The sequence below is a fragment of the Pinus tabuliformis genome, chromosome 1_2 (genome assembly GCF_031772625.1).
Source record: "Pinus tabuliformis cultivar Carrire ecotype Pingquan chromosome 1_2, CPIR1, whole genome shotgun sequence".
Taxonomy (NCBI): Eukaryota; Viridiplantae; Streptophyta; class Pinopsida; order Pinales; family Pinaceae; genus Pinus; species Pinus tabuliformis.
Window position 1 is genome coordinate 1,124,281,563 of NC_142298.1, and position 72,089 is coordinate 1,124,353,651.

Below are 72,089 nucleotides of genomic sequence, written 5' to 3' on the forward strand. Positions count from 1 at the left end.
AAACTATATGCACCACTCGCTTTCTCCTTTATTTGAAAACTTGATTTTCACATTTCTTTTATAATAATAATAATCCAATTTCAAGGTCACAACCAAGTGAGACACCCTTGTTTGTGGGACAAGGGGCCCCCCACCATGGAATAATTTAATTGTTAAGTCTACAAATGTGTACATACTCGATCCTCCTCTAGGTTTGAACCTATGAACTCTTATGAGAATACAAATATTATCAACCATTAGGCCCACCTAAAAAATAAAATTATGCCCACAAACACTAGGTTATATTTGTAGACAAGTTATCTTAATATTTGATTGGCTTTTAAGACCTAGAGAAAATGAAGAACAATTTTGACAAGTAGCCAATCCCAACTAATTTGTATGCTCAACGTACAATCACAGTGTCATATTTGGTGAAATAATGCTTAGAAAATGAAGAAATAAAGCAGGTAATCCAAAACCAATTTTCATATGTGTAAAAAGTGAGGCTTCAAAATTAAATCTAAAGTGTTAAAATAATAGATTTAAAGAATACAACGAATATACTTAATGCCAAAATAGTAAATACAAAGAATTTTATCCAAAAAAATTAAATCTAAATAACAAACTTAAATCTAGAAAAAATATGTTGATACCACGAAAGGCCATAAACATATGCATAAATATATAACCATAAATTTATCATCTTTAAACTCCTAAAAAAAATATTAAATAAATATATTACTTTTAATAGACATAAAAAATAAGTAAGGAATTTAAACGGAAAAACCTCAAAGTGAAGAAACATCCATAGAATCTAATCAAGAATAATATATGTAATAGTCTCATGATACCTCATTTTTTTTATTTTTTTTATAACACTGTCGGGTATTGATTACATTGCAAAAAAGGGAGGAGCAAACTCTTGTTACAATCATAAGGAAATTGATTCAAGTATAGAGTTGAAAATGGGAGCACAGTCCCTAAATCTACACTTGAAACCAAGTTTCTATGGATTTCATTGACTGACTTGGCATATTGCCGAACAAACTGTCCTAGAAGTAAAATAAACTTGCAGTACATTTAAGTTTAAACTATTTCACCAAAACAGGTTGACTGATTCCTCTTGTTGAGGATGACGCTTCTTGCTTTCTTTAGTGGAGGTTTCCCCTTACTGGCTCTCATTGATTGACTTGATATATTCAACTGCTTCCTTAAGGTGCTTGCATTTGTCTTTTAGCTCTATTATTTCATCTTTTTTCTTGTCTATATCTCTATGTTTGTACACATTCTCAATTTTCATTTCTGCCGTGAGATCCTTGAGTGCTTGATTGAACCTCCCAATCATGAACTTGTTTTCCTTGCATGTTGGGAAACTTTCATTCTTTTCAACTCTTTCTATTGGGTTGCAGGCCATTATGATACTCAGTATGGCTTTGTTTTTTTGTAGCTTTTTTGTTCCTTTTGGGAGCGCTCCTGTTGAAGTTCTTTTGCTCTGCTCCTCTATTCTTGATGTGAAAATTCAATCTGTTGTAGTTTGTTGCTTCACAAATACCCAACTCCGCCCCTGATGACCTAGATATACATTGGGCTTGCTTTGATAAAATACTATACTGCCTGCTTGGAGAAATATCCACCAAAACTTTTTCGGGAACTGAATGACTGGTAGAGAGGGCACTGAGGTGAAGCAGATGAGGCAATTGATGAGTGACTGAAAGAAAGGGTGCTATTGTGAAGCAGATGATGGAATTATGAGGGTGCTATGGTGAAAGAGATGAAGGGATCAGAAGAAGGGAATGATGTAGGGAGTATATCCTGATGATACTAAGACAATAGCGAATACTATGTTGCATCAAAGAAAGAATACACAGAGAACTATTAAGAGCAGGGAGCTGGTAATATGATATTGATGCGTTCTTGGTATGACAGATTTTGCGAATAGCTAAGGGGTTGTCATTGAACTTGCAAAAAAATGACAGGATAGCCGTATTAATGATAGAATCTGGCTGTGGGATTGTGATGAAGGAAAAATCGCATGAAGGAAATCTCCCTTTCATTTACAAACTATCGATCCTGGACCTATGGGTTATGGGCCCACAAATCTATCGGAAGAATTTAGATAGCGTTTTTGCTTCAAAAACCCGAGACAACACAAATTATTGGAATACACAGAAATATATGAAAACTTGACCATGAACACCTAAGGCCGAATCTCAAATAGAATAAAATTGCATCCATAAACTTCTTGGGTCCGCTCTTTCCCAAGCCTTTCTGCTGTTCTTCAATCTCCACCATCCATTTCATTCTCCGATCCAACAACTCACAATAACCCCTGAGCATCGCACATCGCAACCCGCATTTTCTTAAGCCACGGTTCATGAACTCATGACTATTGTGATGCGATATTCCTCCAACCATCCTCCACCGTTCGATCAACTTCACGATCCAACGGTCAACGCTTCATCGCATTCTTGGTTAATCACAATATCGCATATTTGGCTCATCGCATATCGCATATCGGCTCATCGCATATCGCATATTGGCTCATCGCAATAGTGCAATCTCGCTTCATCGCATATCACAGTTTCCACCATCCGCCAGCCCTTGACTTCTGCAAAATGAAATTAGTCATCAAATCTTGACCATCGATCTTGATCAGTTTCATTTATCAATGGAATTACACTACACACAAGTTTCCTGCCATACTCTGCATTCACATTGTCATCACTCCATATGACAATTAACTATGATATCTTTGGATCACCATCGATCCTTATAGTGATCGATGGTTGATCAACAATCTGATAACACGAGAATTAACTCTATCATATAAATGATAAGTAAACATTACTCAGACACACAAAAATACACATAACACACATATACTCATTATACAGGAATAGATTAGAGACTAAGGCATTTCAACCTTAGGAACAAGTTGTCCTTCGACTACATTTTGAATCCACATGTTGTTTACACAAATCTCTATCTGTCGCTCTATATCTCTCTCTCCCCTTATTGGACACACAGGTTCATCATTTATAAGAAAACATTAGATCGGATCACTGGAAGGACCCGATCAAATCCTCTCCATGATTTCCTCTCACAAATCACTCAAAAACCCCTAAATATCTCTATATGCATACATATGGTAGACTACATTAAATAAGTCTTCTAGAGACTTTATCCATTCCATCATTTAGCTCGGTTTTAACAGAATTTTTCCCCTGTTTTGCTCATTTGTCCATGTCTCCTCCTTTCTTCACTTTGGATTCCTCCTTTAATGATGAGTGCTCAGATGTTCCTGCATCAGACTCTCGAGGCACAAAAATTTATGACGACCTGGTCATATGCTTCTCCTTAATCCCATCGCAATTCTACCCACTTCCTCAATGGAACTGCTTTCATGATCTTCTGTGAGCTGCAGTCAAACCCCTGCAGTAATAGTCTTCTCTGCTACATGATACCTCACCAAGATTTATCCTCTGAGCTTAGTCTTTCGGCATCCTTCTGGTTCTCTCCTCTAGAACCAATTGAGCACTCCTTACTCTAGGTTTGTTGCAAGTCTTCTCACCTTCTGTTGCCGCTATCTCTATGACAGTAAAGACCATAAACCCACCATACTTTAACATAACTATACCTCCTTCTCTTTCTGCTTGCACTCCTTCTTCTACATGAAATCCCTTTTACGCAGGAAAACCTTTCCCTGCTCTAATACCACTTTGATGAAGGAAAAATCACATGAAGGCAATCTCCCTTTCATTTAAAAACTATCGATCCTAGACCTATGGGTTATGGGCACACAAATCTAGTGGAAGCGTTTAAATAATGCTTTTGCCTCAAAAACCCGAGACAACACAAATGATTAGAATACACAGAAATATATGGAAACCCGACCATGAACTCCTAAGGCCGGATCTCAAATATAATAAACCCACATCCATAAACTTCTCGTGTTTGCTCTTTCCCAAACCTTTCTGATGTTCTTCAATCTCCACCATCCATTTCATTCTCCGATCCAACGGCTCACAATAACCCCTGAGCATCGCACATTGCAACCTGCATTTTCTTAGGCCACGGTTCATGAACTCATGACTATTGCGATGCGATATTTCTCCAATGATCCTCCATCGTTCGATCAATTTCATGGTCCAACTGTTGACGCTTCATCGCATTCTCAATTAATCACAATATCGCATATTTGGCTCATCCCATATCACATATCGGCTCATCGCAATAGTGAAATCTCACTTCATCGCATATCGCAGTTTCCACTGTCGGCCAGCCTTTGACTTCTGTGAAATGTGATTAGTGACCAAATCTTGACCATCGATCTAGATCTATTTCATTTATCAATGGAATTATGCTACACATAGGTTTCCTGCCATACTCTACATTCACACTATCATCAATCCATACGACAATTAACTATGATATCTTTGGGTCGCCATCAGTCCTTATAGTGATCGATGGTTGATCAACAATCCAATAACACAAGAATTAACTCTATCATATAAACTATAAGTAAACATTACTCCGACACATAGAAATCCACATAACACACATATATTCATTATACAGAATTAGATTATAAACTAAGGCATTTCAGCCTTAGGAACAAGTTCTCTTTCGACTACATTTTGAATCCACACCCTATTTACACAAATCTCTATCTATCACTCTTTATCTCTCTCCCCCCCTATTGAACACGCAAGTTCATCCTTTATAAGAAAACATTAGATCGACTCACTGGAAGGATCCGAGCAAATCCTCTCCATGACTTCCTCTCACAAATCATTCAACAACCCCTAAATCTCTCTATATGCATACATATGGAATATTACATTAAATAAGTCTTCTAGAGACTTTATCCATTCCATCATTTAGCTCAGTTTTAACAGAATTTGTCCCCTATTTTTCTCGTTTGTTGATGTCTCCTCCTTTCTCCACCTTGGATTCCTCCTTTAATGATTAGTTCTCGGATGTTCCTACATCAAACTCCCAAGGCACAAATATTTATGACCTATTGGTCATATGCTTCTCCTTGATCCCCAAGGTAATTCTACCCACTTCCTCAGTGGCACTGCTTTCATGATCTTCTGTGAGCTGCAATCAAACCTCTATAGTAACAGTCTTCTCTGCTACATGATACCTCACCAAGATTTCTCCTTTCAGCTTAGTCTTTCGACATCCTTCTAGTTCTCTCCTCTGGAACCAATTGAGCACTCCTTACTCTAGGTTTGTTGCAAGTCTTCTCACCTTCTATTGTCGCTATCTGTATGACAGTAAAGACCATAAACCTGCCATGCTTTAACACAATTTTACCTCCTTCTCTTTCTGCTTGCACTCCTTCTACTACACGAAATCCCTTTTACGCAGGGAAACCTTTCCCTGCTCTGATACCACTTTGTTGAAGGAAAAATCACATGAAGGCAACATCCCTTTCATTTACAAACTATCGATCCTAGACCTGTGGGTTATGGGCCCACAAATCTATCGAAAGCGTTTAAATAACTCTTTTGCCTCAAAAACCCGAGACAACACAAATTATTGGAATACACAGAAATATATAGAAACCCGACCATGAATGCCTAAGGCCGGATATCAAATAGAATAAACCCGCATCCATGAAATTCTCAGGTCCGCTCTTTCCCAAGCCTTTCCACTGTTATTCAATCTCCATTGTCCATTTCATTCTCTGATCCAATGGCTCACAATAACCCATGAGCATCGCATATTGCAACCCACATTTTCTTAAGCCATGGTTCATGAACTCATGGCTATTGCGATGTGATATTCCTCCAACCATCCTCCATTGTTCAATCAAATTTATGATCCAACGGTTGACACTTCATCGCATTCTAAGTTAATCACAATATCACATATTTGGCTCATCGCATATCACATATCGGCTCATCGCAATAGCACAATCTCGCTTCATCGCATATCATAGTTTCCACCATCCACCAGCCCTTGACTTCTGCGAAATGTGATTAGCGATCAAATCTTGACCGTCGATCTGAATCTGTTTCATTTATCAATGGAATTACACTACACATAGGTTTCCTGTCGTACTTTTCATTCACACTGTCATCACTCCATACGATAGTTAACTATGATATCTTTGGATCACCATCGATCCTTATAGTGATCGATGGTTGATCAAAAATATGCTAACATGAGAATTAACTCTATCATATAAACTATAAGTAAACATTACTCAGACACACAGAAATCCACATAGCACACATATATTCATTATACAGAATTATATTACAGACTAAGGCATTTCAACCTTAGAACAAGTTCTCCTTCGACTACATTTGGAATCCACACCTTGTTTACACAAATCTCTATCTATCACTCTTTATCTCTCTCTCCCCCTATTGAACATGCAGGCTTATCATTTATAAGAAAAGATTGGATCGGATGACTGGAAGGATCCGAACAAATCCTCTCCATGATTTCCTCTCACAAATCACTTAACAACCCCTAAATATCTATATATGCATACATATGGAAGATTACATTAAATAAGTCTTCTAGAGACTTTATCCATTCCATCATATAGCTCAGTTTTAAAAGAATTTGTCCCCTGCTTTGCTCGTTTGTCCACGTCTCCTCATTTCTACGCTTTGGATTCCTCCTTTAATGATGAGTGCTCGGATGCTCCTACATCAGATTGCTTCACTATTGTCTTGACACAAGAAACTGAATACTTATGCTTTTTATCATTCACTACGTCGATATTTAAGCTTGCCTTGAAATTACTGGGCTTGTTGATGCTCACTGATATGTATGTACTGTTGCTAATGGTGATCATTCGACTACGATTTTCGAACCCATTAGTTTCATGTAACTTAACCCTGATATGACATATAACGTCTCAACTCAGGCAGAGAGGATATTTGTGATCCTTGGCTTGCAAGATTTGGATATTTTTGGATTTTGTTTGGATTTTTTACTTAGATTCATGTAGATAACATTTGAGTGTCTCTGATAATAAATCTTCTTTATGATGTGTTGGTGTACTCTCCCTGTTTGATTGATTTTGATCATGCTTTTTCCCATGTTTTGCATGCCTTTTCCCATTTTTTCTTTCCTCTTTCATCATGATGAGTGTTGTGGATTATGGGATGGAGAGACAATAAGTTTCTGTTGTAGATCTAACCCAGAAATATATGATAATGGAAATAAACCCAGAAACAATAAGATATAAATAGATAGAAATGCTTCTTTATTGATCAAAACCCTTAAGGTAGGGCAACACCATACATTCACTCCTTAAGGAAGGAGAACACTCCACAAGCCATATGCCTGTTCATACAATAATCCTTCACTCTCTCCATGTGGAGTCTCTAGCCTCTATATAGGCCTTATACATACAATACCATGGGTCATTACCATGGTTCCCTCATGATCCAGATTTAAACAGGAACGCAACAAATTACAGAGATAACCAGATACACAAAGATGCAGCGGAAATAATACTTCATTTCATTAATGGAAAATACTGAAATATGCTTACAAATTGAAATGGAAATAAACTAGCTAGGGCGATGGTAGCTTATCTCTGAGAAGAGATGTGATGGCTACATGCCTCTGAACTGTGTTACAATGAGGCTCGAAGGCCTATTTATTGTTGAGAAACAATGGAAAAACCCTTAACATTCCAAAACCTAACCCTAGGAGATGAAACGCCAAACTGTGGGCCCCGTTTGGGGGTAAGTTGGTACATCAACTTCCCGGGGTCGTAACTTTGGCATATGATCTCCGTTTGACGCGTACAATAGCTCATTAGAAAGATCTATCCAAGCACTATCATTGTTGGAACGGGCAACGCTAGTCCATTCCCTGGACTCGTGTTGCCCCTGGATTCCCCAAAAAACGTCATTTAAGGCCTCAAAACGGCTCCGGAAGTTCAGGACCCGAAAAACTGCTAAAAATAGTAAGTTGTGCTACAATTAAGGAAACTGAAAATGCTGAGAAAGACAATGGTGGGGGTCCAGGTGGACTTGGCAGGTGGCCACCAATATCCACCTGGATCATTCCTCCCCCCTTAGGAAGCAATGGTCCCCATTGCGTTGAGCTCCTCCATGAGATGAGGAAACTTCTGCTGAACTTGTTCCCTGGTGAGCCACTTGCCCTGCTGAAGGAGTTGGCCTGCTTTGACAACTCGATACAGTTGGATATTCTGTTGGCGAGTGTTCTTGATCTGTGTGTCCATGATCTGATCAGTTGCAGCTTGTTCCATGCAATCTGGATTTAATTCTGTGGGTTTGAGCTGTTCTGCAATGTCGGATGTGTCTAGCAATGGTGGAAAGTATGGCCGAAGGCGGTCCACATTGAATACTGGGTGCAGGCCAAGGAATGGGGGAATGCTGAGCTCAAATGCATTGTCTCCCATAGCCTTAGTAATGGTGTAAGGACCATATCGGAGTGGTCTCAATTTCCGATAGGCTCCAGTAAGGCGTTCCTTTTGCAAATGCAACCAGACTTTGTCGCCCACCTGAAACTTGTGTGGCACCCGATGTTGATCATGTCGCTGCTTGTACTTGGCATTTGATTTCTCAAGAATGTCATGGACCTGCTGGCGAATATGTTGGATGCGCTCAATGAAGCTGGTGGCCTTATCTGTTTCGGACTGGACATGAGCTGAATTCATGTGAGTAGCTGCAAGTGGCATGGCCACATCAATGGGGCATAGTGGCTGGAATCCCAAACCCACCTGAAAAGGGCTATGGCCAGTGGAGCTGTGAAGAGCTCGGTTGTAGCTGTGCTGAACGTAGGGGAGGCTCTCGTCCCATGTGCGTGGATGCTTTGAGTTATACATGCGCAGAATGTGCACAATCATCCTATTGACAACCTCTGTCTGGCCATCAGTTTGAGGATGGAAGGCTGTGGACTTCGTGAGTTTGGTGTCCAGCATTGACCAGAGACTGGACCAAAAGGTGCTGAGAAACCGACTGTCCCGATCTGAGATGATAGACTGTGGGATCCCAAAGTGCACCCACACTCGTTCAAAGAAGAGTTTAGCAGTGGCTTCTGCTGTGATATTCTTCTTGCAGGCCATCATAATGGCCATCTTTGAGAACCTGTCGACGACCACAAAAACACAGTCATTTCCATGCTTAGTGGAAGGAAGGCCTGACATGTAATCCATGGAGATGGATTCCCAAGGTCGACTAGGGGTAGGCAACGGGGTATAGAGGCCTTGCTTCTTAATGGTCGGTTTGGCAATGGCACAGGCAGTACATGATCGGATGTACTTCCCAACATCCTGTCGAAGATTCGGCCAATAGAAATAGTTTTGCAGTACTGCCACTGTTTTCTCGACCCCGAAATGCCCAGCAGCCCGACTGTAGTGTGCTTCCCAAATCATCTTGGCACGCTCGCTTGAAGGAACACAAAGGTGACCGAGGTGGCATAATAGGGCATCCTGGAGGTGAAAATCTGCAACCTGCCGACCCTCCAAGAGTGTCTGGTATGTGTGGCCGAATTCTGGGTCGCTTTTGTAGAGAAGTGGCCAATCAGAAGTCTCGTGCCCACAAGAGTTGAGCACGGTGGTTAGCGCCATGATCGGTGGTCGACTGAGGCAATCTGCAACATTATTGGTGCTGCCCTTTTTATACTTGATATTCAAGTGAAACTGTTGCAGGTATGTAGACCACTTCTGATGGCGATCATTCTGCAATTTCCCTTGGGTCTGTATGAACTGCAGAGGTCGGTGGTCTGTGTGGATGACCGTTTCCTTCCCCAAAATGTAATGCTTCCATTGTCGGCAGGCCTGTACAATGGAATACATCTCTTTATCATAAGTGGGGTACTTCCGGACTGTGTCTGAAAGTGTTTCACTGTGATATGCCACTGGATGTCCATGTTGAGTAAGGACTGCCCCAATAGCATAGTCAGAGGCATCTGTCTCGACCTCAAATGGTTGTTGTAAATCTGGTAACGCGAGCACTGGTGCCGTGCAGAGGCGATCCTTCAACTCCCTGAATGCCTTCTGTTGAGATTCAGACCAAAAGAATTTTGCTTTCGCCCCGCCCTTGGTGACTTGACTCAAGGGCCAAGAAATATGAGAAAATCCCAACACAAACCTGCGGTAGAAGTTGGCAAGACCTAGAAAGCTGCGGAGCTCTGTTAGAGTGGTTGGAGAGGGCCAATCCCGAATGACTTGGACCTTGGCTGGATCGACATGCACCCCCTGTTCATCAATGATGTATCCCAGATACTGAACCTCGGTCATGCCAAAAGTGCATTTCTCCAAATTGGCACATAGCTTGTGTTGCCGCAGTGTTTGGAGAACCTGTCGGATGTGGTGGAGGTGCTCTTCCCAACTCTGGCTGAAGATCAGAATGTCATCCAAGTATACTACTACAAAGGAGTTGGTGAATGGCCGCAAGATGTCATCCATTAGCCTCATAAAGGTTGCAGGAGCATTCGTCAATCCGAAAGGCATGACCAACCATTCGAAGAGGCCCTCCTTGGATTTGAAGGCAGTCTTCCACACATCTGAGGGTTCAATTGGTACCTGGTGATATCCTGACTTCAGATCGATCTTGCTGAAATATTTCGCCCCCTTTAGTTGGTCTAGGAGGTCATCAATCCGCGGGATCGGGTACCTATTACGGACAGTGATCTTGTTCAGCGCCCGATAGTCAATACAGAGTCTCCACGTCCCATCCTTCTTCTGTACCAACACTATCGGGCTCCCACAGGGCGAAGAACTCGGACGGATGTGACCTTTCTGCAGGAGCTCCTGAATCTGCCTCTTGATTTCATTGTTCTCCAGAACGGAGCGCCGATAAATTGGTCCATTGGGTAGCGGCGCACCTGGGGTCAGATCGATGGAGTGCTTGACTTGACAGTGCAGAGGAACCCCTGCCGGGGAGGTGAAGATGTCTTCGTACTCCTCCACAATCTTGTCCATCTGTAGCTGTCGTGCAGAGGGACCCCGTTTGGAGGCCGCGGCCACTGTCTTCTTCTTCCCTTGAGGGCGTATCATCAGGAAAACAAATTTCCTGGTTTTGGAAATGATCTTACTGCATTGTTTTGCAGTAATCAAAGAGATGGCGGCAGGTGGTGCTACCTCTGGTATCCTGAACAACTTATTTCCCAATGTAATAATAACAGCACGGGGCCTTGATTCATACACAGCATGTCGCTTCCACAAGTATGGTTGTCCTAGTAATACATCACAAACTTCAAGGGGAGCAATGTCACACAATACCTCATCCGTGAAGGGCTTGATGTTGTATGGAAGGCGACACTGCTGGCTCACGCGAAGATCTCGTCCTTGGTGAAGCCACCCAATGGTGTATGGTTGTGGATGTGCTGTGGTCGGTAAGCCCAACCGCTTCACGACCTCTGCCGAAATGAGGTTCTTTTGACTCCCGCTATCAACAATGAACTGTATCGGGGAGCCCTTTACCCACATCTGGGAGTGGAAGAGACGCTCCTCCTCCTCTGGATCTTCGGGTTCATTTTTCTGGATCTTTGCGGTAGCAACAGTGGCGCTGGGATCCGCATCAATGATCTGCTCATACCCTTTATCGGGTTCTGACTCAGAGTCGGAACATGCATCTGATTCTGAAACCTTTAGCTCAGCCACCAGTGACTGCTTGGCCCGACACTCACTTGTGTTGTGAGTGGAGCTCTTATGGAACTCGCACCATTTTCCAGTGTCCTTTCTCGGCTTCGCGGCGTTGCTCTTTGCTTGCAGCTTCGGCTGGTTGTCTTGGGCTGTCCCGCCTTGGCTTTGTCCTTTGTTCTGTGGTTTAGGGGCACCTTTCCCCTGCTTTGGATTCGCAGATCCAAAGTCTCGCTTCTTTTGTTTAAACTTCTGCTCGACCTTGACGGCATACCGGTATGCTGCGCCGAGCGAGGGGATGTTTAGGAACTGTATTTCTTCCTGGATGTACTTGTGCAGGCAGCCACGGTATTTGAGTATCAAATGTTGCTCCGAATCCTTGATACCCAACTTTGTGCGAAGGGTATGGAAAAGATTGGTGAACTCCGGCACGTCTTGGTCCCTTCCCTGCCGCAGCGTGGTCCACTTTATGTATTCATCCTCATAGCTTCCGACAGGGTAGTACTGCTCCTTGATGGCATCCCGGAACGAATCCCAGGTGGGTGCGGCTGAAAATAGTGAGCCAGTACTTTCATCCTTCTGCTCGCAGTAGGTTTCCCACCAGTCCTTGACGTGGGGGGCTGCTTTGAGAAGAGCAAAAACAATCTTTTCCCGACTCGAAAATTCATGAACAGAAAAATAACCCTCTAGCAGATTTAACCATTTATCTACGGCATCGGCGTCTATCTGACCCTCGAATATGGGGATTTCAAAATTAACTTGTACCTTAAAGGGTGTGGCGTTTCCAGAGGAGCTGCTGGAAGCCGATGCGCCGCTTCTGGGTAGCCGCTGAAGGATCTGCGCAAAGCTGTCCATCATCGCGTTCCGTTGTCGCTCGAGCGCTTCTTCGAGCAAGATTTTGATGGGATCTCCTGCCCCCTCGTCTTTCTTCTCGTCCGCCATGGGAGGCCGTCGGGATTTGCGAGGCTGGTCTTGCAAAGGTTCAACCAGTTCAAGCCCTAACTCCTTATATCCCGACCTTGTTGGGGACATGCAAAGAAAAACAGAGAAAAAGCAGACCGCTCTGATACCACTGATCCAGATTTAAACAGGAACGCAACAAATTACAGAGATAACCATATACACAAAGATGCAGCGGAAATAATACTTCATTTCATTAATGGAAAATACTGAAATATGCTTACAAACAGAAATGGAAATAAACTAGCTAGGGCGATGGTAGCTTATCTCTGAGAAGAGATGTGATGGCTACATGCCTCTGAACTGTGTTACAATGAGGCTCGAAGGCCTATTTATTGTTGAGAAACAATGGAAAAACCCTTAACATTCCAAAACCTAACCCTAGGAGATGAAACGCCAAACTGTGGGCCCCGTTTGGGGGTAAGTTGGTACATCAACTTCCCGGGGTCGTAACTTTGGCATATGATCTTCATTTGACGCGTACAATAGCTCATTAGAAAGATCTATCCAAGCACTATCATTGTTGGAACGGGCAACACTTAGGGCCTCAAAACGGCTCCGAAAGTTCAGGACCCGAAAAACTGCTAAAAATAGTAAGTTGTGCTACAATTAAGGAAACTGAAAATGCTGAGAAAGACAATGGTGGGGGTCCAGGTGGACTTGGCAGGTGGCCACCAATATCCACCTGGATCACCTCATACCATCAACTAATACCATGGGCCCATTACCTTATTACTAACTACTTGTGGTCCCTTACACGATATGGGTTAACCACCTTATTTATTACTATGGCCCATCCCATTATTACATTATTACCTTGGATACCTCCCTTGGTACCCCATATTATCCCCCCTAGGTATATAAAATTCCACCCCCCTAAGCATGTTTCGTCCTCGAAACATGGGAAGAACACAAATAATAAGATCTACTCAAAAGAGTAGTCCATTGGTACCATGCACATGCATCTAGCCATCCAAGAGAAAGGTGAGCCCTCGGTCTCACTGGTGCCTCACTCGCTTGAGATGGAAGTTGACTATGGTAGCTCTTCGGTGTTGATGTGTAGTAGGTGGATCTTCGCTCCTCTCTACCTATCTTGCGGGGGTTGTTGTCCGTGTGGCTAATTGGTTGCCATCTTGATGGTTGTCTTGCGGGGTGATGTGGGTGATGATATGTTGAAGTTTTAACCCACGATGGTTTTTTCTTTAGTTCACCCTGCTGTGGTGCCTGTTGTGGTTTCTTCTTTTCCAATATGACTTTAACCACTGAGCCATCATCTGATGTACATGTAACCTTTTCTGCGTCAACCTCTGTTTGTGTTTGATTGTCGATCATCAAAGGCTCATCATCTAATATGTCAGTCCCTGGAACATCTTCTGCTTCAGCCTCCATGTACTCTACCTGTTTAGTGATAGAAATATCCTGTAATGTAATTTTCTTCTTTTTATACCAGAGCTTCAGGAATTTCTTCTGCACATTAATATTGATAGTACCCACAGATTCCATCCAAGGATATCCCAAAACAACATCCATATTATCCATCTCTGAAGTATAAAAATCACCATGCAACACATACTTATCCATAGAAATCTTCAAATCCTTATACACTTGAACATCCTCATCATCTACATGTGCATTTTCAATGTGTTTTGCAGGAAATTGCAATGTTTTGTGCCATATGCCACAAGCCATATGCCTGTTCATACAATAATCCTTGACTCTATCTCCACATGGAGTCTCTAGCCTCTATATAGGCCTCATACATACAATACCATGGGTCATTACCATGGTTCCCTCATACCATCAACTAATACCATGGGCCCATTACATTATTATTAACTACTTGTGGTCCCTTATATGACATGGGTTAACCACCTTATTTATTATTTAGGCCTATCCCATTATTACATTATTACCTTGGGTACCTCCCTTGGTACCCCATATTATCCCCCCTAGGTATATAACATTCCATCCCCCTAAGCATGTTTCGTCCCCGAAACATGGGAAGAACATAAATAATAAGATCTACTCAAAAGAGTAGTCCACTGGTACCATGCACGTGCATCTAGCCATCCAAGAGAAAGGTGAACCCTCGATCTCGCTGGTGCCTCGCTCGCTTGAGATGGAAGTTGACCGTGGCAGCTCTTCTATGTTGATGTGTAGTGGGTGGATCTTCTCTTTTCGCTATCCGTCATGTGACTACTTGGTTTCCATCTTGATGGTTGTCTTGCGGGGTGATGTGGGTGATGATATGTTGAAGTTTTAACCCATGATGTCTTTTTCTTTAATTCACCCTGTTGTGGTGCCTGTTGTGGTGTCTTCTTTTCCAATATGACTTCAACCACTGAACCCTCATCAGATGTGTCAGCACCTGTTACCTTTTCGGCTTCAGCCTCTGTTTGTGTTTGATTGTCGACCATCAACTGCTCATCATCCGATATGTCAGTCCTTGTAACATCTTCTGCTTCAACCTCCATGGACTCTACCTGCTTATTAATGGAAATATCCTGTAATGTAATTTTCTTCTTTTTATACCAGAGCTTCAGGAATTTCTTCTGCACATTAATATTTATAGTACCCACTAATTCCATCCAAGGGTATCCCAAAACAACATCCATGTTATCCATATCTGAAGCATAAAAATCACCATGAAACACATACTTATCCATAGAAAGTTTCAAATCCTTATAAATTTGAACATCCTTATCATCAACCTGTGTATTTTCAATATGTTTTGCTGGGACTTGCAATTTTTTTGCCAAATTAACATTGATAAAATTATGTTTACCACTAGGATTGATAGAAACAATGATCTTCTCTTTCTGAATCAATCCATGAACCTGCAGTAAGGATATACCAGTAGAACATAACCCTTGACGTGTCTCATTCTTTTTTCTAGCACAAGACCATTTGTCCATAAAGAGTTTTTCAAATTCTTTATCCGACAAGTCGTCCAACTGTTTGATGCCAAGTGATTTCCACCATCTGTCAGCCTATTCTGTCAAATTAAGCCATAAGAAACCTTTCCAATATTTTGGATGGTTTTTCTTAAAATATTTTATGAATTCTTCAATAGTAGGACCATTATCTTTCCCTATAAAAAATAGAACCGCCATGAAGAGGGTTTTGAAAAAAAAATTCACTTGGTAAAAATTTGAAATTGTCACAGTTTAGTCAATATTGCTCAGAATCCCTATTATGGCCTGTTTTTGGAAATGGAACAATCATTCTGCATCTGCCCATGTGGTAGAAATCTTGATCCAGGCACTTGAAATTTCCGATCTGCGCTGCAACTCTCCCGCCGTCACCAAAATTTCTGCAAAAAAGAGCTGATTTTAAATCAGCGATATCTCCCTCATCCGGACTCCGATTCGACTGATTTTTTTTTTGAAATTAGGTATTTTTTCACAAATATTCCAGATCTACAATTATATTTTGCAGATCGTGCACCAAGACATCTAGATCTGCGCCGCAAACTCGCTGCCCTGAAAAATTGTCTGCAACCCCACTGATTTTTAGATCAGCGATATCTCCTTCATCCGGACTCCGATTCAACCGATTTTTTTTTTTAAATCGGATATTTTTTCACAAAGAGTATATATCTACAATTAGATTTTGCAGATCGTGCACCAAGACATCTAGATCTGCGCCGCAAACTCGCTGCCCTGAAAAATTGTCTGCAACCCCACTGATTTTTAGCTCAGCGATATCTCCTTCATCCGGACTCCAATTCAACCGATTTTTTTTTGAAATCGGCTATTTTTTCACAAAGAATACAGATATACAATTATATTTTGCAGATCTTTCACCAGGACGTCCAGATCTGAGTCGCAAACTCGCTGCCCTGAAAAATTGTCTACAACACCACTGATTTTTGGATCAGCGATATCTCCTTCATCCGAACTCCAATTCAACCGATTTTTTTTTTGAAATCGGCTATTTTTCCACAAAGAATACAGATCTACAATTATATTTTGTAGATCTTTCACCAAAACATACAGATCTGATCTGCAAACTCGCCACCCAAAAATCCCTGCAAAAAAAAAAAAAAATTCCACTTTTGTGCCCAAGAAAGTGCTCTGATACCACTTGTTGTAGCTCCGATACCACTTGTTGTAGATCTGATCCAAAAATATAAGAGAATAGAAATAAACCCAAGAATAACAAGATAGAAATAGATAGAAATTCTTCTTTATTATCAAACCCTTAAGGTAGGGCAACACCATACATTCGCTCCTTAAGGAAGGAGAACACTCCACAAGCCATATGCCTGTTCATACAATAATCCTTCACTCTCTCCATGTGGAGTCTCTAGCCTCTATATAGGCCTTATACATACAATACCATGGGTCATTACCATGGTTCCCTCATACCATCAACTAATACCATGGGCCCATTACCTTATTACTAACTACTTGTGGTCCCTTACATGATATGGGTTAACCACCTTATTTATTACTATGGCCCATCACATTATTACATTATTACCTTGGGTACCTCCCTTGGTACCCCATATTATCCCCCCTAGGTATATAACAGTTTCATTGTTTTCCTTTACACTTGCTACTGCTCTTTCTGTGGCCTTATTGGCAAGGATATTAGCCTCTTTATTATGAACTCTCAAGACATGTTTGAAGTTGATCCTCCCTAATCCTTTTAAGTTCAATCGAATCCTCTGATATATTCTTTTGATAGTAGTGTTACTAGGATTTTTGCCATTAACCATTGCTTCAATAACGATTGCAGAATCATCAATTATGATAGGATCTTTGATAGCTTGTGTTTTTAATATCCTTATGCCTAATAAAAGACTGTGAGCTTCTACTTTGTTATTTGTCGTTTCTTCTAAGCTCCATTCGTATGAAGCAATATTTTTCCCATCCGAATCTCTGATCACTCCACCTGCTCCTGCTTTTCCTGGATTTTTCTTCGAAGCCCCATCGAAAAAAAGACTGAAACTATTTTGATTTTTCCTCCACTCTTCTAGTTCTTTTTCGCTCATCCTTAGTTTCCAATTCTTTACTGTAGGGGCTCTCTTTGGTCCTGCTTTCCCATTGTTTTCCAAAATTGCTTTATCAAACCAATCTTTCTCCTCTTTCTAAAGGATGTTTTGGTCCACGGTTGGCATTCCTTTAGAGTTTATAATTTATGACACTAAAATCCATGTTTTTGAAAGAATTTTACCTATTCTTGGATTTTTGTCTTTGAAATACTTTTGTTTCTAGTTAGCCAGATCTGCCAACACAATACTGCTGGGAGGCATTTCCAAATCTTGATTATTGTAACCTTATTTTTTTTTAGTAAGGATAGTTCTTCTCCCATGTTTTATGAAAATCTAAGAGATTTTTTGTGAAGTTTAGATTAATTTCCAACGGGCTTGTAATCTTCTTCCAACGTTCTCTAACTAACCTGTAATCCAAGAAGAGATGGTCAATTGACTCTTCCTCTGTCATACACATGACACACCTTGAATTCCTTTTTTTTTAAGCTATCCGAAGTTAGAATTTTCCCTTTGAGGACAGTCCATAAAAATGCTTTGATTTTAGGAAGGCATTCAGTTTTCCAAATCACTTTCAATAGGCTCCATTCCTGCTGATTTTGTTGTTCTTGAAGGACTTTATACCCTTTTTTGACCGTGTATGCTCCACCATTTGGATCCCACACATATTCATCCTCTTCCTCGATGTTTATGGGCACTACCCCTTTGAGGTGGTACTTTAATCTCTCCCATTGTCCTTTTAAGTTTTTTCGAATTATTGGGTTTTTCCATTCATGCCAATTCTATTGTTCCCATGCTGAGATTGAATGTAGGGTGTTAAATCTTCTTTCAGCCATCCAAATTTGTAAGCCTTGTAGGTCCCGTTGAAGATTTAGGGGCTCTTTTCCCAATATTCGATCCTCCCAAATTGCCACAGATTTCCCATTCCCTGGATTTTTAGAAATGTGATTCCTGATTAGGGGAATTATCTTCTTTACAAGTTTCCAAACTTGCGTGCAAGGCCTAACAGGGATGAAGTATGTTAGAAGCTTTGTTCTGGAGTGATTCAAATCTTTCATGGCAAGGGGTTTTTTCCGCCAACTTTCCCTTTCGGCTATCATTCTCCATATTATTTTCATCCCTAAAGCAGCGTTCATTAGGTCTGGCAAGCGAACTGGGAGACCTCCTTGTTCATATGGAAGTGTGACTTGATCCCATTTTACCAGACTAAATTTTTTATTCTCTTTCTTTCCTCCCTATCACTGAAATCTTCTTATGATTAGTTCCATTTGCTTGTGTGCACTTGCAGGAGCAAAGATGATCGCATATTGATATATTGGGAGGGCTAACATTAGTGCCTTGATCATAATCACCCTTCCTGCCATATTAAGCCACATCATAACCCAATTTTGGATTTTGTCCTTCATTTTCTCCACTTTTTTACTCCAAAGTTCCATTTTTACATTCTCCTTGGCTATTGGGAGTCCAAGGTATGTAAAACGCGTCCATCTTGCTTATGTTGGGATTTCAAGAATTTGTGAGATGTTCTGCCTTACTCTTGGAGGAGTATTCCAGCCATATATTCTACATTTTGAGTTGTTTAACAACCCTCCTGAGACCTGAAGAAAGTCATCCATGAATTTTTAAAATATTCTTGCTATTATACTTGACGCCCCTCCCAGTAAAAGAGTGTCATCAGCAAATAAAGAATGATTTATATTTTTGACACCTTTTGCTATTTGAATTCCTGTGATTTTTTTTTTCTTTCCTTTGATTTTCCAATGATGCACTTAAAGTTTCAGCGATGATAATATATAGAAAACGGGATAGAGGAGATCATTGTCTCAACCCTCTTGAGCTCTGAAAGAATTTGCTGGGTCTTCCATTTATTAGTGGAGCTATCCAAGGGGTTGAGATGCAAGCCTGTATGGTTTCGATTATTTCTTGAGAAAATCCAAACATTTTAGGGGTTGCTGCTAAATATTTGTGGCCGACTCTATCAAAGGTGTTTGCCATATCTAACTTTACAATAATTCCTTACTCCTTCCTTTGAATGTTGTTATGGATTTCTTCTTGGACAATAATCACGTTGTCTATTATTTGCCAATTGGGGACAAAGCCGCCCTGATTTTCCCAGATTAGTTCAGGAAGAATTCTCTTGATTCTATTTGTAAGAAAATTTGTAATAATTTTATAAGAGGAATTACAAAGAGATATTGGTCTGAATCTATTGAAGGTTGTTGGTTTGGATTCTTTAGGGATAAGGGCTAGATATGAAGATTTTTTGTTTCCTCCCATTTTCTTTCTTTTTGAAAACATTTTTTGTTATTCTCAAGAAGTATTTTTTGATGATATTTCACTGCTGTCTATAGAAGGCGGTTGTGAACCCATCTGGCCCCGAAGCCTTGTTAGGATGAAGACTCCATATTTCTTCTAGCACTTCTTCTTCAGAAATTTCTTTGATGATTTCTGAGTTTTGTTCATCACTTATTGTGTTCTAGATGTGTTGTAAAAAATCCTCATTGTCTGCTGGTTGTTCATTTACTGTTAATAACTCCTTGAAATGGTTATGTGCTACTTTTTTAATTCCTCTACTCCCTTAATATCTTGTCCATCCACTTTAATTTGATCTATCTGATTTTTGGCACATCTGATTTTCATTGAATTATGAAAGAAGGCAGAATTTTTATCCCCAGCTTTCAGCCATAAACATCTAGACTTCAATCTAAGCTCTTCTTCTTCCTTTCTATTCTGTTGTATATTTCCCAAAATAATTCCTTTTCTTGCAAATAATCATGTTTGTCCTCTTTTTTATTTTCCTTTTCTTTTTGTATTCTGTCCATTTTTTTTGCATCTCTATCTTCTTTTCCTTTTTTTTAATATAATTCTCTCTTGCCCATTTTTTAGATTCATCCTAAGATTTTTCAACTTTGTTTCTCATACATAATGAGGGGTCCCTGTAATGTTTTGTGCCCATCCCTCTTGTTGTAGCATTTTTTGGTTTTGATAAGATAGAATATTTGAAAAAATGATAAGTTAGGATATGGACATAACAATAATGAATAAAATGTTTTTAAAAGAAAATATCTTGATGATGATGTCCATATCAAAGAAAATGTTAGGTTAGATTTCCTAAAAAAATCAAGGCAAAAAGAAAATGTTAGGTTAGAAAGAAAAGAAAACAAATAAACTCTGAAAGTGAGCAAGTCTAAATGCCACTACTATTTTACTGCAAAATAATGATTGTGTGCAGCTTGTCTTAAATACCACAACCCATGACAGTCAAAAATTTTAATCTTAACTACTTCATGCTTTAAATTTAATGTTATAGTTAGAGAATAAAGATCTGGTCAAATTGTTTAATCTTGGCAAATTAGTAGTTAGGTAGAGAATAATAAGGTCCTCATCAGCTTAATCTGAGCCCTTAGAGGTTATAAGGGTAGATTTAGATAGTTTGTTTTTGTAAAATAAAAAGAAAGGAAAAAGGTTTTCTAGCTTAAATGCACCCATTAAGTGAAGAAAAAATGACAGGATAAGCAAAGGGCAAGTAGAGAAAGGTTGCAGTAGTTTGATTATTGATTGGAAAAAATGTACATTTATCATGTTTTTTGTGTCCATGATGCAATTACACAAAGCAAATGAAGGTCTACTAGATCAATTAATTAACTTCCCATTCATCCCCATTCATCTCTATATTCACTAATTTCCCCTTCCTACCTTCGTACATTCATATTCATTCATTTTACATAAAAACCCCTTTTCCTAAGGTCAAAACCCCTTTTGCCTAGGAAAGTAAAAAACCCTATGTAAAATCCCTTTTTTCCATGTAAAATCCCTTTTTGCTTGAAAAACCCATAACAAGGTGTTTTAGCCTAAGTATTGATGCATGTGTGAAAAGCAAATAAACCAAGAAAAAGCATAATACTTAGTATTTTCCCCTTTTTGCCTATAATTCCCTTTTCTACTCATATTTCATATTAACACCAATTAACATATTAAACCCTTAAAAGGTCCTTTTCCCGTATATATTAGCTCCTTTATAAAATAACCTGAAACCTTAGTTTTATAATAAAACTATGTATTTTAATATCACATCGCAATATTGTTGCATCGTAAGCCTTTCATATGAATACACTAACCTCTGATTGCGATATGCGACCAACAATGGACCCGGACCCAATACCATTATCCGTCTAAGTTCATAAAATTTCAAATCCACCATATGTGTTTTGCGAAGGTTTTCTTTGTTAAATCATTTTTACGATTTAAACAGAGAATTAACCTTAAACCTCCATTTCACCACTAATCTGGGTTTTAACACATAATAAAGCCATTTCCGCCATATTTAATCATTCATACCCTTCGTACTGCTCCTTCACTCCACCACCGTTCGATCTAATGCGTTCAGATCCAATGGCCCTCAGCAATTTCAGGTACGCTCTTTGTACAGGAATTACCCACCCGAAAAGTGGTATTTCACCGTCCTCCTTTACTATGTGTCAAGCTCAGATCATTTCAAGTGACCCTTCCCAAAACCGCCAGCGCTTCATAATGGATGTGATGAAAACCGCCTCCCACATAACAACAAAATTTCCACTGTTCATTTTTGTGCCATAATTAAAAAAATGAACTGTTTTCCCATTTAAACACCAAAATGATCATTTTGCTCTGTTTTGCCTGTTTTACATAGTGAAGCCTCCATAAGCCTCTGCGACCAATTAAACCATCATTTTACCTTCCAATACACTATGGACTCCTTCCAATAGCCTTTCAAAGCTCAATAAAGCCATTCAAGACCGTCTCTATCACCTTTTTTTTCTTAACAGTTTCTTTGTTTTGCAGGTAAAGACCCCTATTCCAGGCTTACAAAGAAAAAGCCTGCATACATTTTGAAGACAAATCTAAAAGGGTTTACTATTGAAAAACACAGTAAAAATCTTGAAATGCACTGTTAAGGTAAAAAGAAATAGTAAAGGTTATTCAGCAAGGTTAAAGGAGATTTATAGAGTTTAAAGAGTATTAGATGAAAAATCAAATGAAGGCAATCAACCAATGCAAAGGATTCAAACAATCTAGCAGCTTAAAGGGAAAAATATTAGACAACAAAGCCAGCACAACCCGAATAAAAGGGACAACAAGAAGAAGTTCAATAGCTACCCCTATCTTCTTGCATGAAGATCTTTTCCTTTCCTAGAATAAATCTCATTCAGTTTTAGGATATTTTTTAGTTTCATTATTGTATAAATATCTCTCTTCTCTTGTTATTATGGGTTCGAAGTTCAAGATTCATAGTTCATTGCTTGTAAAGTCTTGACTATTAATACCACTTTGAACCTGGAAGCCACCTTTGAAGGAAGCTTTTGTAAACACTTGATGTACTCAGTCTTTCTGGAACCTTGATACAAAGCAAAGGATTCTAAATCTGGTTTTACACGGTTTTGTGTTATGAGAGATTTTTCGGTGTAAATCACAAGATATTTCATTTGTTGACGTGTTTCGAACTAGCTAGTGTGGTTCATCGTCAAGACAAGTTGAATGAGCAGATCAGACTTTTTCATGTTAAATAGATAGAGTAGACACTCCAACGGCTAAATTGCTAGACCAGGTAATGGTTATATAGATAACAACTAGATTTGGTATGACCATTATATAATTAAAAATATAACCTAGGTAAGTTAGATTCTTATTAAAATAAGAGTAAATGGATACTTTTTAACCAATTATAATTATGAATCTATATTTTAAAAATAAATTATAACCTAAATTAATTTAGGTTAATAGTTAGTTATAAAAATTATTATTAAATATATAAATATGCATAAATATCCATATATAATATTATTTGCTTATAAGTCAAAGGGATTATTCCACAAACTAATAAATATTATTAATCTATTAAATTAATTTTAAGTAATAGTTATTTAAATAAGTCAGAGTAACTAGAGTAATTTGATTATAATTATAATATTAGAAATATCTAAATAAATTATAAAATGAATTAATTTAAATTAAAAATAAGTTATCCAAGATGTTAAATTTAAATATTAGAAAAGTTAGTTAAAAGTTATAAATGCTAGGGTAATGTATAAAAATCAAGTAATATAATTTTTAATTTTTAATTAAAAATGAGTGAAAGTGTATTTATAGTTCTATTCCAATCAAACAACCATCATTCCTCTCTCTCAATAGAATCAGGTTCAAGAAGATCAGGAAGCTTCACAAGTCTCTAAATATCATGATTTATCTAAATTTTTAATTGCAGAATTAAACAAGAGGTATGATCTTAGGCCTAGGCCTGGTCCTGGGAGACCTCTAAAGGAAACTCTAGTAATTGAACCACGTACCAAAACTGATGAAGCTCAAACAACTCTTATTTAGCCCTTAGATCAGTTAATTTATACTACCCAAACTCGTAAAAACATCTTGACTACATTTAATGTTTAAAAAGAATTAGGGAGGGTTAATATCCCAATTCTACTATTAGAGCTTTCTAAAACCCTGGTTACAAAAGCCAAGTCACAAAATGGATACAAAATACCTCAGTTGATGCTGAAAGTGATGTCATAAGTCTACAAGATGAAAAACAAATAATAGTTTTTGGCCCTAGTTCAGACATGATATATGAGATAATGCCTCCTTTCTATGTAACTCTTAAGACAAATGATTCCATGTTGTATAATTGTATGATTGATTTAGAAGCATCACACAACCTTATGCCAAAATTTATCATGGACCATTTGAAACTCGACATAACTAGATCCTACCATGACCTGTACACCTTTGATTCTAAAAAGGTGCCCTGTTTAGGATTGATCAAGGATCTAGTGGTTACCCTTGCCCAAATTCCAGTGAAAAGTGTAGTACTTGATATTGTTGTCACAGATATCCCTCCCAAGTTTGGAATGATCCTTTATAGGTCTTGTTGTGCCAAATTAGGGGGAACTCTATAGATGGATATGTCATATGCTACTATTCCTGTTTATGGAGGAAAGAAATTAATACTATATAGAGAGGTAAGATTTATACACATTGTTTGTAAGACTGACCAGCCAAGGAACCATCCAATTTATGCAATAGATCAAGACTTTGGTTGTTTTCAACTCACTTCAAACCAACATAAAACTCAAGTCAAAATTGAAGAGGTAGTTGAAAGTCTTGAACCAAACCAAACTGATATTTGGAAACTATTCTTTGATGGATCTTGTACGAAATATGGGGCGGGAGCTGGAGTAGTTTTAATTTCACCTGAAAAAGAAAATATAACCCAATCATGTAAATTAGACTTCGAAGTTACCAATAATGTTGCTGAATATGAAGCTTTCCTTTTAGGATTGCAATTAGCCAAAAGCTTAAAAGTTCAAAACTTAAGTGTTTTTACTGATTCAGAGCTTATTGTTAAGCAAGTAATAAATTCTTGCCAGACCAAGCACCCTAGACTTAGGTCCTACCGAAATGAGGTATGGGATTCAGTTGAAAACTTCTTTGATGCTTTTAATTTGACTCATATTCCCAGAGATCAAAATATTCATGCAGATGCCTTAGCTGTCTCTGCCAGCTCTTTTAAAATTCCTGATCATACTGATGTACTCTATCAGATACAAGTCAAATATAGGCCATCTATCCCAGATAATCTGAAACACTGGCAAATTTTTGAAGATGATGAACATTTGAAATCATTTTTGTAGGTTATAGATGATTTTTCACTTCTACAAATTGATGAAGATAGAACTGAAATAAATGAAAATGCAGATGGAAATGATACTTCAGATTTTAAAACCCAAATTTCTAATCATGACATTATTCAATTATCCAATAATTTTATTCCAAAAGGACTCATTCCTTTAGAAAAATTGTTTGATCAAAATGATGTCCTCCGAAACCCTCAGTCCATTTCTTCAAAAGATGACATAGAAGAGATTAACATTGGAACTGATGAAGATATCAAAAACATCAAATTATGTGCATCTCTAGACCCTGAGATCAAAGCTCAATATCTTAAGTTACTGCAAAATTATAAGGATGTTTTTGCTTGGACTTATGCTGATCTAAAGACCTATGATACTTCATTAATACAACATAAGATTCCTTTGAAGCCAGAAGAAAAACCTTATCAATAGAAACTTAGAAGGATAAATCCAGCCCTTCTACCAATTGTAGAAAGGGAGATTAAGAAAATGCTATATGCTCAGATCATCCTCCCTCTTAGATATTTTATTTTGGGTTGCAAACCTAGTTCCTGTTAGAAAGAAAAATGGAGAAATAAGACTCTGTGTGTATTTTAGAAATTTGAACAAAGCATCATTAAAAGATAATTATCCTTTTCCTAAAATGGATCAGTTACTTCAAATGGTTTTAGGAGCACAAATACTTTCTATGTTTGATGGATTTTCAGGTTACAATCAGGTGAATGTTGATACAATAGACAGAGAGAAGACAACCTTTACTACACCCTGGGGTGCATTCATATATGCTAGGATGCCATTTGGCTTAACCAATGATGGAGCAACGTTCCAGAGAGCTATGGACATAGCTTTTATGGGTTAAGTAAATAAATTTGTGGTTATTTATCTTGATGACATAACTGTTTTTTCTAAATTTGATCAGAAACATCTAAAGCACTTGATGAAGGTTTTTGACAGGTGTAGAAAATTTGGAATATCATTGAACCCTAAGAAGCCCTTGTTTGTTGTCAAAGAAGGTAAACTATTGAGCCATATTATTTCAAATGAGGGAGTAGTAATTGATCCCAAAGGAGTATCTGCCATTGAATCATTGACCTTACCTAGAAACAAGAAGGAGATTCAAGCTTTTCTAGGCAATATTAATTTTATAAGGAGGTTTATTCCAAATTATGCAGAGATTGTAAAAGATATAACTGATATTCTCTGAAAGGACCATGAAATCAAATGGACTCTGTCTTCTAGGAATGCATTTGAACAAATAAAAAGGGCTATCTCTGAAGCTCCCACCTTAGCCAGCCCTAATTATACTAAGCCATTTAGTATTTTTTCTTTTGCCTCTGAAACAACCCTTGATGTCGTTCAATTACAGAGAAATGAAGATTCCCTTGACCAACCCATAGCCTTTTTCAGCAAGGTTGTGAGAGATGTTGAGTTTAAGTATGACATCATTGAGAAGCAAGCCAAGCCCTCATTCAAGCCCTGAAATCATTCAGAATGTATGTCTTACATTCACCTATTACTACTTATGTCCCTAATAGTGCTTTGAAAATTGTCCTAACCCAACCAGACACTGATGGGAAAAGAGGCAGATGGATCACTCAAATTCTGGAGTTTGATCTAACTATGAAGATTACCAAGCTAGTAAAAGGTCAAGGATTAGCCAAGCTTCTAGCTGAATCCAACTACAAAGTTCTTGGAATCAATTCTATTTTGGAAAAACAAGGGAAGAATCCACAAGAACCTTCTATCCATGCAGAAGGGAAGAATACACAAGAACCTTCTCTCCTTGCAGAAGGGGAGAATCCACAAGAACCTTCCTTTCCTCCTAAAGGGGAGAATCCACAAGAACCTCTACCTTCAGAACAGATCAATCCTATACACATTGATGAAAAAATATTGTTGTCAAATTGGTATCAAGATATTGTAAATTTCTTGATCCATTTTTAGTGTCCAGCATCATTCTCCAAAAGCCAGTGTAAAACCCTTAAGTTAAAATCAGTCAAGTACTACATTATAAATGCAAATTTATACTAGAAAGATCCACTAAATATTTTGTTACTATGTTTAACATAATCAAAAACTGAAGGAATCATTGATCAGTTTCATACAAGATTTTGTGGAGGACATTATGCTTGGAGAGAAACAACATACAATAATCTGAGGGGAGGATTTTATTGGCCTACATTGTTCTTACAAGTAGGAGAAAAGGTCAGAGGTTGTGTTCCTTGTTAAATTTTTGCTGGTAAACAAAAATTACCAGTGCTTCCACTCGTTCCATCAATAGTTTCAGAACCTTTTTCTCAATGGGGATTAGATTTTATTGGAGAGATTCACCTCAATTCAAGTAGTCAGCATAGATGGATCCTCACTGCAGCATACTACTTTACTAAATGGGTGGAAGCAATTCCAGTCAGAAATGCTACTGATGCAGTAGTAATTAAGTTTATTGAGGAGAATATCTTATCTAGACTTGGTTGCCCAACTCAAATTTTCACAGATAATGCAACAGCATTTTCTAGTTTTAAATTGATTGACTTTTTCCTGAAATATCAGATTCTGTTACATCATTCAACTCCATACTACCCTCAGCGTAATGGTTTTGCAAAGTCATCAAACAAAAGCCTGGTAAAGGTAATCAAAAATACTCTAGCTGATCATAAGAAGAGCTGGGATTCACATTTGATTTATGCAGTATGGGCAAACAGAATTACTCCAAAGAGATCAACTGGAAAATCTCCATTTCAGTTAGTCTATGGGAAAGATGCAATTTTCCCTACAATTTGGCCTTCCCTGTTTTAAAATTCCTCCAAGATTCAACAAATGAACCTGATGATTTTTCAAAGAAGAATAAATCAAATTATTGAACTTAATGAGAACAGAGATGAAGTTCAATACAAATTGTAGAAATATCAGAATAAGATGAAGACCCTGTTTGATAGAAGAACCAGGGAGAGGGACTTTAAGGAAGGAGATCTAATTCTAAGATGGGATGCTATGAGAGAAGAGAAAGGAAAGCATGGAAAAATTGACAATCTATGGTTTAGTCCTTTGGCAATTGTTGAAGCGAAGGGTAATAACACTTTTGTCCTGCAGAATCTCAAGGGGCTATGTTCCACTTATCCTATAAATGGAAGGCCTCTCAAACACTACATTCAGTACTAAGAATTTGAAATAGTTTTCATTGTAAATACTCTAGTTTTCTTTACTTTTCAAGATTTCAGTGTGATTTTTATTACACCAAGGACTCCATAGCCCGAGGAGAAGGCACATGGATCTGTAGGTTCTTTGAATTCTACAAGAGAAAGCAGTCCCCAGTTGGAGCCAATGTTGTAGCATTTTTTGGTTTTGATAAGATAGAATATTTGAAAAAATGTTAAGTTAGGATATGGACATAAAAATAGTGAATAAAATGTTGTTAAAAGAAAATATATTGATGACGATGTCCATATCAAATAAAATGTTAGGTTAGATGTCCTAAAAAAATCAAGGCAAAATGAAAATGTTAGGTTAGAAAGAAAAGAAAACAAATAAACTTTGAAAGTGAGAAAGTCTAAATGCCACTATTATTTTTCTGCAAAATAATGATTGTGTGCAGCTTGTCTTAAATGCCACAACCCATGATAGTCAAAAAGTTTAATCTTGACTGCTTCATGCTTTAAATTTAATGTTATAGTTAGAGAATAAAAATATGGTCAAACTGTTTAATATTTTTTGTGAGAGATTTTTCGGCGAAAATCACATGGAATACCATTTGTCGACGCGTTTCGAACCAACTAGTGTGGTTCATCGTCAGGACAAGTTGAAGAAAAAAATCCAGCCTAGCAAGTTAAATAGTCTGAGCAGAGCCTCCAACGGCTAACTTGACCAATGGCTAGTTTGACTCTAGGACTTGGCAGATCAGTAGTTAGGTAGAGAATAATAAGGTACTCATCAATTTAATCTGAGCCCCTGGAGGTTATAAGGGTAGATTTAGATAGTTTATTTTTGTAAAATAAAAAGAAAGGAAAAGGGTTTGCTAGCTTAAATGCACCCATTAAGTGAAGAAAAAATGACAGGATGAGCAAAGGGTAAGTAGAGAAAGGTTTCAACAGTTTGATTATTGATTCAACAAAATGTACTTTTATCATTTTTTTGTGTCCATGATGCAATTACACAAAGCAAATGAAGGTATACTAGATCAATTAATTAACTTCCGATTCATCCTCATTCATCCCTATATTCACTAATTTTCCCTTCCTACCTTCATACATTCATATTCATTCATTTTCCATAAAAACCCCTTTTCCTAATGTCAAAACCCTTTTTGCCTAGAAAAAGTGAAAAACCCTATGTAAAATCTCTTTTTACCATGTAAAATCCCTTTTTAATCGAAAACCCCATAAAAAGGTGTTTTAGCCTAAGTATTGATGCATATGCGAAAAGAAAATAAACACTGAAAAAGTTAATACTTAGTATTTTCCCCTTTTCACCTATAATTCCCTTTTCTGCTCATATTTTATATAAATTCCCCTTTTTTGCTCATATTTCATATTAACACTAATTAACGTATTAAACCCTTAAAAGGTCCTTTTCCTATATATATTAGCTCCTTTATAAAATAACCTGAAACCTTAGTTTTATAATAAAACTATGTATTTTAATATCGCATCGCAATATTGTCGCATCGCAAGCCTTTCATATGAATACACTAACCTCCGATTGTGATATGCGATCAACAATGGACCCGGACCCGATATCATATATATTATAATCCATATTCATATCACATCTGCCCCCATCGCAAGTCCCGACCGAAGCATATACCTTCCGCCATTGCGATCTCCGATTGCGATTGGGACCCGAACCCGATCATATATCATATATCGTTTATTCCCACGTCGCATCCAGCACCTATCGCATTCCTTTGCGATGGGCCATCCTATGTTAAACTATGATTGCGATATGCGATATAAACCCAGACCCGATATCATTATCAGCCCGAGTTCATAAATTCTCAAATCTGCCATATGTGTTTTGTGAAGGTTTTCTTTGTTAAATCATTTTTACGATTTAAACGAAAAATTAACCTTAAACCTCAATTTCACTGCTAATCTGGGTTTTAACACATAATAAAGCCATTTCCACCATATTTAATCATTTGTACCATCTGTACTACTCCTTCACTCCACCACTATCCGATCTAATGCATTCAGATCCAATGGCCCTCGACAATTTCAGGTACGCACTCTATACGGGCATTACCCACCTGAAAAGTGGTATTTCACCATCCTCCTTTACTACATGTCAAGGTCAGATTATTTCGAGTGACCATTCCCAAAACCGCTCGCGCTTCATATGCGGTGCGATGAAAACCACCTCCCGCATAACGACAAAATAGCCACTCTTCATTTTTGCTCCATAATTCAAAAAATGAACTGTTTTCCCGTTTAAATGCCAAAATGGCCATTTTCCTCTGTTTTGCCTGTTTTACATAGTGAAGCCTTCATAAGCCTTTGCAACCAATTAAACCATCATTTTACCTTCCGATACGTTATGGACTCCTTCCAATGGCCTTTCAAAGCTCAATAAAGCCATTCAAGACCGTCTCTGTCACCTTGTTTTTCTTAACAATTTCTATGTTTTGCAGGTAAAGACCCTTGTTCCAGGCTTACAAAGAAAAATCTTGCATACATTTTGAAGACAAATCTAAAACGATTTACTATTGAAAAACACAGTAAAAACCCTAAAATGCACAGTTAAGGTAAAAAGAAACAACAAATGTTATTTAGCAGGGTTAAAGGAGATTTACAGAGTTTAAAGAGTATCAGATGAAAGATCAAATGAAGGAAATCAACTAGCGTAAAGGATTCAAACAATCTAGTAGCTTAAAGGGAAAAATATCAGAAAACAAAGCTAGCACAACCTGAATAAAAAGGACAGCAAGAAGTAGTTCAATAGCTGCCCCTATCTTCTTGCATGAAGATCTTTTCCTTTCCTAGAATAAATCTCATTCAGTTTTAGGATATTTTTTAGTTTCATTATTGTATAAATAACTCTCTTCTCGAGTTATTATGGGTTCGGAGTTCAAGATTCATAGTTCATTGCTTGTAAAGTCTTGACTGTTAATACTACTTTGAACCTGGAAGCCACCTTTGAAGGAAGCTTTCTTAAAAACTTGATGTACTTAGTCTTTCCAAAACCTTAATACAAAGTAGAGGATTCTGAATCTGGTTTGACACAGTTTTGTGTTGTCCTGTAAGTTTTTCCAGTTATCAATCATTGTGTTTTTCTTCATATGCTTATGACTTATAGACATATCTAGGTAGGAATAATTGTGTCTCAATTTATTCCTATAAGCTCCTGAAGTGATCATATATTAAGAGAATGGATTAATGAACTATATGTTTAGCTAATCCCCTCTAATCATTAGATCATTAGCATCTTGTGTAAACTTAAGTATACTACCTTGAACCTTTGGAACGTAGTTTATAAGGCTTTCCAACTTATGATTGTTCTGTTTTACAGTTTGGAAACTGTGATAATCATATTTTTTGTTGTCTTCTTCTCCCCACTATTTTGACCTATATCACTGTGTATAGTCTTATAGAATCCCTTTGCTGAGATATTAATATAACCCAAAGGATTTAATTACTTCAATTCTACCTCTGTCTTCATTCATTGGTCTTCCAAAAACTAAAACCAAAAACCCCAAAACAATTATTTTAGATGCTCTGGCATTGGCAGCTGGCCTACTACTATCTCAGAGGTACAACACCTCTTTAATTTGATTTCTAAATTCTTCATTGCTGTCCCAACTCAAATTATATCTAAACAGAAGAAGACATTGGTTATCCAATCTGCTCATACTGATTGCTACTGGCTTGTGATCTGAAGTTTTTGTATGAATAATTTTGGATTTCACAGAGGTGAAATCAGCTACTATATTTTCTTGGACTAAAATTTTGTCCAGCCTTTCCTTTATATTTCTCTTTCCCACTCTTTTGTTGCTCTATGTGTATTTCTCGTTACTTAGTGGGATATCAATTAGATTGTGTTGCTCCATTATTTCTTCTAGAGCTTCTCTTGACGGATTTGCATGATAAGTTCCTCCAAATTTTTCTTCTATGTTTCTTACCAAGTTTAGATCCCCTCCCAGAATTTGTAGGTTCTAATCCCGTACAGAAATTACCTGCATACAAATTCTAAAACATAAAAAATAAACAATGCGAGAGCATAACATATAAAACACATATACACAGATATTTTCCCCTGGATCCCAAAACCGGGTCTACCAACTTGATTTTTCATTATGTTCCTTTCAATGTTACAATACATATTTATACATGCCGAAGCAACCAATACCATGGACCGAAAACCATCGCATCCAAAACCATGGACTAAAAACCATCGTGTCCAAAAAACATGTGCAAAAATCATGCACAAAACCATAGGTGGGTCTGCCCAACCTAACACAGTGTCCAAAACCAAAATTTTCTGGGGCGCTACCCCAGACCCCATAAAGTGGGGTTATGGGTACCCCTCAAACCCCCTGTGACCCCCCCCCCCCAACCCCCGGTTAACTACGTGGACTAGTCGTCAAAGAATATAACACAACCCAACATTCTCCCACTTGTTGTTTTCTTTCCACAGGGGGCCACAAGAGAGGTTAGTCATTTATCCAACCCTGCAATGCCCATTGTTTCTCTACACCAAGAGAACTTCTCAGAGCTCATAGATTTTGTCAATGCATCTGCAGTATTCTTCAAAGTGTCCACCTTTACCAACAACACCTTTTTGTCTTCTATCATATCCCTCACAAAGTGATACTGAACATCAATGTGCTTTGTCTTTGAATGATATGCAGGGTTCTTTGCCAAGAAAATTGCACTTTGGCTGTCACAATCTATCCTTATAGTACTTGAACACAATCTCTACAACCAAACTGCTTCCTTTCTTGCATGAGTGGCTGCCATGTATTCTACCTCTGTAGTTGATAGTGCCACTATAGATTGTTTCTTACTCATCCAATTGACTGCACCTACAAATAGGTTAAACACATACCCACTTGTAGATCTTCTCTGATCCAAATCTCCAACCTAGTCTGCATCAACAAAGCCACGAATATCCAAAAACTCTGTCCAATCCTGGTCTTCCTTGGTAGCACAGACCATAATCACTAGTGCCACGCAAATACTTGAAAACCCGCTTCACTGCTGTCCAATGCTCCTTCCATGGTTTTGACATAAACCTGCTCAATACTCCCACTGCATGTGTAATGTTTGGTCTAATACAAACCATTGCATACATCAGGCTACCGACTGCAATTGCATATGGAACACAGGACATATCCTCTTCCTTTTCTTGTGTCTTGGGACACTGTTCAATAGATAACTTTACACCTACAGGAATAGGAACCTTCACCAGTTTACTATCTTGCATTTTAAACCTTTGCAGTATTGTCTCGACATACTTCCTCTAGTTTAACTAGAGCTTCCTCTTTGTCCGATCTCTTTTAATTTCCATTACCAAAATATAGTTTGCAACACCAAGATATTTCATGTCGAATTTGGAGGACAATTGGATCTTCAAACCCTGTATAATTTCTTTATCATTCCAACCAACAACATATCATCCACATACAAGACCAGATAAATAACACGGTCACCAATTAATTTAAAATACACACAGTGATATGCTTTGCTTCTGGTGAAGCTAAGTCCCCATATAAATGTATCAAATTTCTGATACCACATCCTTGGTGACTATTTTAACCCATACAGAGACTTCTCTAACTTGCATACCAGTTCTTTCTTACCCTTCACTGCAAAGCCTTCAGGTTGCTTCATGTAGATTTCCTCTCCCAGATCCCCATGAAGAAATGTTGTCTTCACATCCATCTATTCTACCTCAAAATCAAAAGCAACAGCAACAAACAAAAGTAATCTAATAGAAGTTACCTTGGAAACAAGAGAAAAAATATCACCAAAATCAATTCTTGGCACTTGGCAATAACCTTTTGCTACCAACCAAGCTTTGTATTTCTCCACTTTTCCTTCTGCATTTGTCTTCTTTTTCAACACCCATTTGTTGCCAATGGGTTTCCTTCCAGCTGGCAACTCCACCAGATCCCAAGCCTCATTTTTGTGCAAAGATGCCATTTCATCAACCATGGCCTCTTTCCAGAGTTTTCCATCCTCTGAATCCACTGCTTCCTTCACAATTCTGGGATCATCATCAGTAACAGAAAAAGCAAAACAGAAAGCAGATGGAATATACCTTTCAAGCTACCTTCTTTCTCGAATTGATCTTGTCACAGCTAGAGCTTGTGGCTCTTTGTCTTCTGATTCCTCCTCTGCTGTAGAGTCTGATTCTTCCTCCTTTAGCTCAAACTATATCTTCTCAGGTTCCTTTTGTTGGACTTAATGTTTAATAAAATCTTTCACCTCTCTAAACACCACATCTCGGTTGTACACAACCTTCCTTGTTACTGGGTTCCAAAGCTTATAACCATTTAAACCATCCTTATACCCAATAAAGATGCACTTTTCAGATTTACTATCCAACTTGGTTCGTTTCTCCTTTGGAACATGTACATATGCATCACATCCAAATACCCTTAGATGTGAAAGAGAGGGTTTCTTACCAGTCCATGCCTCTTGTGGAGTCTTATCCTCCAACACTGATGAAGGTGACCTATTGACCAGGTAACATGTAGTATCCACCGCCTCTGCCAAGAATTCCTGTCCTAACCTGACACCACTAAGCATGCTTCTTGCCCTTTCCATCAATGTCTTGTTCATTCTTTTTGCAACTCCATTTTGCTGAGGTGTATATGGAGTAGTCTTCTGTCATGCTATACCACACTTCTTACAAAATTCTTCAAATTCCTTGCTACAAAATTCTCCATTGTTATCTATCCTTAGCACCTTTATCTTCTTCTCTGTCTCGTTTTCCACCAAAGCCTTGAATTCTTTAAACTTGTCAAAGACTTCAGATGTCTAATTAAGGAAATATATCCATGTATTCCTTGAGAAGTCATCTATAAATGATACATAGTACACAGACTTACCTAGTGATGGAACCTTCACAGGTCCAAATACATCACTATGTGCAAGCTCTAATATATGTTTCGCCCACTTACCACTAGAGGGGAAACTCACCCGATTCTGCTTCCAATATACAAAATTTTCACAAAAATCAAAATCCAGAGAGCTATTACTCATACCTTTACCATGAAGTATTCAAAGGCCTTTCTCTCCAATATGACCAAGCCTTTGATGCCACAACATGGTCTTCTCTCCAGATACCACTAGATTTTCTGCTCCACTTTAGGAACCATAGAACTGTTGCACCCATCAATAAGAGTGCTACCTTGCAACTTGTACAGAGTTCCAATCCGAACTCCCCACATCAATACCAATGCTCCCCGAACTAATTTGCAGGTATCCTTCTCGAACACTTTTTTTACACCTGCATCATCCAGCTTGCTTACAGAAATCGAATTTCTAGCTAATGCAAGAATATTCAAAACACCTAGAAGTGTTCTAACCCTTCCACTTTGCAACTTTAACTTTACTTTTCCGTGACCAACGATTCTAGCCTTCCTGGTATCCCCCAAGAAGACATCACCACCATCATATTTCTCATACTCGCAGAACCACTCTCTATGGGGAGTGAAGTGAAAGGATGCACCTAAGTCAATCAACCATGCCTCATGATCTACAAGTGTACTTGAAGAAGCCAAGTACACATCCCCACCTTCATCTGAGGTGGTTTTTGCCTCTATAGAAGGAGCATAATCAGATCCCGTTCCTTTATCAGGAGCTTTCGATTTACAGTCCCTTTTGTAGTGCCCTTCCTTTCCGCATTTCCAGCACACCACCTTTACAAGATTTCCTGGAGATTTAGATCTCCCTCTAGATTTAGATCTCCCACTCGATGACTTATTTTTATTTCTGTTCTAGGACCATCCTCGTATAGACAAGGCATCGTGATTTTGGCTCTCCATATTTTTCCATCTCATCTCCTCCGTTAGCAAGGATGAGACTATTTCATCAAACTGCAAGGCAGTTACATTGCTACCTATTGCAATAACCAGACTATCCCACGAATCTAGTACAGAACACAACAAATTGATGCACTTATCTTCATCTGAAATTTTAATATGAACATATGCTAACTGACTTACCACAGTATTAAATGCTTTCAAATGCTTTGTCACCGAGTCTCCATCTTTCATCCTCAGGTTATATATCTTTTTTTGCAGGAACAGTTTATTCACCAGAGACTTAGATTGGTACAAAGTCCCTAACTTGTCCCACAAAGCCTTTGCTATAGCTTCCCCTGATACATTCAACAATACTGAATCTGAGACACACAATCATATTTTGCTCTTTGCCTTTCGATCCAACTTCTTCCATTCTTCATTGGACACTCCCGTTGGTTTAGTATCCGAATCTACCATGATACACTGATCTTTATCCACCAACAGATCCTTCATCTTGAGTTTCCACAACTCAAAACTCTAACCATTAAATTTCTCGATCTCTATATTTCCACTACTCACCATCTTCTTTCACCAACAGAATCGATCTCGCAGATCTCCCACTAAACAGGGTCTACCACAGGCTCAAGCGAAACCCCTCAGCAACAAAGGTGTCCCCTTGAAGCCAAAATAGCTTTGATACCAAATGTAGGTTTTAACCCCTTACAGAAATTACCTACATATGAATTCTAAAACACAAAAAATAAACAATGCGAGAGCATAACACATAAAACACAGATACACAGAGATTTTCCCCTAGATCCCAAAACCGGGACTACCAGCTTGAATTTTCATTATGTTCCTTTCAATGTTACAATACATATTTATACATGCCGAAGCATCCAACACCATGGACTGAAAACCATCGCGTCCAAAAAACATGTGCAAAAATCATGCACAAAACCATAGGTGGGTCCTCCCAACCTAACATAGTGTCCAAAACCAAAATTTTCCAGGGTGCTACCCCGGACCCCATAAATTGGGGTTACGGGTACCCCTCAAACCCCCTGTGACCCCCCCCTCTAACCCCCGGTTAACTATGTGGGTTAGTCGTGAAAGAATATAACACAACCCAACAGAATTATTTTTCCATTTTGTCTTTCTGTTAATACTTCTTTTATCGAATTCCAACCTTGTTCTTTTTCTTTGTAGTGGTTTGGAGCATATATATTTATGATGTTGTACATTTCCTTTGTACTAAGTTCTTTTAAATATGTTTTGATCCAATGCTTGCTGATTTTTTGACTTGTCATTTCCCATTTTCTTTTTTGCCATAATGTACATATTCCTCCTAATGCTCATGTTGCCTCTAGCACTATTCCTTCATAATGTTTTAACTTTTGTATCATTTTTCTAGATTCTTGACAACTTGTTTTGGTCTCCTGGATCATGAAAATGTTCGAAACTTCTTTTGTTAGTATGTCTCTTGCTACATTTACTTTTAAGGGTGTGCCCAGACCATGATAGTTCCAAGAGACCACTATCATTATTTACTGGTATGGTGGTGGGCGATGCCCTTCCCTCTTTGCTGATTTTTCTCATTGTTTCCTGTATTTTTCCCAAGAAAGGAGTCCATTGGTTGCTGAGTACCTAAAGCCATCTCTTTGGCCGCTGCCTCATCCCTTATTTTCTCGTTAGATTTTTTGCCCACTTTTTTTTGGTGTTCATTGGTTTGGGAGTTCTCTTTGGATTGGTTTCTAGTTAAGATACGATCCACTAAAGGAGGGGGGAGAGGGGAGCAAGGGATTGAAGGGGTGGGAGAGAGAGTGAGGGGATTGGGAGAATGCGTTGGGGCACTGGGTGAAGGAGGATCCATGGAATATTCCAAAGGCCCGAAGGGATTCGATTTTGTGAGGGTGGGGGGATGTTAGTGGAGGGAGATGGTATGGAGGTTTCATTTCGTTCCTGTGGCTACGAAGAAGAAGTGGTGGGCTGCCTATTGGTGGGTTTTTTCTTTTTACTTACTCCCATTTATTTTCTTGTTCCTCAATATTTTCACTTTCTCCTTTTTTAGGACATTTATTTTCAAAATGATTGTATTAGTGACATACCTTGCATTTGAATGGGATCTTCTCGTAATCCAGTTGTTGTTTTTGCGTCCATTGGTCGACAGTGATCTTTATCGCTTTTTGAAGTCCTTTTCCTAGATCCACTTCCACACATATTTTTGCACAGGCGTGCATGTTGTCCTCTGGTTTTCATCTATCGATATACCTTCCTACTGCATTTCCAATGGCCTTTACTGATTCATCTCCCCAAAAGTGTAAAGGAAGATGGGGTAATCTGACCCAGACTGGTACTGTACTTGGCACATGCATTTCAGGATCGAAATCTGGGGTCCATCTTTTTAGATATTGTCCTCTAGAATCCATGAAATATGGATCATTTCTGAAGATCAGATCTTTGTCTTCCTTAGTTTCGAAATGAAAGGTATAGTATCCCCTTCCATAAAATCTTATTGCTATTTTCCCATTGATAGTTGAGTCCCAGTTTCCTTCAACCCATCTTTGAAAAAATTTGGGAGACGGCCATAGTCCCGTGAACTGACCTACTAAACCACGTTCAGCAAGTGAAAACGCTGCTCTACAAGGAAGAGATATTTCTAGAATATCCTTGAGCTTCTTGACAAACTTGTTTATTGTTGGCCTAGTCCTTGGAGCTCCTATCGCTGCAATAAGGGAGACAAATGCTTCTGCGGTTTCTTCATTTCCTTGATGACTATCTGGTAGAGGATCACCCTCCTCTGAGGGATCCATGGACACTGGGAACCCAACAGCAGGGGGATGGTAAGTAGCAGTTGTGAGGCAGAAGGGAGCCCGTTAAGTCAGGCAATTGGTTCGCGCGCGCAGTGCAGAGCTGTTTTTACAAAAAATTATTCTAATGATTAGTCTCATGATACTTAATTATGAATACAAAATACCTTATATTTAAATATGACCAAGAAACAAACACTAAACATATTTTGACAATAAAAACATATTATAATACATATCAATAATAATAACAATAATTTTGTTAGTTTATAAATTAATATTAAATTCATCTATATAATAAATTATTTTTCATTAAATAAAATCAAATATAAATTAAATTAATTATATTTAAAATTAAATTTTTTATTTAGAACTATAGGGTTGAGTTTTTTTTCTAGATTTTTATTTTAATAATTAATTTGTATTTTTAATATTTTTCATAAAATTTTGAATTTAAATTTTTTATTAAAAAATATTATTTGACAACTAACTTCTATCGTGAACAACTCTTTATCAATTTTAAATTTAAAATTGGTTGAGACTAAACTTGACACAAATGAAATGGTTTGTAACTAATATGTGATATTCGTGAATAACTCCTTATCAAGTTTGCATTTAAAACTTGTTGAGACTTGAAAATAATGGAGAAAAGAATAGATAGGTTGTTTGGATTTTGGTTGTAATTAGGAATTTGATCCTATTTCTTAGGAGGTTGTTTCATCTCCCTAACTAAACACATTTGTATTGTTTGATATTTTATTCAATGAAATTCAACATTGTGGCAACCTCAGGGGCTCCTCACCTGAGGTCTACAAGCTTCATTCAATTGATTGTCTTCCTAATTTGAGTTGGTATCAGAGCGTGAGTCTTGTGTTGATTTTTTGGCTGAGATATCTTATCGATTTCTGGTGCATAAGAGCTCGCTGAGTGGCTGAGAAGAACCAAAGTTGTGTCCACTATTGTGTATTTGATTTTGGGTGGAGCAATCCTTGACTGGACGTTATGAGAAGATAGTTTGTGCTAATTTGAACTGTTGGAAGAAATAATTAAGCCTGCAACCTATTAGTTGGTGTGCATTGAGGTCTATTGAAAGACTTTGTGGCTACAACCGACGATTGTATTGTGTATTGGTTGTGATCTCCAGTAATCCGGCAAAGGGAGGTGTTGTAATATATAGGGGCTTGTCATCCTTGGAGAAAGGTCATTGCAATAGGTTGAATTAAGGTGGAGAGTTGATCTACATGCCGTGTCGAGATGTGAAAATGCCAAGTTGGATGCCACATAGCAGAACACAAAGATTTAAGAATTGGATGGTTATTTTTTGCATGGGCATGCTATGTGGACGTTGTGTTGTTGAATAGAGGTTGTGTGCAAAGCGAGTCACTACTTGGCAGAGAGATGATCTGTGTGCCTATGTATAGAGATGATAGATGCCAAGATCTACCAAGACCCCAATTTGCAACACACTGTGTGCTGACTAAGCATGGAAAAGTGATAAAAGGAGTCGATCAAGGCCGATACACGTTATTTGATCTGTGGAAGGTCGAACCAGTTTCATTATGAGTGTGAATCTGTGTCTTGGGTGGATGATCTATGAGTTTGAGTGATGTAGAGATGAATTTTCTTGCATTGCATTACAACTCCCCCTCTAGGAAACAGTGAAATGCGTTGATAGAGGGAAAACTTGTGTTTTTGAAATTTATTGCTTTGCAGCACTCCCTAAGAGAATCGGGAGAGGCATTGACTAAGAAAGATATTTTTTTTACAATATCGTTGTGAGAAGCCTGAAATTTATGTGCATACCTCAACAAAACTAGCAAGAGCTATAAGATAAGGAAGATTAACGACCTTTGGTTTGATCATAAGAGTCACAAGATCACTCCTGGAAGGAGGGTTTGATTGTTGGATCCATGGTCGTTTGCGAAAAGAGGATTGTATATATTCATAAAATGCAAGCTACAAAGGGTCAGGTCTGACACTAGAGATTTGGGCGACCGAGAAAGCCAATCATTGAAGTAACTTTGTTGTTAGCTTTATATGACTTGAATTTAGAAAATTGGTATCTGGGGATAATTGGGATAAGGATGACCATTTTGAAAGAACGGTGCCACCTTATGTGAAAAAAAATTAAATTCCTTTTTTAATTGTGCTAGTAAAAGGAAAAATAAGGGTAGTTTGTTGATTGTGGGGCCAATTGGAGTGTTAAATACAAAGGCAATTTTATCTTTTAAAGATGGCCAATACTCTGGCTGAAAATTATTTAAATGAAGCTAAAAAATTAGATGGCACCAACTACATTAACTGGAAATTCAAGCTACAAACATTGTTGGAAGAATATGGTGCTTGGACCATCACAAAGGGAGAAGAATCAAAACCTGTTGCAAGCTCAACAACTACATCAATTCAAGACTTGGAGAAGTAGGAGAACAAAGCAAAGGTATTATTAAGAATGTTTGTAAAAGATAATATAATTCCTTATATCCATGATTTCCAGGCCTCTAATGCAACCTAGAATACATTGAAGGAGTTATATGAAACTAAAAATACAAATTGAGTCCTCTTTTTTTGAAGAGTAATCTCCTATATATTATAATGGAAGAGAATGAATATGTTAGTGCCTTTATTTCTGTAATTAAATATTTGAAAGATAAGTTGGGAGACATAGGAGAATAAATACCTAGATATTGTGAATATCCCATTAAATGGAATGTTAGAGGACTATTTGATGTTCATTACAGGTCTTGCAACAAGGAAGAAAGCACCAAATTTTGAGGAATTGACAAGTATACTGATGCAGGAAGAAGAGAGCCGCAAGAATTTGAAGCCTCAGAATCCAGACTTGGCACTTATGGAAAAGAAGAAGTTATTCAAAGGGAAATAAGGAGGAGGAAGTAAAGGTGGAAGTTCATCTCATAAAAGGCCATTTCTAAAACCAAATCAAGGTATGTCATCTGTCAAAAATAACTTTGGAATGAAATTTTTTATTGTGGTAAAAGTGGGCATATTGCTAGAGACTATTATAAGAAGAAAAGTGATGAAGCTAGACACAATAAGCACAAAATACATTCAATATATTTCTAAGGAGAAGTTCTGAACTCTAATATTAAAAATATTAAGTTATTTATGTCTAATGTTGTGTTGTCCACTGAAACAAATGACGTTAATGCTTGGTTTGTGGACTCTAGAGATTATATTCGTATGACATGCAATAAGGAATGGTATGAGAATTTGAAGGAAATAATCAATGGCGGAAACATATATCTTGGAGATGATCGTGCACATCAAATCAAGGGATACGGTGATATTCCAGTGAATTTATCAAATGGCAATGTCAAGCGCATTCATAATGTTATGTATGTGCCCAGGATCAAGAAGAATCTAATTTATGTGTCCACAATTATATATCAGAAGTTGAATTCTTCAAAACACATTGCATAGTGAAAGATTTGTTGGATAACTGCAAACCTGTTTCTTTAGGAGTAAGAATTGGAGGAATGTACAAACTTGATGTCACCAAAAAGAGTAATCAAGCATTGACTTCTATAGTTTTTCCAACAAAAAGCCTTTGGCACAATAAGTATGGTCATATCAATTATCATGATTTGTTGTTATTGCAAAAACAAAGAACGGTTGAAGGACTCCCTATGTTAAAGAATGTGTATGTTGTTTGTGAAGGTTTTTCATTAGTAAAAAGTCACAAATATGAATTCCCCTCTAATTTTGATAGGAGAAGAAGAGATGTATTAGAACTTGTGCATTATTACGTTTGTGGACCAATGCAGATCAGAGCCCTAAGAGGTGCTTATTATTTTATGTTGTTTTTTTTTTATGATTGCACAAGGTACACTCTGGTGTACCTCCTTAGGAAAAAGAGTGATGCCTTTAAGTATTTCAAAGAATTAAAAAACATGGCAGAGAAGAAAACATGGCAGTTCATAAATATTCTCCGTTGAGATCAAGGGCGAGAATACAAATTGGGGAACTTTTTCAAGTAATGTAACGATCATGGAATAGTGCAACAATTTACAATACCCTACACTCCACAACAAAACGATGTTGCAGAAAGGAAAAACAGAACATTGGTGGAGTTTGCAGGGAGTATCATCAAAGGTAAGAACCTCTCAAATTATTTTTGGGCAAAAGTCATTAGTATTGTCGTTTATTTAAAGAATAGAAGTCCAACAAGGTATCTTGATCTCAAGACCCCATTCGAAGCCTTGTATGGTTTTAAACCAACAATTCATCATTTGAGGATATTTGGGTGCAAGGCCTTTGCACATATTCCGAAGGAGAACAGAAAGAAACATGATGCTAAATGTATCAAATGTATTTTTGTAGGATATTGTTCTAAATTTAAAGCATATATAATGTTATATCCATCTACTCACAAATTATTTATGACTAGAAATGTAATTTTCCATGAACACACAAATGAAGGAAACAAGGATAGCATTGATGAAAGGTGGCTCATACTTCCTAAAGATGAAGACAATAAAGAAAAAGACAATGAGCAAAAAAATCTTGTGGAAGAATCTAATGATATGCACACCAATAGCAATCATAGCCCACCCAGAGGTGGAGAAGTACCTTTAGAGAATAGGGGTGAAGACAGTGAAGTACCAAGGAGATCTACTCGGTATATTCTCTTACCTGAAATATATAAGGGCTATGATGAGTAGTCTTTTGAATGTCATAGAACCCATGAGTTTTGATGAAGCCAATGAACATGAAGAGTGGAGAAAAGAAATGGAGGAAGAATATGAATCTATAATTAAAAACAAAACCCAGGAATTGACTAAATTTCCTAAAGGAAAAGAGCCCATAGGATGCAAATGTTTATATAAACCGTATTTTAAAGCATATGGGAGTATAGATAAATATAAAGCTAGATTGTTGGGAAAAGGGTACTCACAAAAAGTGAGCATTGATTATTCTGAAACATTTGCACCTGTAGCTAAATTAAATATGATTAGATTGCTAATTACATTAGCTACAAAGTACCATTAGAATTTGCACCAATTATATGTAAAATATGTTGTTTAGAATGGTGACTTAAAAGAGCGGGAGTGTTTGACACAACTTGAAGGGTTTGTGAAAAAGGGGTAGTAACATTTAGTTTGTAGATTAAAGAAAGCTTTGTATGGGTTGAAGCGGGCACCTAGGTCATGGTATGAGAAGATAGATTCCTTCTTTCTTCAAAAATGTTTTATGGGAAGTCAAAGTGATATGAATATGTATACCAAAGTTGATTTTAAGGGGCATGTAGTATTGATTTCTTTGTATGTTGATGACCTGATTATTACATGAAATTCAATCAAACTAATTGATGGAATTGAGTAGATGTCACAAGTATTTTAGATGAAAGATCTTGTTGACTTACATTATTGTCTAGGTCTTGAAGTTTGGAGAGATGTTGATCAGAATTTTATTACACAAGGTAAGTGTGTCTAAGAATTACTTAAATTTTTTAAGATTGATCAGTGTAGAGCAACTTTTGTTCCAATGCAACAGAATGTGAAACTTCATTTTGATGATGGCTCAAAAGCGGTCGATGGTACATTGTATAGACAACTAGTTGGAAGCTTGAACTATCTTATCACAACTAAACCTAACATAGCATACTTTGTTAGCGTGTTGAGTCAATTTTTTCTAGACCTCTAGAAATTCATTAGAGAGCAATGAAAGAGGTATTCATTTATCTTAAAGAAACAATTGATTTTGGTCTTAAGTATATTGATTCATTTGATGTTGAGATGACAATTTACTCATATTCAGATTGGGTTGGTAATATGGATGATAGGAAATCTACTACAGTTCATACTTTTAGAATTAGATCCAGGACTATTTCACGGAACAATATGAAGCAACCTATTGTATCTTTGTCATCCACTAAGGCAGAGTATAAATATTTTCGTGAAACAACCTGTGAATAGGTTTGCTTTAGGAGAGTTCTTCAAGATGTTGGAGAAGAATAAAAGAAGGCCATAGTGATCAAATGTGACAACCAGAGCTCAATCAAGTTGGCAAATAATCCTATGTATCATGGAAGAACAAAGAATGCTGATACTTAGTTTCATTTTATTAGAGAGAAGATACAATATAAGGAATTTTTTCTTGAATAAATATTGTAATACTTGTGAAAATGTTGTTGATATTTTCACAAAGCTCCTTGGGAAGATAAAATTTGAATTGTTTAGGGATATGTTAGGTGTTGAAACCAATCCTTTCTCCATTAAGTGGGAGACTTGAAAATAGTGGAGAAACGAATATTTAGGTTGTTTAGATTTGGGTTGTAATTAGGAATTACATCCTATTTCTTAGGAGGTTGTTTCATCTCCCTAACTAAATGCAATTGTATAAGACATGTATTATTAATTTTTTATTCAATGAAAGCAGTGTTGTGGCAGCTTCAGGGGCTCCTCACCTAAGCACTGCAAGTTTCATTCAATTTATTGTCTTCCTAATTTGAGTTTGAGACTAAACTTAACACAAACCAAATGGTTTGTAGCTAATGTTCTATCACAGTTCACAATTTTTCTTATAGTGAAAATAAATATAAGAGGTTTGTTAGGAGGATAGGTGTGGATTTGGGGAGAGATAAAGAACCCATATATGATTCCATTGGAAATAATGAGGACAAATATATGCTCAAAACATTAAATTGATTAAAACATCATCATAAGTGATAGACAAACAAATTGATTATTCTAGTGCAAAGAATGAAATGGGAAAGAACCTAATACAACTTTTGTAAATAACCCTAACACATTGGATTGTATTTCTATGTGAACCTAATATTCACAATTTCTATGTTAACTCTTATATTCCTGCTTTAGTTTGGGACAATCAAGGGCATTAACCTCCTTCAAATACTAGAACCCTCAATGTTGGGCAGCTCTACTAACTCAAAGCACATGGAAACGTCTAGTTTTTTGAAGATTTGTTAGTTGTGTCAACCGGTGTATGCACTTCAGCCCATGACATGAAGAGATCTACAAATCCTCCAATGATTTCAATCTTTCAATACCTGGAAGCACCACCATTTCTCTACACCACCTAATATCTAGTGTTTAAGTGTTGTTGGAAATCCAAAGATTCATTCTCTTATCTTTAACCGTTTAAGTTCCATATATCTGAGTGATAAAATTTTAAACTGAGTCAACATCGTAATGGAATCCGTCCAACTTTTGGGTGCAACTCGAAACCACTAATTTCTGCAACATGATGGAGAGAATCCTTCCATTTTAGAATGGTTTCCGGATCATATTGTGGTTGAGAATCAAATTTTCTCTTATTTTTAGTGAGCTTAGGGCTTAACCATATGCTCCCTTTTCTCCCTCTGTCGATCGAACTACTAGAGGCTTGACATGGAAGAATATGGGAAGAATAGTTGAAACCTTGTTCAGCATGCACTCCAACATGAGCCGTAGCTCGTCCAAACATCAGTGTGATTGGAAATAATTGGGAGAAAAACTAGCTATATTAACAGAGGCAACTCTAATAGTATCATTTATCAGATTAGTTAATTCTTCTCCCTTATTCATTTCTTCCCTATCCAGGAAGACTCGCAGTCGATGACCCATGAGGAGAGCGTAAAGATGGCTGACAAACGTTTTAGCATCAGAGCCCCTATGATTGAGGAAGACATTATACTAGTGTCAATTGTTTCCATCTGTTGTAGAGGTGAAGACAGAGCACAGGGGATTCACTCAAAGAACCTGTAACATAGCACGTGTGTTTGTGACATACTAAAAATACCCCTAATATGACTACATATTGAAAAATATCTCTAAAATCACACTATTTAACCCCCTACCAATACAAATCCAACACACCTTCCCAATTTAAAAACACCTTGCTTTCACTAGATATTGTAGGTTTACATTTTTTCATTTTTATACACCTTTATAGTTTTTCATTAACTTTGAGCTCCATTATTTATACTTGCTAATAGAAAAACCCTTTACCCCATATTGTATGCTCAATAAATTGTGTCATTTTTTCCTCAATATATATCCCCCAATATGAACCCATGTGGTATGTTATTGCTTCCCGAGGGAGCCCTATGAGGTGGAGATGGATGTCAATTTAGAGGAAGATGCCATGAGATGCAGAACATAAAAGATAGATAATACGCACTCAATCACCTCAATACACCAGTTGCTTCTGAGGCCATTGGCACTATATGGATATATCTCTATCTCTCAATACTTGCCAAACCAGTAAACAAAACTACAATGCTATATCCCTCCACACTCGCCAAACGAGCAAACAAAACTGTAATGCAATATCTCTCAATAATTTCCAAATGAGTAAACAAAAATGTAACTCATTATCAAATTTATTGGCACTATTAGTTATTTAATGACCAAAACATCTACCCATTTGTCTATTATTATTTATTTAATTATTAAATAAATTTTAATTAAAGACAATCCATAGTTTTAGTGGGTAATGAAGCCCAAAGTGTATGGTATTTGTCTATTATTATTTATTTAATTATTATATAAATTTTAATTAAAGAAAATCCATAGTTTTAGTGGGTAATGAAGCCCAAAGTGTATGGTATTTTCGTCGTCGGTACCCGCACTCAATAGTTGTTTTAGCCAACGACACGGCCCCACATCACGTGTTTGTCTATTTCATGCATCCACTTTTCTTTAAAAAAAAGTATCATCCCTTTTCTTTCGGCTTCACTTGAAAAGACTTACCTTTTTATTTTGATTTGATTTCATTGAATATGAATTTGCCACCAATTCTTACATGCCACCCAACTTCCGAGTTACAATTGAGTTTCGCTTTGTGTTTTCCTTTTCAAAAACAATTTTTTTCCTGTGAATATAGCATTAAAAACTCCGCCAACACCAAACATCGAAGCATCGGGAAATGAACTATTTTATTATTCTTTATTTTTGTTAGGACTTTAGCATTTGTTTTTATGTCCAAGTGCATTGACTTTTTTTTATTTCACTATGTTTTTGCAATTTTAATGAAAGTTTATGAAAAATGTTTAATATTTTTTTTATTTTTTCATAAATTCAAAATTAGTTTTCTAATTTTCAACCAACCTTATTTTGAATTTTCAATTGGCAGAGAAAGCTATAAGGGGACATAATTCCTTAGTGGAGGGTTTTTAATATTCTGTATTTGTCCGTACCTGACAATTCATTTTAAAATAAAAATAAAACTGATTTTCTAAGTGGTCATTCTGTTGGTGAGCATTTTAATACTAACACTGTGATCTTAGTGCTCTGCCCAATGATGTTAGATATGATGTAGTTGCACATCCTTTGCATAGCTCATGGGCAAGAAGGGGGTTGAAAAAATTTCTAATTAATATTATTATGTTTCATGGTTGCAGGTCTTTTGCATAGGAAAAGGAGGGGAGGGGAACGAGGCCTGAAAAAAATTCCAATTAATATTATTATGTTTCCTTGCGCGGAGTTTTTACTACGTGGAAGAGTATGTGTGGGAAAATGACGATCTTTTGCATATTGCGGGGCGTGGTCTAATGCTAGCATTGTTATGTTTCCTTGTGTGGATCTTTTATTGTACCGAAGATGGAGTATGTGTGGGAGAAGGAGGTCCTTTTCATATTGTGGGGGTGCTCTGACACTAGTATTTTTATGTTATTCCTCTACCCAATAATACTAGAATTGATGTGGTTGCTAGTTCTTTACATAAATGAGAGGGACCTCAAAAAAAAATTAATTTTATTTCATTATTTTCGGGCGTAACGAAACCCGAAGGGTGTGGTATTTTCATCATCAGTACCTTCACTACCTGGTAGTTGGTTTAGCCAACAACACCGACCCACATCACGTGTTTCGTGTGTTTCACGCATTCCTTCACTTTGAAAAAAAAAATTATTTTCTTTCAATTTTACTTGAAAAGAATTACCTTTTTCTTCGATTTGATTTCGTTTTGTGTTTTCTTTTTAAAAAACGATTCTTAACCCGTGACTTTAGCTTTAAAATCCCCCTTGACGACATAGAAGCATCGAGCAAAGAACTATTTTATTTGTTTTAAAAAGTTGTTCATGACTTTCAAAATGATCAACTTCAAATAACAAGTAAATATTTGAAATAAAAGTTATCCTAAACTTCTAAAAAAAAGAGGGTGTGTGTTCGCCAAAATATATGTAAAACCAATACAAAATACATTTCATTGATGTCTATGAGTTTAATATGTTTTATATTTAATTAAAAATATATATAAACAACATTGATATTTATATTTTATTTAAAATTATAAAATGATTTATATTAAAATTAATGATTTATTAGGTTAATAAAAATTATAATATAATAGAATATATACATTATTATAAGTGATATATTTTAATTATTTAGAATGTTTTGGGACACATTATAACCAATTAAATACTATGTTGAAAGATGTACAATTTTCTTGTACCACATCAATAAGGATCATCATATATTAGAGTGGTATCTTGTTGTGGTTAAATCCTTCAATTAATGCATAATTAATTTTTAGTATAAAAAGTGTTTATGTCTTAACAACAATTACAAAAGGCATAGATTATAAGTGTATATAACATAATAATGGACTTTTTACGGATAGATGTGAAAATGTCACTATGAGGTACTTGTACTTCTAATATATATATATATATATATATTTGGCTTAGGAATGCACTAGAAAAGTAGGCAACAATGATATTCACATTACAAACAATCAACCATTATGTTAGTCATAATGCAAAACAATATGTAGATAATTAAAAAAATGCATGGCTAGTTTAAGCATGGTTATCAACTTGATCAAAATCCTTCATAGTTCTTTTTTAAAGGTTGTATTTAGTGGTTTTTACTTCCATTTCAAAAATGGTCTTCTCAATATCATCCATTTTTTAGGGTTAAAATGTGAGAGCATTTTACAACAATGTTTTTTACAATCCATAATGATGTTGATAAAAACTTTAAAATCAACTTGAATAAAAAATTGGTGTTATTGCAAAGACTCTTTTTTTTTATCCGAGCTTAAAATTACAACTTGTTTGAAATGTTTCCATTTACAATAGATATCATTATCACTGAAATCTTAAATTCAACCGTTGAATTAAAAGTAGTGTTATTAGTGACATTATTGTTTCTGTCATAGTTAAAATTATAAATTGTTTGAAACCATCCTTTCATAATTATGTTTACTAGGTTGATCTATGTTTACTAGATTTACTAGGTCAACCATTCTCAATCATGGTCAACAATGCTCAACTAGGTTTACTAGGCTACCTAAGTTTACTAGGTTTACCAAGTTTACCTAGGTTTACTAGGTTGACTTTGTGAGAATAATTGAGAACGCTTTATGATTGATGAAGTCTAGGTTGTATCAATAATGTAAATGAAATAATTGTATACAAGATATTTTTAAGGAAAGGAGAGGTTCAAATTTGATGGGGCATATAGCCTGTAGATCTATGTCAATCAATTTGTCAAATCACTATAGATATGAGGTCTTTTGTTCCACAACAAGGAGGCACATACCTCAACTTGGTGTCTTGTTATGCTAGGACTATGACAACCCTAATCATGGGCCTCTTATAAATGGATTGTAGAAATTTTTACATAAATAATATTTAAAGGGGGACTCAGTCAAGGGACACAAATTCCAGAGCTAAGAGGAGGTTGATTTCTTGGGATGTCAATGAGTTTCTTATGCAGAAAGCTAAACTATTTTTGGGAAAACCATTAAAGGGATGGTTGGTGAACCTTAATGGACTGGTCAGGAAATTAATTTGGGTTGCAAGGAAGTGCACATGCGATGTTGCCTTGAGAAACACTTATAAGGAAATGAGATCTAAATTAATGAAGTTGATTGTGTTGGTAGAAATGGACATAAATCGATCCCAACGTAGAAGAGAAACACCAAAGAAAAGAGAGGGGGTTTGATCTCATGGAGAGACATGCTCACTATCATTCAGAGAGGAGAGAAAAAACACTCACTCGCTCACTCACTCAACCAGAGTGGATTAAGCATTCAACAAGAAGAAAGAAGGACAGTGAACCATTTCGGTTGGCAAGATTGGTAGACAGGTGGGTTCTCCTTGGTGAGAAACAATGCCTTTTGAGTCTATATAAAGCTAGAGGGTGGAGATGGTTTTCTTTGGATCCCCTTAGTGGTGTGGGTGGAGGATTGTGTCCTTAGAATCTTGGAGGGATAGACATTGAAACCTTATTATTGTTGATTTACGGTGGGATATGGATTCCCCTACGTGGGTGGAACCAATGTGTGTTGGTAAAGGGTGGAGAGGTTACTCTCTAGATTCCCTTCATATCTTTGGGTGGATGCAATTGACCTCTGTATTCCCTACGATTAATTTGACTATTGAGTGGTTGGTGGGTGGGGGAGGGAGGTCGTATGAAGTCCTTATTTAAGCCAGCAGACAATGCTTTATCCTTGAAGCAAGCCACTTATTCTTTGGAATCTGGCTTGAGAGTGACAGCTACGAGTGAGCTTGGTTGCCACTATCTAAGGTTGGGTGGAGATTCCTTGTCCCATACTTAGTTTCCTAGGACATTCCGAGATAAGTGTTTCATGTATTTTTTGTGTTAATGAATATGTGTCTACATTTCGATATTGTAATGGTGTTGATAATTGTAATGTGAATGCGTTGCAAATATTGGACTGAAATAATGTTTATAAATGTGAACAACAAAGGTGTAATACATCCTTGGCATGGAATGGTTGTTATGAAATATTTGAATATGTTATTACCATGCATGTTAAATAACAATATACAATGGTAGAGCACTAGAAATGGTTCCAAGAACCAGATTTAATCATTACAATCATTGGCATAAGGATTCTTTTATTATAGAAGAATGGTTACAATGAAAGAAACCTATTGACAGGGCATGTGCATACATATATCATTCAATGTATATTTATATTAGCCACAAACCTATAAGGAATTTTATGAGGCTTTTGTTGATGTTGAGGATAACTTCCTATTGTAACTATTATAACTCATGATCTTGTAGTGGAGGCTCAGTCAACCTTGCATTTTCAGCAATCTTGCAAGTCTTCGACAAGCTTCATAGTGTTGTTGGCTATGGCATTACAGGACTAAGGGGGCACCTTGGTCTGCAGATCAACGAGGGACATCAATATCCTCAAGATCCTTTTGGTATTTAACAACACTCGTGGACTCATGAGGAGTTGCTTAAGCGTAAGCTAAAGAGGGTGGTGCCCATAAGGGCTAGTTTCTCATAAAGGCCACGTAGGGAAGTTGGACTACATCAAGTTGATTGTAGAAGCTCTGTAACCAAATGCGAAAGAAGCCCATGCTCGTTGGAGATGCAATGGAGTTGCATAAATTCTTAACTTATAACTAATAAGATACATCAATACTATTGGATTGAAGGAATACCTAGACGTGGCATGCCCTAATTGGGTCGCTCATATCCAACCTTATCGTGATTGGGCATGGGTAGGGTGACTTTACCGGGTTAGTATCTTGAACTATCCCTCATGGACTAATCATAGGTGGAGAGGGCAGAGGAAGGCCCACCAGAATTACGTTGTGATGCCCATTCCCCATGATGTCATTTGAAAAGGTGGTGGGGTGGTGAAGTTCCCCTAAACTGTCGGATCTAGAAGAGGAGATGTGGACCTCTCGATGTGGGATTGAAACCATGAGTCGTAACCCTGACTGCGTCGGTCCCAACCTAGGTTATCATACGCGCAATTCACAACGGTGCAAACCATAGATCGTGGTGCCAAGAGAGGAGAGTTATCAGATCGACGAATGTGTAACTAACCACAAGCGGTGACGTGGATGTAAGCATCACTAGGTTTATGTGGTAGGTTAATCTAATTAATATTAACAATTAAGTTATTATGAATTAAGTATACAAACATAAATAATAATAAAGTCCATTAAGCATAATCAAGTATAAGAAAATGTAAAACAAAATGTTATAATTGTCACTTACAGGAGGGAAAATGAATACCATAACACCAATAATGGATACATCGATGTGTGTGTGTGTGTGTGTGTGTGTGTGTGTGTGTGTGTGTGTGTGTGTGTGTGTGTGTGTGTGTGTGTGTGTGTGTGTGTGTGTTTGTTATTTAGTATCCCATTCTTCTAATGGTACCAAATGAGTTGGATCCTTAGTGAATGGATACATCGATATGTGTGTGTGTGTGTGTGTGTGTGTGTGTGTTATTTAGTATCCCATTATTCTAATGGTACCAAAGGAGTTGGATCCTCAGTGACACCCTGTCCCACTGGGAAGTGGTGGGATGGGGGTTGCTATAGGTGGTATTAGATCAACATCCAGGTTCAACACTCATACTAGATGGGATTTATCATGGACAATTGATTTTTATTATAAAATTCCTAAGTAAAATGTTTAGTTATTAAAATTCGGTCTAAATAAGTTAATATCAACTCCAACTAGATATTGATTAACTTTGTGACCTGTTGGAACAACAAGAAGTTCAACAGTCGGCTTGACTAAACAAATTTCCAACTATAATAAATTATGAATTTGGGTTGCCTACAAACCTCATATGGTAAATTGCTAAAGTTATATGCTAGTATGGTTATTTTTTCTACAGGAAGATCGTTATGGTAGCTCTACAAGGGTAGAATGTCATGACTAGTTGGTTGTTTATTTTAATGATTATGCACTAATAACTTATATTACTTGAATTGTAATCAATGTGTATGAGATACTAAACATTATGAGTATGTTAGTGTGGTTGTCTTAACACAATAGGGATCACCATAGAAAATCCATGGGAATGAAATTCATGGACATAATTTTGTCTATTTATTCATCTATTTGTGTTATCTAATAGTTTGTGTGATTAAAAACACATTACAAGCATCATAAGACCGAGCCAAAGAAAAAATGAGGATTGGAAAGGTATAGTACAATTCAAATCAATCACAGTTTGAAAGTGAAGAATTCAAGGTCAATGAAGAGGAAAGATTAGTCAACCAAGGGGGAGGGAGTCACTCTCTAGATTAGATGGCTACCCTCAGAAGCCTAAGGGTTGAGGTTAGGAGTTCAAGGTAGATAGTGAGAGGTTGGTAAGAGCCCAAGAGAGGTATGCTAAGATAAATGCAATCATTCTGCAAAGTCTTTCAAGTTTTCAGAGGCAGAGGCAGTCAGAGATGATGACCAGTCATAGAGACAGAACAAGTCCTCGGGGATCAATTAAGTATACCAATGGGACAGATGTTGGCAGGTCTTCGAAGAGGCATAGGCATAAACGTGAGGACACCGTGAAGGGATATGCTCCATTGAGCACCCCAAGACAAAGGAACCAACATTAATGTGCATCATTCTGGAATACCATCTGGTTCTACTACTATGAGGCACTATCATTACTCCCATCATCATCATCATCATCCATCAAGAAAGAAAATTGATTATATGCTCAAGGAATTTCAGAAATCCAAGCCACTCACATTTGATGGGCATATGAAGAAAGCAAAGGATGCAAAAGCTTGGATGTTCGGCATGAAGAAGTTTTTCAGAATACATAACTATTTTGAAAATATGAAAGCTAGAGTTGCCACTTTCAGCTTGAAGGTAAAAGAAAATATATGGTGGGAAGATCTGAAGTATGTTATGGGGATTGTTGAGAGGGAGTTGACTTGGATGGAATTTGAAAAGCTCTTCATAGAGAAATATGTGTCTGAACGTTATTACAATGGAAAAGAAAAGAAGTTTTATGAACTCAATATGGGGCAATTATCAGATAAGGAATATGTCACCAAATTCCCATGGTTATTAAGGTATGTACCATATATCAAGGATGAGAAAGCCAATATCTTGAACTCCTTCTAACATAATTGTTCTCGCCTTTGCTACATTCTTCTTCCATGCATCCAAATTTTGAGCATCTGTTGCTTCGGGCCTAGGAATATCACTGCCTATGAAATCTTTTAGCTTGTTTTCTTCCAACAATGCTTCCATCCTGTCCTTCCAGGATATATATTTCGAACTACCCTAAAGGGCATATTTGAGTCTCGATCCATAGAAAGATATCTTGATCCTGTTGTTGGTCCTAAAGAGTAGATCTACGAATTCGATTTTCACTTGCTCAAAAGCAAATCGTATTATTCTCTTCTATAGTGATTCCTGCTCTGATACCATGTAGAAAATCCATGTAGATTCAACTGATATTTTAATATTCTAAAACAAAATACTTGAATGTACTCTACAAATTGCAGAAACCAATTACGATTGCACAATCACATGAACAAGAAAGAGAAATAATTTCAATCTGATAACACAAATATTTATCTGGGGAAAACCTCAGCTAAAAACCCTGCTATCTGTATATTACATAAGTCAAAGAATATGAAACAATACAATGTTTCTATCTGGATTGAGAGCTCTTTGCACTATCTTTGTCTGTCTCACCCTATCCTAGGCTTGCTTGGTTCAATACTTAACCAATTTCTTGGCTCTGGATGCCCTACCTTGCTTGTGTGATCCCTAGGTAAATTGAGCCCCTATTAATTAGGAAATTACCCAATAATGATTGTGCAATATATCTAAGACATTTTGTTGACTCCATGCACCACCTCTACAATTTTCTAATTATACAACTCATAGTAAACTTCCCTTTAACTCCAATCTCAACTAGGTCTTCCTCAGAATTGGCATCCATGAGCTATTTGTAGCAAATTATCAGTTATCTAATTGATCACTGCAAGTGAATTAAATCATATTTAATTCACTAGACCTCTCACTAGTTCCTCCATTAGTTAGAACTAGTTAAATTTTAACTCAAATAATTAAGTTAAATAACTACAACTCAAAATAAACTGCAACTCGGCCCCCTAAAACTTAGGGAGCACTCTACATGCCTCTAGTGTGACCCTCAGCTCGAATTGACTGAGCTAACTAAGTCTTCCTGACTTATTTAACTCGTATAAGTTGTAATGTGATGTGGAATTACAATTTCCCGCTAATTTAATTAAGGGGAAATTAATTTACAAGCCTCTTCTTGTTGTAATTTTCAATATTTCTTGTTGCAAAATTCAACATTTATGATTTAATCATTTTTCTGTAATTAAAATCTCTTTTGTTAATTAAATTTCTTTGTCATATCTCTTTTCATTTCATTACACATAGATGCTAAGTGCATGAAACAATGTTTTATAAGTTGCAACATACATCCACTTTAGTAATTATTTAGTGGATGAATTTCTTCTTCACTTAATAATTCATTATTCGTAATTAGTATTAACATTTAAAGTCATCGCTTTCAACTAAGATAGGATACTAGCTAGTTTTATTTATGTTCAATAAAATTGCAGCTAAGACTTATGAAATATTATACGAAAGTCTCCTTTTAAGAGTAATCTCTTTAGGTGGCAATTGGGTCCACATACTAGTGGACATCACTACACCAAACAAGTGTAGGCCTAATCAAGGTCTTGATTGGGTGATGATCCCTTGTTGTAGGAGGATTTTTTCCACCTATCAACAAGTTGCTCTGCAAAAGATCCATGCATAACTCTTATAGAGGAGGGAAAATTAGAAACATAATTTTTTACAGCCAATTTTTGCACATTACGATTGTGAGAAGTTCACAGTGACTCTATAATGGTGTATCATACAATTATTTTATGAAGGAAAGGTTAGATCATGCTAATTAAGGAATGAGAATCCATGTAGTTTCATATGGATTCTTACAATGTACAACTTCCTACTAAGATGGGAGGGGCGGGGAGGTAAAAAACATTATATGCATCGCTAGCTTTCTCTTTTGTTTGAAATCTTGATTTTCACATTTTTTTATAATAATAAAAATGATCTAATTTTAAGGTCACAACCAAGTGAGACACCAAATTGGTGTACGAGACACCCTTGTTTGTGGGACAAGGCCCTCCCACCCACCCCCCCACCATGTAATAATTTAATTGTTAATTCTATAAAGTTGTACATACCCTATCCCCCTGTTAGTTTGAACCTATGAACTCTTACGAGAAGATACATTTTCTCAACCATTAAGCTCACCAAAAAAATAAAATTGTGCACAAAAATTTCAGGTTATATATTTGTAGAGAAGTTATCTTAATATTTGATTGGATTTTAATTAGACCTAAAGCAAATAAAACCAATTTTGACAATGTTATAAAATTATATATATTACGAAGCAATGGAACACATAAAATATTGCAGAAATATAAACACAGAAAACGCATAAAACAAGAGAGACATAGATATACGTGGTTCACCCAGTTTGGGCTACATCCATGGAGAAACAGTCAGTCCTTCTTTTATTATATTATCTAGCAAACTTAAGAGATACAACCTATAGTAGATCCACTGTAACACCCTCTTCGCTCTCAATCTCCTCTCTCTTCCTCACTCAGAATACAGATCTACCTAGACGCAATACAATTCCCTCATATATAGTGAGGGTTTGCCTTCTAGGGCAAAAAACCCTAAACTAAACATAACTTCTACCGTCAGATCATCCGCCTAATGAACGGCCCAGATTGACTAGAAATTACTATAATTTTACAAGGCAATTTTACATCTATTTTTAGCTTCGGGGGCACTGCCCCCGAACCCCCACCGGGGGACCGCTGGCCCCTGGAACCCCTAGCCAGGGGGGATTTACCCTCGCGAGGGGGACAAGTCCCCCCCGCGTGGAGGGGTGTACAGTCTTCTTGGGGTATATATCCAGCTGAAACCTTTGAATACAGAAGACAATCGGGCTTCACACCCAATAGACAAGTAGTTAATCCTAACTAATTTGTATGCTCTAGATACAATCACAATGTCATATTTGACGAAAATAATGCTTAGAAAATGAATAAATAAAAAATTTAATCCAAAAATTTTGTACATATGTGTAAACATGAAGGCTTCAAAATTAAATCTAAAGTGCTAAAATATTATATCTAAAGAATACAGTATATACTTAATGCCAAAAAAGTAAATGCAAGGAATTTTATCTAAGGAACTAAATCTACATAACAACCTCAAATCTATAAAAGAAGTATTGATACCATGAAAGACCATAAGCATATGCATACATGAGCATATGCATAAATGTATAATGACAAATTTATCATATTTGAAATCCTATAAGAAATATTAAATAAATATAACACTTTTAATAAACATAAAGAGAGGAAGCAAGCAAATAATTTAAATGGTAAAACCCAAACATTCGTAGAAGCTAATGAAAAATAATATCTATAATACTCTAATGATACCTCATTGTGAATACAAAATGCCTTATAGTTGAATATGACCCAAAAACAAACACTAAACACATTTTGAAAATAAAAACATATTCTAATAGATAGCCATAATAATAACAACAATTTTGTTAATGTATAAATTAATATTAAATTGATCTATGTAATAAATTATTTTTAATTACATAAAATCAAATATACATTAAATTAATTATATTTAAATTAAAAAAAAAAAAAATAGAATTACGAAGTTGAGTTTTTTTTCATAATTAATTTTTTCTTTTTAATATTTTATAATAATTCTTTTATTAAAAAAATTTATCTCACAATCAACATCCATTGTGAATAAATTCTTATCGAGTTTGAATTTAAAGCCTGTTGATAGTAAACTTGAAACAAACCAAATTGTTTGTAGTTGATGTGCCAGCTCTTGGGAAGGCCTACAAGTGCTAGGTCGAACATATCATCTTCGAAAAGTATAACACAAACACTCCCAAGCTCATCTCGACATTGGGTGAACCTAGTCAACTACTGTGGTATTGTGTTTCCCTTATCCATTGTGATTTTCTTGAGCTTGTCCTTGAGTGCCACCTTCCTATGGTCATTTTTGTTTTGAAACAAGTCTATCAATAAATTCCACATTGCATATAGAGTCTCCTTACCGTGGAGGTTCGAGACAATATGATCTCCAACTCTTTCCAGTAAGATTTCTACACACATATTCCACGCTGCTAGACCATGTGCATCAATTGGAGTTGATTTTGGGATGTCCTTATCAATGAACTCCTTCAATCCATTGTCTTCCATGACTGCTTCCATCCAGTCTCTCCAAGCAATGTAATTCAAGCTACCCTCAAGGGCATACACAAGCCTCGAACCATAGAACACCATCATGATTTTGCTGCTAGCTCTGGAGAAGATATCTGCAAAACTCGTTCCTCCTGCAAGTAAAAACTCTTATTCTTCTATTCTATTGTGATTTCAGCTCTGATACCATGTATAAATTCCTTATAAATTCAAATTGCTAATGTAATTTACTAAAACAATAGACTTGAATCTACTCTACCAAGTGCAGAAACAATTAATAAGCGTGAAATCACAAAGCATACAAGAGAAAAAATTCAAACAACACATTACACAATGATTTCCTGGGGAAAGCCACAACTAAAAGCCTCATTATATGTAGATTGCATTAGTCAGAAAATATAAGAAGATTACAATGCTTTGGTCAAGCTCGAGCAACCTTTGCACTATCTATATCTGTCTCACTGCTTCTTAAACAAGCCTAGGCCAATACTTAGCCAAATTTTGGCTTGCCCACATTCCTATTTCCTTATGTTGCTTCCTTAGGAATTAGCCCTCGATTAATTAGGGAAATCTCCATCCAATACTTCTTAATCCATCATAGGTCTTCCTCTGACTGCATGCACCGCCTGTACAATTTGGATGATTATACAAGTGACAGTTCATTGGCCTTGAACTCCAATCTTAACTGGATAACTCTCAGTTCACACATGCATGAGTTATTTATGGTTGATTTATCGGTTATCTGGTTGATCACTGAGTGTGGTTCAAGTTCCACTTCCACACTTTAACCTTCCACTAGTTCTTCCAATAGTTTTAACTGGTTAAATTGACTTTAACTCACATAAACTGAACTAATTAATTACAACTCAAAATAAACTCAACAAGGGCTCCTATAAAGTAGGAATCACTCTACATTACTCAAGTTAGACCCTAAACTCGAATTAACTGGACCAAATAAGTCAAACTAACTTAGTTAACTCGTACAAGTTGTCATGTGATGTGGAATTACAATTTTCTTCTAATTTAATTCAAGAGAAAATTAAATTATAATATTTCTTTGTGCCATTTTCAACACATTATAGCACCGAAATGGGAAAAATGAATTTTACAACTGACATTTTTGTAAATTCAACCCTTTCATAGTTTTATCGAGTAGTATACACACCTGTGCACTTTTTTATTTAGTGCACCTTTTTTAGTTTAAAAATTAAATAAATCTTCCACAATTCACTATGTTCTATTAGGCACCAGTGCTTATATGTACAGTAAAGCACTCGTTCTTTTGTATGTTATAGATGCACCGTTAAAAAAATATTTTCTAAAACATCCATCCACCCATCTCTGTTAGTGACCTCTGCTACAAACAATTTTTTGGGCTATTTTTATAGGGGCTTCTGCAAAAACCTCCGCTAGAGGGTCGTTTCCTTATAGTGATCATTAGGTATACCACACATGGGAATGTCACAAAGAGCGTGGCACCCTTGCCCCCTACTAGGTAGTCCCTATGTGAGTCAAAAGTGTAAATTCCATATGCTATAGTTATTTAGTTTACAACCAACCTCTATATTGTTAAAATGTGTAAATAATGTGGAACCCAATCTAAAGGCTTTGATAGATGGTAACTAAATGTGATTCATAATTTATGTTTTTGTTATTCAAATTTTCTATGGGTTATCAAAAGCATTTGAAATTTCTATAGATGGGTTTTTATATGTTTCATTTTTTTAATGATTTAATTTTAAAGCAAAAAACAAATGATCAAGATTTCAAAAGCATCTCAATATCCATAAGTGTCTTGAAATTTAATATTTATGCATCTTATGCATTTGTTATTTTTAAGTGAATGAGTTATGCTTTGTAGTTAGAGTATGCATTATAGAAAATAATTTTCAAGGAAGCAAGTTCTAAATTGGAATTCAATATGCACACTTTCAAAATTTAATTTTCACATTATTCATACTTTTGGAATTTGATTTTCACGATGTTCACTTTTTGGAATTTGATTATGCATGTTTAGAGTTTGGTTTTGAATTTTTGAAAATCAGTTTTGTACTTTTAAATCTAATTTTGCATTTTTGGATTATGTTAATTTTGACACTTTAAAAACATTGATTTTAATCTACCAATGAATATGCTTAAGTTGAAATAAGATCAAAGTTAACGAAATGGGTGTTTTTACCTCTTAAAAAGTTTTTTATAATTGTGAAAACAATTTCAGTGCCATTTATTTTATGCACCCAACTTTTTAAATATATACATAAAAATAACATGGGAATATGAAGCATTACCACTACGGTAAAGTCAACTAAAGCCCGCCTAGAACATGTAGAGTGTAATACCCTAGTCTTAACCCTAAATTATAATGTAATGAATCATGTATTGATTATATGATATATTTTATGTGCTACGAGTCAAGCCAAATGGATTGACTTGTAATGATATTGTGTTACAATGCAAATATTATTTGTGAGGAGCTTAGGCCCAAGGCTTGGCTGGTGAACGTGCATAAGTACCAATGGTGGGTTAGGGTTATGGCGTGGTTGTTATATTTTCGATGATATGATTATGTATATGTAAGAGAATTTATAAAAAATAAAATACATAATAATATAATATCAACCAAAAATGTTACTCAAGAAAGCAAAAAGGACATTACTATACCATAATAGGGGAAGAAGGAAGGGGATTATTTGTTATTTTCCTTGCCATTGTCCTTTCTAAGTACAACCCTTTTTTGTCCATATTTCCTTTCAAGATTGTCCTATCAAACTTTTACTTATGTGCATGTACCAAGTACAAGTGTCATGTCCTTGAGAAAATAGTAGATTTCATGTGATAAAAGACCTCTCATTGTTTTTCTTCATTGCTCTATCATTCAAACTTTTATGGGCATGTGGAGGAGGCACGCATCACAATTAGTTTCATCTCCCATATGATCTGGATGTTTCCCTTGGATGATATGGTTTTTATGACTACAAATTGCAAGAGATTATTGTGTATCATGGCTAATAAGTGCATATGTATTATTAGTGAAACTTTCTATTGAAAATTCACCCGAGAGAAAATGGGATTGTTTGAGGAAAAAACTATAGCTGAAATATCCAGTATAACTTAAGAAAACACCTTCAAAGTTGTATTCCTATTATTGTTTCTCATTGACAATTTTAAGGCCAAGTATTCTTTGTCCTTGTGTTTTGTATGGAAGTGTAAGAGAATGTTCTGGTTGTTTGAAGGATAAACGAGAGACTAGAGTATTCTATAATGAGTAGATTGGCTACATATGAGAGTAACAGGTTGGGCTGAGAGAGAGTAGAGCCTTGTAAGATTCCTTTGGGTTGGTGTTAGAATGATTTGATACAATAGTCAAGGAAGGTTTCAGTAGATACAATAGTCCCAAACTATTGGTTCATGATTTTCAATTAAAATTAGTTTTCTTGGATTTCCCAAAGTACAGAAAAGGTTGAAAATTTCCCAAACCATGTGACCACCTTCACCTCTATGTCCACCTCGCCCACCTCTGCAGTTGCACATGCACTGTCGAGGTTGGGTACTCATATTATATAGACATTAGGGGAGTGATACGACTATAAGAGAAATAATAGGGCATGAATATAAAGAGCGATAAACTAAAGGTCGAAATTTGAGAGCATGTGTGCAAATAAAGAATGAGCAATGAATGGAGCTAGTGGGAAGGAGAAATATTACCAAACAATGATTTAAGAAACAAAATTCATGCTACCCTTCTTGGCCACATAATTTAACAACAATAAAAGATATAACCATGAAAAAAACCCATAATTGAGCTTCCAAAAGTAAGGGGGATTGAGATAGAGAACACAAAAAGTACCACCAGTAAAGTCGCTTGCCTTGGCCCTAGGATCAGACTAAAGGGAACCTCTGCATACTCCAAAACAATAATGGAATAAAAAATAAAAGTCCCAACCAACCCACCAACAAGCAGATGATTGACCACGCTCATGAAGCGCTAGTTCTACCCACTCTGAGAAGACTCTGCCTTAGGAAGGATGCATCTACGAATTCTGAGAGAGATAAACACCACTACCAAAGCTCTACAAATGTCTTCAAATTGATCCAAAACTAGGGTTGAGGTGAGAAAAAGCATTGGAACTGTGGGATAATGTATTCTCAACAGATATCTAGAAAACTACTTTCATAGTGTAGGTTTTAACCCTGTACAAAAATTACTTGTATACGAATTCTAAGAACAGAAAATAAACAATGCGAGAGCGTAACACATAAAACACATATACACAGAGATTTTGCCCTGGATCCCAAAACCGGGAGCACCAGCTTGATTTTTCATTATGTTCCTTTGACTGTTACAATACATATATATACATGCTGAAGCATCCAATACCATGGACCGAAAACCATCGCGCCTAAAACCATGTGTGAAAACCAAGCACAAAACCATAGGTAGGTTTGCCCACCTAATATAGGGTCCAAAAAAAATTCCCCGGGGCACTACCCTAGACCCCGTAGAGGGGGGCTAACCGCCCCCCTCAAACCCCCTGTGACCCCCCCTGTTGCGCAATCGACGCAACAAAGGGGGGGCTCCACCCCCCCTCTAACCCCCCGGTTAACTTGGGTAGGTAGTCGTGGAAAGAATATAACACAACCCAACATTATCCCACTTTTTGTTTTCTTTCCACATGGGGCCACAGGAGAGATTAGTCATTTATCCAACCCTGCAACACCCATTGCTACTCTACACCAAGAGAACTTCTCAAAGCTCATAGTTTTTTACAGTGCATCTACAGTATTCTTCAAAGTGTCCACCTTTACTAGCAACACCTTTTTCTCTTCTATCATATCCCTCACAAAGTGATACTGAACATCAATGTGCTTTTTCATTGAATGATAGGCAAGGTTCTTTACCAAGAAAAGTTCACTTTGGTTGTCACAATCTATCCTTATAGCTCCCTGGACTAACCCCATACTTGAACACAATCTCTACAACCAAACTGCTTTCTTTCCTGCATGAGTGGCTGTTATGTATTATGCCTCTGTAGTTGATAGTGCCACTACAGATTGTTTCTTACTCATCCAACTAACTGCATCTCCAAATAGGTTAAACACATACCCACTTGTAGACCTTCTCTGATCCAAATCTCCAGCCCAGTCTGCATCAACAAAGCCACAAATATCCAAAACTCTATCCAATCTTGGTCTTCCTTGGTAGCACAAACCATAATCACTAGTGCCACACAAATACCTAAAAACCCGCTTCACTATTGTCCAATGCTCCTTCCCTGGTTTTGACATAAACCTATGTAATACTCCCACTCCATGTGTAATGTCTAGTGTAGTATAGACCATCGCATACATCAGGCTACTGACTGCACTTGCATATAGAACACGGGACATGTCCTCTTCCTCTTCTTGTGTCATGGGACACTGTTCAGCAAATAACTTTACACCTACAGGAATAGGAACCTTCACCGGATTACTATCCTGCATATTAAACCTCTACAATATTGTCTTGACATACTTCCTCTGGTTTAACTAGAGCTTCCTCTTTGCCCGATCTCTTTTAATTTTCATGCCAAAAATATAGTTTGTAGCCCCAAGGTCTTTCATGTCGAATTTGGAGGACAATTGGGTCTTCAAATCCTAGATAATTTCTTTGTCATTTCCAACCAGCAACATATCATCCACATACAAGACCAGATAAATAACACAATTACCAATTAATTTAAAATACACACGGTGATCTTCTTTACTTCTGGTGAAGCCAAGTCCCCGTATAAATGTATCAAATTTTTGATACCACATCCTTGGTGACTTTTTTAACCCATACAGAGACTTTTTTAACTTGCATACCAATTCTTTCTTACCCTTCACTGCAAAGCCTTCAGGTTGCTTCATGTAGATCTCCTCTTCCAGATCCCCATGAAGAAATGTTGTCTTCACATCCATTTGTTCTACCTCAAAATCAAAAGTAGCAGCAACAGATAAAAGTAATCTAATAGAAGCTACCTTGGCAACAGAGAAAAAATATCACCAAAATCATTTCTCCACCTTTCCTTCTGCATTTGTCTTCTTCTTGAACACCCATTTGCGACCAATGGGTTTCCTTCCAGCCAGAGACTCCACCAGATCCCAAGCCTCATTTTTGTGCAAAGATGTCATTTAATCAACCATGGCCTCTTTCCAGAGTTTTCCATGCTCTGAATCTACTACTTCCTTCACATTTCTGGGATCATCATTAGTAATAGATAAAGCAAAATTTGAAGAGAAAGCATATGGAGTATACCTTTCTGGTTACCTTCATTCTTGAACTGATCTTCTCACACCCGGAGTTTGTGGCTCTTCATCTTTTGATTCCTCTGCTGTTGTAGAGTCCGATTCTTCCTCCTTTAGCTGAAACTCAATCTTTTCAAGTTCCTTTGGTTGGACTTCATGTTTAATAACATCTTTCACCTCTCTGAACACCACATCTCTTACTGGGTTCCAAAGTTTATAACCCTTTAAACCATCCTTATACCCAATAAAGATGCACTTTTCAGATTTACTATCCAACTTTGTTCTTTTCTCCTTTGGAACATATACATATGCATCACATCCAAATACCCTCAGATGTGAAAGAGAGGGTTTTTTACCAGTCCATACCTCTTGTGGAGTCTTATCCTCCAACGTTGATGAAGGTGATCTATTGACCAGGTAACATGTTGTATCCACTTCCTCTGCCCATAATTCTTGTCCTAACCCGGCACCACTAAGCATGCTTCTTGCCCTTTCCACCAATATCTTGTTCATTCTTTCTACAACTCCATTTTGCTCAGGTGTGTATGGAGTAGTCTTATGTTGTGCTATACCACACTTCTTACAGAATTCTTCAAATTCCTTCTTGCAAAAATCTCCACCATTATCCGTCCTCAACACCTTTGTCTTCTTCTCCGTTTGGTTTTCCATCAGAGCCTTAAATTCTTTAAACCTATCAAAGACTTTAGATTTCTTCTTAAGGAAATATATCCATGTATTCCTTGAGAAGTCATCTATAAATGATACATAGTACACAGACTTACGCAGTGATGGAACCTTCATAGGTCCAAACACATCACTATGCACAATCTCTAATATTTGTTTCGCCCTCTTACCACCAGAGGGGAAACTCACCTGATTCTGCTTCCCATATACACAATTTTCACAAAAATCAAAGTCCAGAGAGTTATTAGTCATACCTTCTACCATACCTCTACCATGAATTATTTGAAGGCCCTTCTCTCCAATATGTACAAGCCTTTGATGCCATAGCATGGTCTTTTCTCCAAAGACAACTAGATTTTCTGCTCCACTTTGAGTAACCACAGAACTGTTGCACCCATCAACAATAGTGCTACCTTGCAGCTTCTACAAAGTTCCAATTCGAAATCCCCGCATCAATACCTGTGCTCCCCGAACCATCTTGTAGGTATCCTTCTCGAACACTGTTTTTACACCTGCATCATCCATCTTGCTTACAGAAATTAGATTTATGGCCAATGCAGGAATATGCAGAACACTAAGAAGTGTTCTAACCCTTCCACCTTGCAACTTTAGCTTTATTTTTCCGCGACCAACGATTCTAGCCTTCCTGTCATCCCCCAAGAAAACATCACCACCATCATATTTCTCATACTCGCAGAACCACTCTCTATGGGGAGTGAAGTGAAAGGATGCACCTGAGTCAATCAACCATGCCGCATGTTCTACATGTGTACTTGAAGAAGCCAAGTACACATCCCCACCTTCATCTGAGGTGGCTTTCACCTCTACAGAAGGAGCATCATCAGATCCCTTTCCTTTTTCATGAGCTTTAGATTTACAATCCCTTTTGTAGTGCCCTTCCTTTCTGCATTTCCAACACACCTTTACAGGTTTTCCTGGAGATTTAGATCTCCCTCTAGATTTAGATCTCCCACTCGATGACTTATTTTTGTTTCTGTTTTGGGACCGTCCTTGTACAGACAAGGCATCACCATTTTGGCTTTCCATATTTTTTTGTCTCATCTCCTCTGTTAGTAAGGATGAGAATACTTCATCAAACTACAAGGCAGTTGGATTGCTACCAATTGCAATAACCAGACTATCCCACGAATCTGGTATAGAACACAACAAATTGATGCACTTATCTTCATCTAAAATTTTAATATCAACAGATAATAACTGACTTACCATAGTATTAAATGCGTTCAGATGCTCTATCACTGAGTCTCCATATTTCATCCTCAGGTTATACATCTTTTTCCGTAAGAATAGTTTATTCACCAGATACTTAGATTGGTACAAAGTCCCTAACTTGTCCCACAAAGCCTTAGCCATAGCTTCCCCCGATACATCAATACTGAATCTGAGACACACAATCGTATTGTGCTCTTTGCCTTCCAATCCAACTTCTTCCATTCTTCATTAGACACTCTTATTAGTTTAGTACCTGGATCTACCACGATCCACTGATCTTTATCTACCAATAAATCCTCCATATTGAGTTTCCATGACTCAAAACTCTGACCATTAAATTTCTCTGTCTCTATCTTTCCACTGCTTACCATCTTCTTTCACCACCAAAATCGATCCCAAAGATCTCCCACTGAACAGGGTCTACCACAGGCCCGAGCGAAACCCCTTAGCAACAAAGGCGTCCCCTTGAAGCCAAACAGCTTTGATACCAAATATAGGTTTTAACCCCGTACATAAATTACCTACATACGAATTCTAAGAACATAAAATAAACAATGCGAGAGCATAACACATAAAACACATATACACAGAGATTTTCCCCTAGATCCCAAAACAGGGACTACTAGCTTGATTTTTTATTATGTTCCTTTCAATGTTACAATACATGTATATACATGCCGAAGCATCCAATACCATGGACCAAAAACCATCGCGCCCAAAACCATGTGCAAAAACCATGCACAAAACCATAGGTAGGTTTGCCCACCTAATATAGGATCCAAAAAAAATCCCCCCCCCCCCCTCAAACCCCCTGTGACCCCCCCCCGCTGCGCAATCGGTGCAACAAATGGGGGGCTCCACCCCCCTCTAACCCCTTGGTTAACTAGGGCAGCTAGTCATGGAAAGAATATAACAACCCCATACAGAAATTACCTTCCTACGTTGGAGAGAGTAATAAATCATCACTACTAACCCTCTACATTAGTTGATTGGTAGTAAAAGCTAGACTAGATATAGAAACCACCACCTTCATCCACGTTAAATTCATTTGCATGCATGTGCATGAATGCTGCTTGAGGCAGTGGCGTGACAAGTTTGTCCCCAACACCATACTCATTCATGCTTCTAATGCTCATTGAGAAGTTTTTATATATTAAATAGTAGAAAAATTAATTTCTTTTAATTTTAGTTTTAAAATAATAACAATAATTATTATTTTTCCCCTTGGAAAAATCTGGGTAGATCAACCCTGAAGGGAAACTTTTAAAACTCATCGGCCAGCCTAGTAAGGCCTAACCCCAAGGACATCGAGAAAAATTGACCATGTGACCTCCCGATCGGTGAAATATTTAACAAGGAAGACTCGACCAATTAAGCTAACCCTTAAAGCTCATAATAATAATTATTTGATTATAAAAACTACTCTATATAATTATTACATATTTATATATTTAAATCTTTAAATTTAATAATACTTCAAATTATATATAAAATTAATAAATATTTAACCATCTATCTAAACACTTAAAACTTTTATATACTAATTAATTTTAAAAACATAATAAACGTCTACTTAGATAATTTAAATATTTAAAGTGTTATGAAACCCTGAATATAACAATTCAAAATAGGCCAAACTCTTCATATTGAAACAGTTGTTCTTAAACACTAGTAAGAAACTTTTGTGATATTTATGGATTTCCTTTGTACTATTTCATAGATTTCCTGTCTAGTGAGATTTTAATTTATTGTTTAGTTTTCATATTTTTCCTTTCAAGTCTAGTGAGATTTTAATTTATTGTTAAGCTTTCATATTGATATGGGCATTCTTAGTCACTAGTCACAGTTTTTTGTATTATTTTATGGATTTCATTTGTACTATTTCATGGATTTCCTTTCTAAGTCTAGTGAGATTTTTAACTTATTGTTTTGATTCCGTTTTAGTCCAGCCGAGAGATTTTAAACTATTGTGTAGGTGAGATTTTTATTAAATATAAAATGGAATAATTTAATATGAAAGATAATTAGTTAAATTTTAAATTTATTGTGTGATGTGGTTTTGTTAAAGGTAAAGAAGGTGATTAATTATGAAAGTTTTTTATTTTAAAGTTGCATGAAATTTAATAAAATTTGTAAAATATTGTATAGATAGCATTTTAATTAAAGATAAAGAAGATGTTTGAATATAAAAGTTAATTTGTTTGAAGTTTTAGAAAAATTTAAACATGAGTTTTCTATCCAAGTTAAAGGAGATGATTAAGTATGAAACCCAGTTCCTTCTAAGTTCAATTAGACTTTAAACCTATTATGACTAGGGTTTCAATTAAAGATAAAGGAGATAATTGAGCATGAAAGTCAATTCCTTTTAAGTGTAGTGAGACTTTAAACCTATTGTGTTGTGAGGTTTCAATCAAAGACAAAGGAGACAATTGAGCATGAAAGCAACTTCATTCCAAGTTTAACAAGACTTTAAACTTATTGTATCATGAGATTTCAATTGAAAATAAAGAAGATAATTAAGCATGAAAACCAATTCAACCTATTGTGTGGATGAGGTTTCAGTTAAAGATAAATGGGATGATTGAGCATGAAAACCAATTCCTTTCAAGTCTAGCGAGACTTTAAACCTATTGTGTGGATAACCTTTGAATTAAAGATAAATGAGATGAGTGAGCATGAAAGCCAATTACTTGAAGTCTCAAGAGTTTAAACATATTGTGTGGATAAATTTTCAATTAAAAATAAAGAATATAATTAAATAATACTATTTCGAGAGTATTATTTACCTTTAATTATGATTTTAAACCATGAAAAATGAAAAGTTTAAATTTTATATAGCATAAAATTTAATAAACAAAATTGTAATATTTTAAATAATAAACTAATTTAAACCAAGATTAAACATATATACCAAAATATATATATATATATATATATATATAATTTCAAAATAATAATAATAATTTAATTTCAAAAATATAATTATTACATCATATTTATATATCTAAATTTAATAAATTTAAGCTTACTTTTTATTATATAAATATTTGATAAATCCATCTCGCCCATTATAACTTTTTTATATTAAAAAATAATAAACATTTGAAAATATCTAATTTAAATATTGAAAGTGTTATGAACCCTGCGATTAAACTTACGCATTAATATATTTGTTAAAAAGATAAAGCAATTCAAAACACAAAACACAAAACGTTTCATATTGATTGGACATTCTGGCTAGTGACCGACTTTTGTGTTTATTTTATAGATTTCCTTTCGATTCTAGTGAGATTTTTAACCTTTTTTAATTACAATTATCGTGTGAGAAATATGGCCTTTTCAATCTCGGATTAATTAATGTACCTTGTAATCAATGGACCTTGTAATTATATATATAGTCACAAGGTCTAAGAAATTTACGTGAGAAATGTATTATAGATTTGATGAAGAAAAGGGAGGCAGACATAGAAGGGAAAAAAAAATTAATATTTGAGATAATTAGAAATCCTTTTTACAAGCAAAATAATATCTCTTTCCATGCAATAAAATAAGGAAATGTATTATAGATTTGATGAAGAAAAGGGAGGCAGACATAGATGGGAAAAAAAAATTAATATTTGAGATAATTAGAAATCCTTTTTACAAGCAAAATAATAATTGAATATTTATTTACAGAGTTTTTTTAAGAAAAACAAGAATTTTTTTTTTTCTAGAAATCAATTATTAATGTTATAAAGGGGTTTGTAAATCTTGTAACGAGTACTTCATATTTCTATTAATTTGAATATGATTTTGAAGAATTTGTGAGGGATTGAAATTTCCATAATTGAGACCTAATCATTTTTGTCAATAACAAATGCACCATTAAGAATATAATTTTGAAAAATTTGTGAGGGGTTGGAATTTTCATAATTGAGACCTAAGCATTTTTGTTAATAACAAGTGCACCATTAAGACCCATGATTGGAAAATTTTGGAATTATAAAACTTGTTATTATTTATCAATTTTGAAATAAAAGTTGAGAGATCAAAATATTTCAGAGCAACACTTATTCAAATGGGTGAATGATTATATTACTGCATTACGGTAAATTAAGTTATTATTTTTTATTCTATTTTGTGTGAAATTAGTTTCTTTGATGTATTTGAGATTCACATAAGATTTAAAAATGAGATGCTGAAGTGTTTAATATGATCATTTTTAACATTTTTGAAAAAAAAATTGGAAGATTGAAATCTTTTGAAGTAACTCTTATTTGAATGTGTGAATGATTACATAACTACATTAGCGTGAATTAAGTCATTTATTCAGTTTGATGTGAAATTACTTTCCTTAATGTCTTTGAGTATAACATAATATTAAAAACTAAATGTTGAAGTGCTTGATATAATCCTAGGTTATTCCATTCATCTGTGCTATATAATTATTAAGAAAATGAACTATTTATTTTCCTTATTGATTCAACATTTTATTTGTATAAGTTATATTATGTGTAAAAGACATTTTTTATATATGTAATTAGATATTATCTTTTTATAATTTGAGAATGTTTTATGATTTAATCTATTCTTTTTTCTTTTTTTTTTAAATGTGAAATCTCTTTTGTTGCTTAAATTGTTTTGTCATATCTCCTTTCATTTGATTACACATAGATATTAAGTGTATGAAACAATGTTTTATAAGTTGCAACATACATCCACTTTAATAATTATTTAGTGAATGAATTTCTTCTTCACTTAATAATTCACTATTGGTCATTAATATTGACATTTAAATTCATCGCTTTCAACTGAGATAGGATACTAGCTAGTTTTGTTTATGTTCCATAAAAAATGCAATTAAGATTTAAGAAAGATTAAACAAAAGTCTCATTTTAGGAGCAATCTCTTTAGGTGGAAACCGGGTCTTGCATAAAACTTATAGAGGAG